We start from the raw sequence: 72,089 nt of genomic DNA, 5'->3' as shown, positions 1-72,089 counted from the left end.
GTTGAGCCCGGGAAGAAGGGAGGGGTGGGGGGAAGGTGTTTTTAGATTTGTTCTTATTTCTCATTATCCTACTCTGATTTTGATTGGCAATAAATTAAACTAATTTTTCCCCGAGTCGAGTCTGTTTTGCCTGTGACAGTAATTGGTGAGTGATCTCCCTGTCCTTATCTTGACCCACGAGCCTTTCATTGTATTTTTTCTCTCCCCTGTCCAGCTGAGGAGGGGGAGTGATAGAGCGGCTTGGTGGGCACCTGGCGTCCAGCCAAGGTCAACCCACCACACTGGGACAGCCTTAGGTTTTTAGACAGATATCCAACCTGGCCATGGCTTTGCTGTGTTTCATCCTATGCTGGTGGAGCATTTAGAAGCATAGACTTGTTCCACAGCCTGCTAAAATAATTTTTCCTTTTTCTTTGGGGCAGCCACTACTCAGAAGACATCTGTGCTACATGCTGTTTCCAAACAGTATGTGACCAAGCCCAGCTGTCAGTATTCAGCTGAGTTATGCCTTGGAGAGCAGTCATTTCATTTCTTGTATGCTGGCCTTTGTCATGGTTACGCCAACATAGATTGGGCTATTGAAAGGGCAAAGCTCTCTACAAATAGCTTGAAGAAAGTGTCCTGTGGCTATGACACCTGCTATGACTGGGAGGACTGTCCAGGTACGACTTCTGCTTTATCCAGACCTCAGGCACTGAAAAAGAAAATATGCTTGCTCCTTCACTGCTCTAAGAATGAGATTTACAGGCATCCTGGTCCATCTGAGCAATTTACAGTGAGAGAAGTATGGAAGCGTGATCAGTCCTGTGTTCCTGCTACTATGTGTTGCACCCAGATATGTACCTTTTCCCTTAGGCACAAGTGGTGTAGTGTTGCCACTTCCCATTAAGGAATTAAAATTTAATATTTGAATCTTTAATCATAGAAACATAGTCGGTAATGTTATCACCCATTCCCTGTGAGGCTACTATAACCAGTAGTTTGTACTTCAGGAGTTAATCTGGGTCACACCCTCTATAGTGTATAATTAAATTATTAAATTAAATTATGATACTACTTAAAAAGCAAGACTGGGGCCAACAGACTTAATGGGATTTTAATGGTAAAATTTGCAAATACCCATATGTGAAAACTGTGTTTATTAAGAGTTTTAATGAACTAGCTAAACTGTTTGGTGAAATCCTTAAGACATTTATTTTCTAAACACTGTTGTGCAATCTGGCTATTTATTGTGTAACCAGGTGATAAGAGCAATGGGTTTTCCTGTAAATGTCTGAGGTGCTGGCTGGCTCCGTGCACACCAAGTGCTTGCCAGGAAAAGGCTGAGTGGCAGCCACACTCATTCCTCCACTTGCTTCCAAAGACAAATATGATCCTTATCGCACCTTGTCTGCTTATGATAAATAAAGCAACAGCAGTGTGCAGCAATCCTAAAACCCCATTTTGCAGATGCAAGATTTCTGCAGCACAGGATTTGAAGTAGGTGGCTGTAAAGCTACCGCACGAGGTATTGGTCCTTTTGGGGCTGAAGTAGGGGGCAGGACCAGGTGTGCCCCTCGAGGGACATGGTGTGGTGGAGCCCCTGAGCACCTCAGGCTCCTGGGAAGGTGGTTATAATTTTAAAAAAGTATTGGGCTTATTTATTCCAGAGCCCCTAAGAAGCCTAGATCTGCTCCCACTGCGGAAGTGGTTTAAAGCTGGATCCTGTGCCAGCACTTTGGTGTTTTTCTCTCAAAAGTCCACAGAGGATCCCTGTTCAGTGAGCAAAAATGAGAGAGTGAGCAAGAATACCAGGAGAAAAATACATTAAATAAAATAAGTTTTCATTGTGCTGCTCAAGAGGTTTGAATTGGACTTTCCTCCTCACCATCTCCACAAAAGTCCTCTTTCCCATGAGTATGCTCAAATGTCTAGGAAATGGAAGCTTTGGTTTTCCTGAGAATGAGTATCAACACAGAGGCAGAAGATACTGCAGTACCATCTGAAAGCAGCTAAACTGAGGAAAATACATATTTTTCATGTTTTAAGAAAGGGAAGGCAGAAACTTAGTTTCCTGCTGTCGCGAATCCTGATTTAGGATCCTGCCAACTATGCCAATTTGTCGCAAATGGGCAATTTAGACCACTTAAAGAACCACTTTCAAAGGTATTAGCAAAAGTGGTTTTATTGAAATATGATGTTGTAAAAGTGCGACTTAACAAAGTTCGATGGCAAGGTTCACTCTATTACTGTACTGCACAAAGAATATAACAACGATTCAAAACTACCAAGACAGAATCAAAGTTACCAAGAGAAAAATCAAAGTTACCAATGCAAAATCTTAGTGCACTATAATACAAGGTTATACGCGATATCGGTCACTTGCCAAAGATCTGCAGTTGGCAAGAGGTCTCTCTGCCTCGAGGATTAACCTTGAGAGGCGTCCCAGCTCAAGAGGAGATCACCGCCATGCAGCCAGGCTGCTTAGCAGGGAGAGCTCAAAGAAGGCTCACTTAGGCTGTCATATTTATGGAATAAAGTGGTTGGCTTGTAGTCAAATTACATGCGATGGAAAAGGTATGCATGAGACTCCTTGTACCCACAACTTTCTTTGTTCCTTGATAAATGAGTCTTGGAAAAGCCACCTGCTATTCATGTGTTAATCGCATGATCGGCGTTCCAAGCTCATATGCATCAATGCTCACCGTGTCACTCTGTTCCTTTGTGGGTTTTCAGAGAACAGATTGGAACTAGAGAAGTTCTTGGCCCGGTTACGGCTTAGGCCTTTACCTCCTTTGGAGCCTGTACCAAACTACTGCTAGTTTGGTTAAGGAGTTGAGTGCATCCGTCACACCTGCCCTATATTCTGGGAAAGAACATAAAGAGTCAGAATCTGATTAGATTAGAAATGGGTAATGAAATAACTGGCAGGACTGAACTTTACCACAAGCCAGCAGCAGGTAGTTTAGCATTCATAAAGGGAGCTTTAATGAAATAGGATCTGACACAATATGGACCTTAAGACTCCATTTCACAGCAACATTGTGTGCAAGGATAATTGGGAACAGAAAGTCAACTTAATATCTTTTTCTTTAAAGGAAAGGTCAGGGAAAGCCAGTGGATGAAAAATAGATACTTCATTTCTGCTTCTGTATGGGCCACTGCTGCAAAAAATTATATTTAAAGCTGCTTTTGTCTCTATTCCTATCACCCTACCATCTAGTGTATGCACTACAGGCTCTCTGTAACTAAGTGTCCTGGTTTCGGCTGGGACAGAGTTAACTCTCTTCTTAGTAGCTGGTACAGTGCTGGGTTTTGGATTTAGTGGGAGAATGATGTTGATAACACGCTGATGTTTTAGTTGTTGCTAAGTAGCGCTTATCTTAAGCCAAGGACTTTTCAGTTTCCCATGCTCTGCCAGCAAGCAGGTGTGCAAGAAGCTGGGAGGGAGCAGAGCCGGGGCAGCTGACCTGAACTAGCCAAAGGGGTATTCCATACCATGGAACATCATGCCCAGTATATAAACAGGGGGGAGTTGGCTGGGAGGGGCAGATCGCGGCTCTGGCATCTGTCAGTGGGTGGTGAGCAATTGCATTGTGCATCACTTGTCTTTCTTGGGTTTTATTTCTCTCTCTTGTTATTATATTCCTTTTCATTACTATTATTATTATATTTTTTATTATTACTATTGTTATTATTTTATTTTACTTTAGTTATTAAACTGTTCTTATCTCAACCCATGAGTTTTACTTTTTTTTCCCCAATTCTCCTCCTCATCCCACCGGGAGCGGGGGGGAGTGAGTGAGCGGCTGCATGGTGCTTATTTGCTGGCTGGGGTTAAACCACGACAGTCCTTTTGGCACCCAACGTGGGGCATGAAGGGTCGAGATAATGACAGATCTGACCAGAGCATGTTAAAACGAATTTGTTATAAGCATTCATTGTATTAGTTTAATAGTCGCTGGTCACAATGTTGGGTTATTGGCTCTTAGAGTTGTGGCGTTCGTTCTTAGAGTTGTGTTATGTATCACCTCACTTGCCGTATATAGTCCCTGTGCTGCTGCTTATCACCCATAAGGTGAGGTGGAATAAGGTTTTCGCTTTGCTGTACTATGTAACACTGGTTTATGGTACGATAAAATTATCGGTCGTGGGACTAATCCGGTATTTGTACTCAGCATTGCCATTATCTCTGTACTTCGGGAGCTATCTAGCAGAAACTATTAATAATTGTACCCTTTACCTTTTCTCCTCAGAGAGCCAATCTATGGGGGAGACACCTTCCTTCACCTTCCCCTCCTCCTCCAGGCTGATTACAGTAGTGTTTGAGAATTTTGAAAATTTTGAATATCCTTGGAATGTTGAAATTAACATGGTCCTATTGCTAGGAACTCGCATGTTCCTGAATGTGGTTCAGGTGTTGTTCAGGATTAAACAACTATTTAAGAAGAGGATCACCCCGAGATCTGCCCCAAAGCTGCAGAGTTATGAGTGGCAGGGTGTGTGGGGTAGCATGGGCAAATGCCTAGGACGGTGGGGACCTCCAGGGTTTTGGAACTACACCCTTGAACAAGTGCAGAATCCTGAAAAACTAGTAGAACATTTGGAAAAAGTATGCTGTCACCCCGACAATTCCAGGGAGACACAAATCACTGCAATGTGCTGGGGCCTGGCCCATGCCTACCGAGCTCTGTTCAACACTGTTCAGTACCCTCAAGGGGAAGAGAAGGTCTCTGGATCTGACAACAAGATGACAGGCACTGCAGCCCCTCCAGCCCCGGCGACAGGCACTAAAGCTGAACCAGAGAACCAACCCGTGCCGATATCAGTTGCCCCTGTACATAAAAAAAAATATACAAAAAAATCAGTTCGCTTAGTAAGGGATGAAGATGAACCAGGGTCATCATGAGAACAGGAGGAAGAGGCAGAACCAGAGATAATCACCCGATCCCTATCCCCGAGTGAGCTGCGAGCTATGCGAAAAGATTTCAGCCGTCGTCCAGGCGAGCACATTATCACCTGGCTGCTCTGATGCTGGGATAATGGGGCAAGTAGCTTGGAATTAGAGGGTAAGGAAGCCAAGCAGTTGGGATCCCTTTCTAGGGAAGGGGGCATTGACAAGGCGATTGGAAAAAAACCACAAGCCCTCAGCCTCTGGAGGCGACTTCTATCGGGCGTGAGGGAAAGGTACCCCTTCAAGGAAGATGTTGTATGTCACCCAGGCAAGTGGACCACCATGGAGATAGGTATCCAGTACCTGAGGGAATTAGCCATGCGGGAAATGGTTTATTATGACCCAGATGATGGGCAGTTACCCACAGATCCAGATGAAGTCCACTCCACATGACCCATGTGGTGGAAGTTTGTATGGAGCACACCGTTGCATGCTAACGCATTGGCAGTAATGGACTGGAAAGATGAAGAGGGACCAACGGTGGATGAATTGACTGGCTGACTCTGGCAATACGAAGAAAGTCTCTCTTCCTCCCTCATCTCAGCTGTGGAGAAATTGCCAGACATACTAGCTGAGAAACTGTCCCGAGAGTTCCAGCAATTCAAAGAGGATATGTCTTACTTCCCACCTGTACGGACCAGCATCTCAGCTATTAGGAGTAAGCGTTCCTCTACTCCAGAGAGAGAATATAGAAAGTACACACCACGGGGCACCCTGTGGTTTTACCTGCGTGACCACGGAGAGGACATGAGGAAGTGGGATGGAAAACCTACCTCGGTCCTAGATACACAGATATGTGAGTTGCAAGGAAAACCAACCACAAAAGGGGATTCTTCCAGGAAAAATGCCGCTCCAGTTTCCAGACAGAGTAGAAGGGCTGATCTTACTTCTGATCCTCTTGAAGGGACTTCTAAGTCATTTTTACAGGAAGTGAGTAACGAATACTCTGACCAGGATCAGAGGGGCCCTGCCTCTGACCGGGAAAACATCAGAGGTGGAAGGCGGCTGTATGGAGTCCTATGCGACAAGTTGCAGAAACTGCAGAAGGAGAAGGTGAATCGAGTCAGTTTGCAGAGGTGAAAGCCATCCAGCTGGCTTTAGACATTGCTGAACGAGAAAAATGGCCAATACTTTATCTCTATACTGACTCATGGATGGTGGCAAATGCTCTGTGGGGGTGGTTGCAGCAATGGAAGCAGAGTAACTGGCAACGCAGAGGTAAACCCATCTGGGCTGCCCCATTGTGGCAAGATATTGTGTCCCGGCTAGAGAATCTGGTTGTGAAAGTACGTCACGTAGATGCTCATATACCTAAGAGCCGGGCCACTGAAGAACATCAAAACAATCAACAGGTAGACAAGGCTGCTAGGATTGAAGTGGCTCAGGTAGATCTGGACTAGCAGCATAAGGGTGAATTCTTTATGGCTTGGTGGGCCCATGACACCTCAGGTCATCAGGGAAAAGATGCAACATATAGATGGGCTCGTGATCGAGGGGTGGACCTGACCATGGACACTATCACACAGGTCATCCATGAATCTGAAACATGTGCTGCAATCAAGCAAGCCAAGCGGTTAAAGCCTCTTTGGTATGGAGGACGATGGCTGAAATACAAATATGGAGAGGCCTGGCAGATTGACTATATCACACTCCCACAATCCCGTCAAGGGAAGCGCCATGTGCTCCACAATGGTGGAAGCAACCACCGGCTGGCTGGAAACATATCCCGTGCCCCATGCCACTGCCCGGAACACTATCCTGGGCCTTGAGAAGCAAATCTTATGGCGACATGGCACCCCAGAAAGAATTGAGTCAGACAACGGGACTCATTTCCGGAACAATCTCATAGACACCTGGGCCAAAGAGCACGGCATTGAGTGGGTGTATCACATCCCCTATCCTGCACCAGCCTCTGGGAAAATCGAGCGATACAATGGATTGTTAAAGACTACATTGAGAGCAATGGGTGGTGGGACCTTCAAACATTGGGATACACATCTAGCAAAGGCCACCTGGTTAGTCAACACTAGAGGATCTGCCAATCGAGCTGGCCCTGCCCAATCAAAACTTTTACATACTGTAGAAGGGGATAAAGTTCCTGTAGTGCACATAAAAAATATGCTAGGGAAAACAGTTTGGGTTAGTCCTGCCTCAGGCAAAGGCAAACCCATTCGTGGGATTGCTTTTGCTCAAGGACCTGGGTGCACTTGGTGGGTGATGCGGAAGGATGGGGAAGTCCGATGTGTGCCTCAAGGGGATTTGATTTTAGGTGAGAACAGCCAGTAGATTAAATTGTATTATGTTGATTGCTATATAATCCTGCCACTGTATGTCATCATTATTATAATTGTTATATGCTATATCAATGGTATTACAGTAAGAATTACTTAGAATAATGAAGAATGAACTTTGACAAAACTGAGTGAAGCGCAGTAGTGATGGAACCAGGACTGACTGCAGCATGCAACAATCCGACACCACACACCATCCTCCTGCTGCGCCCAATGTCACCTGCCTGCCACATCACACCGAAGCCCAATCCTGTTCTGCCGACTGAGCGGACTTTGCACCATCCCTCCTGCCCGGACAGACTGTTACGACAGATGGAGCTCAAAGTCATGGACTGAATGAACTCAACAGACATTTGATAGAGATGGCCCATAGACTGTGGGAATGATATCTGTGGGTATATATTAAGAAACAAGAAAGGTGGTGGTGATTAATTGAGATGTATTGGAGAGTGTGGGACCTGGGCATGGTATAAATGGTATAGAATAAGGGGTGGATATTGTCCTGGTTTCGGCTGGGACAGAGTTAACTCTCTTCTTAGTAGCTGGTACAGTGCTGGGTTTTGGATTTAGTGGGAGAATGATGTTGATAACACGCTGATGTTTTAGTTGTTGCTAAGTAGCGCTTATCTTAAGCCAAGGACTTTTCAGTTTCCCATGCTCTGCCAGCAAGCAGGTGTGCAAGAAGCTGGGAGGGAGCAGAGCCAGGGCAGCTGACCTGAACTAGCCAAAGGGGTATTCCATACCATGGAACGTCATGCCCAGTATATAAACAGGGGGGAGTTGGCCGGGAGGGGTGGATCACTGCTCTGGCATCGGTCAGCGGGTGGTGAGCAATTGCATTGTGCATCACTTGTCTTTTCTTGGGTTTTATTTCTCTCTCTTGTTGTTATATTCCTTTTCATTACTGTTATTATTATTACTATATTTTATTGTTGGTGTTGTTGTTATGTTTTATTTTTGTTATTAAACTGTTCTTATCTCAACCCACGAGTTTTACTTTTTTTTCCGATTCTCCTCCCCATCCCACTGGAGTGGGGAGGAGTGAGCGAGCAGCTGTGTGGTGCTTAGTTGCTGGCTGGGGCTAAACCACGACACTAAGGTATCATGAACCTGCAATAGCATTTTTCCCTGTTGGACTTTGAAATGTTGTCAAACTGTAAGATATGGTTTTAGTCATGACATTTGCAGCTAAACTCTAACACGTTCATTCCCAGAGACACAGACCCAGTCTTCAAAACCATGAGATTTTAATGAGAGTAAGTGAAGGGAGGAAGCATTTGCTTTCTGGGTTGTTTTGCTGGTTTTGAGCCTTAGGCGCTCATAATTTTACAAACCTGAGTATTAGAAACCTGCCTTCCAAGAAGGGGAAAGCTGAAAGTCACTTTCTTCTACCAGCAGTCAGCAGAACAATGAAAACCAGGAAAAAAGCATGAGAAGTGTCCATTGGTGAATAACCTGCCCTATGTATAAGCAGCATACCTGGCCAGGGGCTGGGCAGAGTCACTTGGGAGCCAGGAGTGGGCTGGATGTGAAATGGTTATTTCCCCTCCAAGGAGGTATCAGACCCCTATATTTGGGATGTTGTCAAGCTCCCTAAATCAGCAGCTAGTCTCAACTGGATGGAGCTCAAGGAAAAGAAGCAATTAATCCTTCGGCTAAATACAATAAAGCATTATGTTTTCTTAAAATGTGTAGTAAAAATTATTATAAAAAAACAAGATAGGTTTGCCTTTGTAGTTCTATAGCTCTTTCCTCCAGCTGAAGATTTGTACTAATATGCTGGTGATGGTCTGGGGGAGGGTTGCAAATTTGATTGTCCCCAGATTGTTTTTAGTGCCCTTATTTCTTCTTGCTGGTTGCATTCTGTAGGGGAATAATCGCTTGGAATGGCTGTGTATGCCTTCTGCACCCTCAACAAGAGATGAAAATTTCTTGCTCCTGACCCTCTAACCTTAATACTAGCTTTTCATCACAGAACTCTGATTCCAGCGTGACTGTCTAGCAATGTTTCTGATAGGAGGAATTTTTCTCCCTGACACTTCTCACCATGACAAATTGCCAGATGAAGTTATTTCCTGGTAAACAGAAGGCAGCCAAGAGCTCCCTGGCTGCCCTCATTTCTCCAGCACCTCTGGTCTCAGAGTGGTTGTGTGCTATGTGAGTGCTCGCATTAAGAATTGCATTGTTCTCTCCTGCTGATGGGGATAACTCCTGTAGTTTCTGTTTTACAGTTGAGCATTATGACACAGAGTGTCATCTGCCACTCACCGATAATAAGGTGGTGATTCAGCCATAAACTGAATCCAGAGGAAATCTTCAGCTTGCTGAAATTAGTGGAAGTTTTGCTGTTGGCTTCAGTAGGGTCAGGACTGCACTCACAAGGACTTTGGGTTTGTTGTTATGCTCTGTCACAGGGGTCCCCAACCCTCACATCAAAGACTGCAGCTCTTTAATGTTTCCTGCAACATCTATCTACTTCTTGGATAAGCTCTCCTCTTCTACTGTGATAACTTATATTAGGTAATGGTAGTTTTCTTGTTCACTGGTGGCAGGAAATGCCTGCCCTCCTTTGCCATTGTAAGCTCCAAGTAATGTTATCTGGTGTGGCGGGTTGACCCTGGCTAGATGCCAGGTGCCCACCAAAGCCGCTCTATCACTCCCCCTCCTCAAATGGACAGGGGAGAAAAAATAAAACGAAAGGCTCGTGGGTCGAGATAAGGACAGGGAGATCACTCAGCAATTACCATCACGGGCAAAACAGACTCGACTTGGGGAAAAATTAGTTTAATTTATTACTAGTCAAATCAGACCAGGATAATGAGAAATAAAACCAAATCTTAAAACACCTTCCCCCCACCCCTCCCTTCTTCCCGGGCTTAACTTTACTCCTGATTTTCTCTACCTCCTCCCACCCCGAGCGGCGCAGGGGGACGGGGAATGGGGGTTTGGGTCAGTTCATCACACGTTGTTTCTGCCGCTCCTTCCTCCTCAGGGGGAGGAGGACTCACACTCTTCCCCTGCTCCAGTGTGGGGTCCCTCCCACGGGAGACAGTCCTTCACGAACTTCTCCAATGTGAGTCCTTCCCACAGGCTGCAGTTCTTCACGAACTGCTCCAGCATGGGTCCCATCCACAGGGTGCAGTCCTTCAGGAACAGACTGCTCCAGCATGGGTCCCCCATGGGGTCACAAGTCCTGCCAGCAAACCTGCTTCAGCGTGGGCTCCTCTCTCCATGGGGCCACGGGTCCGCAGGTCCTGCCAGGAGCCTGCTCCAGCGTGGGCTTCCCACGGGGTCACAGCGTCCTTCAGGCATCCGCCTGCTCCCGCGTGGGGTCCTCCACGGGCTGCAGGTGGATATCTGCTCCACCGTGGACCTCCATGGGCTGCAGGGGGACAACCTGCCTCACCATGGTCTTCACCACAGGCTGCAGGGGAATCTCTCTGCTCCGGTGCCTGGAGCACCTCCTCCCCCTCCTTCTTCACTGACCTTGGTGTCTGCAGAGTTGTTCCTCTCACATCTTCTCACTCCGCTCTCTCTGGCTGCAACTGCAACTCCCCTGTAACTTCTTTTCCCTTTCTTAAATATGTTATCACAGAGGCGCTACCACTGTTGTTGATTGGCTCGGCCTTGGCCAGCGGCGGGTCCGTCTTGGAACCCGCTGGCATTAACTTTATCGGACATAGGGGAAGCTTCTAGCAGCTTCTCACAGAAGCCACCCCTGTAGCCCCCCCCCACCAAAACCTTGCCATGCAAACCCAATACATCTGGCTTGATGGATCATTGCCTTGGGTCATAAATTATAATTGGGGAAGATAAAGCAACACCTGAACTAAATCTGTCAGGGTAACCAAGGTCACGGGGACCTTACCGATTCTCAAAGGACAGCTTTCTTGGTAATGCAGCTTCTCCACTGCACAAGAAAATCTCATCCGTTTGTTCTTAACATCAGAGAGGAGGAATTATCCAAAATGAATATGAGCCTTTCCACTGACACAAAAAGTTCCATACAACATCCCAGCATATCTAATTTTTCACTAGCACAACAGTATGTGGAGTGTATGTAGAATACACTTACCACAGCTCGACAGCTGAGGCACAATTCAATGGCTGGACAATTAGCAGCTGCTGTTGTGGGCTTCTGTATAAATAGTTATTGCAATTGTAATGTAGAATGTAAACTTTGACCAAATATAGAACTGAATATATATAGTGTCTGTTATAATGTTTATCCTTATGCAACCTCAGAAAGGGATAACCAGAGTTTGCTTCAAGGGTTTGAAGATAAGGTAGATATATAGGTTTAAATAGTAACCGCCAAACTTTTGCCAATAGGCCATTGCTTAGTTATAGCAATTACTGTTTTCTGTTACAGCTATGAGAGAAAACATCTTGTATTAAATGTTTGAGTCCTGATGTCTTTATTTCAGCTGCTATGTGAGAGGTAAGCATCTCTTAATTTAAGAATTTGGTGCAAAATAAGACTGTGACTATTAAATGCAAAGTTGCCAGATGCAGTGAACACAGTAGAAGATGGGTACCAGAGCTTTTATTAGTGCCGCTTTCCCAGTGAGTGATAAACCAGAGACAATCTTGGCCAGTTTTTCCCACTGGATTCCTGCAGAGCTCACTGCTGTCCAACACACTCCTGGGCTTGCACTCAGGGATGCATCTCCAGCAGCAGCATAATTTGTGGCATTCATGATAGCTACAGTTCAACATATTCATTTTATGTATTTGGAGGAAGTGGTCCATCACATTTCTGCTCACCCAGAGATCCCTGAGCAGTAGGCTTTGGCTAGTTGCTTCAGAAAACAGAGGCTTCAGCTATATCTGTAACAGAACTGACTCAACTCTGCTGGTGGAGTGTTATGGGATAAAGATGCTACAAATAACATTGTTTATAAGTTAAAATTTAACTAGATTTAATAAACTCTCTGCTCAGAGGTATCAATTTTACTATAACAGGTCTTTCAACCAGCTCCCAAGGCTCTGCTGGTTTGTGTGTGGGTAGGTGTGAAGATTTCTGATGCAGAGGGGTTTGGGTAAGCTGATCTTCCTTCCTTGGTTACTGGGAGTGAGATGCCCCTAAAGGTGTATGTCTGCATCCAAGCTAATCATCTTTGGCTTTCCTTTTAGTCAGTGGAGGAGAAAAACAGGGGTCTTCAGTTTGACACAAACAAGCTGTCCTGGTTTCGGCTAGGATAGAGTTAATTTTCTTCCTAGTAGCTGGTATAGTGCTGTGTTTTGGATTTAGTAGGAAAATAATGTTGATAACACACTGATGTTTTTAGTTGTTGCTAAGTAGTGTTTATACTAAGTCAAGGATTTTTCAGCTTCTCATGGCCAGCCAGCAAGAAGGCTGGAGGGGCACAAGAAGATGGGAGGGGACACCATCAGGACAGCTGACCCAAACTGGCCAAAGAGCCATTCCATACCATATGACATCATGCCCAGTATATAAACTGGGGGGAGTTGGCCGGGAGGGGCGGATCGCTGCTCGGGAACTAACTGGGCATTGGTCAGCGAGTGGTGAGCAATTGCATTGTGAATCACTTGTTTTGTATAGTCTAATTCTTTTAGTATTATTATTGTCATTTTATTATTATTATCATCATTATCATTATTTTCCATTCCTTTCTGTCCTATTAAACTGTCTTTATCTCAACCCACGAGGGTTTTGTTTTCTGATTCTCTCCCCCATCCCAGGGGTGGGGGGGGAGTGAGCGAGCGGCTGCGTGGTGCTTAGTTGCTGGCTGGGGTTAAACCACAACACAAGCTTAAAGGAAACCAAGAAATTATCATAGACAGGTATGCTAAAATTCCCATTTTGTTTTTGGAAGCTGTTGCTCCCATAACTTGCAGGGTAGCAGAGCCTTTCACCCAGAATCATCTTTAGGTGATGAAATCATTTACCTAGAGCACTTAAGATATCTCAAGTGTCAGGTCCTGAGGGCACCAGCCACACTTATGGCCCAGACCAGCCCCCTGTGGGACTCCCTCACCCTGCCCATGGCCCAGGACCCTGTTTCAGCCCCCTGGGACCATCAGGCCCTGCCCTGCCTGGCCATGGACCTCGTCAATTGGGACCTCCACCTGTGGGCCAATGTCCTGGCCTGGCCCGGGCCTGGCCCCATCCCCAGGGAGATGCCCGATGGCTGGGGCTTCCCCTGGCTCCTGGCTGGGGGGTGGGACAGGCCCGGGCTGCCAGGCCCTGCCCTACTGCCCCAGGGGGCCCCTCATGGCCCCCAGGGAGCCCTCGGCCCCTGTGGTGCCCTGACATGGAAGTAAAGAAATACATGTTTAGCTGGAAGTCATAAACATGTCAGCAAGTGCAAACTTCTAATATTTTATTTACTGGGGATAAAACCTGGTTACTGGGGACTTTTTCCCTCTACTGCTCTCTGCTGCTGAGAGTTTGCTAAAATAATAAAAATAGTCTTCCCCTTTTATTAGATCCTTCTGCAAGCATAGTGTAAATAGCGCAACTGATAAGAGAGTCTTAGTTTTCCCGTGGTGATATCTTACTTTTCAGACAAATCAAATACAAAAGCTATCTCACAGAAGTGATTGCAGGTAACTGGGCACCATCTGGGAATTTCAGGCCCCTAATGAACAAGTGGGTCTTGTCAAATGCTGTCTTGGAGACTTCAGGCCCTGGTCAATGTGATCCATGTGTTAAAAACCACTCAGGGAGAAAATAAAACTGATTATCTGCTGTTTCCTCAGCCCACCAACTGTTTACTTGTATCTCAGAAAGGCTTTCTGATATGGCACTGCAAAGCAGCCAATCTGTAGCTTCAGATTACCAGTTCGGAGAGAAAGCTGCAATTAACAGCAGAGCAGAAATTAGAAGATCTGTTCCTGGAAATCAGGTTGGCTAGAGACAAATGAAATTTATAGCGGAATAAACCATAACTGGTTGAAAACACTTGATTTTTTTTCCCCTAATTTCCACAATTAACGTTTACGATGCACATGTAATCAGGGTGATAAAGGTTATAATAAGTACGTGCATAGGTGCCATTGCCACAGTCTCTCTCCAGAAATAAGTCACTGAATATGCCGCCAGCCACTCGGGAGGGGGGGTGCAAGACTGGGGAAGGCCCTGACCTCATTGAAGCCCATCAATGTTTCCCCCCTCCAGGAGCTGCGATGTTTGCTGCCTTCCACCTCCTGCTGCATTTCAGGGGAGCTCAAGGGATAATTGTAATTTTTGACAAAGCAGGTTGGATCCCAAAGCATCTGCATGACTAGAGCTGAAGACTGTGGGTAAGAATACATGGGGAAGTTAAGGTGTTTTCATTCCCCAAGATTATTACTGCATGAGCTAAAAATAACCAGAAACCCTGAAACTGCTGTTCCAAAATAACCCATTAAAAGTGAACTATGCTTACAGCCAGGGTGATGTGATTTCAAACCTGAACATGTCCCAGGTAGTGCTAGATTGCATTACAGAAAAATGGTGGACTTGGTTCACCATGGCCATGCACCAGGAAAAATATCTATGCAAAAAAATGTATCCAAGGACTGCAACAGGAATAGGGACAAAGAACCATGACACACACACCAGTCAGGCTGCTGAATTCAACAAGCATGCTTTAGATTTCAGGAGGCAGAAGTGAACCGTCCTTTTATGAAGTTTGGGGACTGAAGATTTTTTTTTGCTTAATTTTTAAGTTTTTCTCTTTTGACAGTGACAGCGACAGCTCTGGAGATATTTGTGTCCTTGTCAAAGTCGCAGAATAGAAGAGAATGAAGCCACATTGTCAGTATTTGGTTGAAAATGCCTAGATGACCAGTAACTCCTCTTTCTGTGTCCTGGTCCCTGTAATTGTGACATTGACATGAATTGGGCTATTGAAAAGATAAAATCTTCAGTGAGGATTGGGAGGAAACAGCCCTGCAGGTATGACACCTGCTACCACTGGAAAATGCATTAGGCATAAATTTCAAATGCCTTGATTTAGGTCTCACATTTTCAAAGCTAAATTTAATGGTCCGTCCTTGGATTCACAAAAGTTCTGTGACTGCTGGTTGCAAAGCTTTCTATCACATGTAATGACTTGCTGATTTCATTTGCAGAAGTTTGAAACATAGAGATGAGTCTGGCAAGTAAATATTTCTCTTATGACACCATTTGGGAGCTACTGTTATCATTAACAGAGATCATCCAAGAAATAAAAATGATCTAGCAAATAAATAGCACTTTAGAGTTGGACCTTAGTAATGGGCTAATTTTCTGGAATTATTTCAGAACTGTTACTTTATAAAGCAGTTGCACTTAAAATTTTGTTGCTTGTATAAGTTCAGGATATTTTGCGAGTGGAACATTTTTAGTCCTGTGTCCTCAGAAGCAGCAGAGTGGGGTCACTATAATGCTGCAGCTGGCTGGGCGCGTTTCTGTCCTCTGTCAAGCAGCCTGGTTGTGTCTGTGCTGCTGAACTAAAGATGACCAGGTCATGGGCTTCAGGAAAGGGCACATGATTATCCTTTGAACATAAAGTTCCAGGTTTTGAAGCATAAATGAAACTTAACAGTAGTGTTTCAGTCATCTGGGATCTCTAAATGGGGGCAACTAAGATCTTTTTCCAGTATCGGCTGAAACCTCAAGCAGTAATCTATATGTTCCTTCAAGCTCTCTTAAGTTAAACCTGCATAGTATAATACATGATGGTATCAGATGATTTATGATAATCATCTCATATCCTTGGTTTAGTTTGCTAGGGAATAATTTCTAAGTACATGCGAAATCCCAGTTTATTTTTTTAGCATCCCTGAATAAATAGTTGTTTTGTTTGTGAAATTCCTCTGAGAGTTACTGTGTCAACATTTATTGTACAACACTTTTATTTACTGTGTAACAAGGTGAGAACAGCAGTGGGTTTTCCTGTAAATGTGAATTTTTTCTTGACTGACCCAATGTGCAGAGCTCTGCCAAGAAAAAGCTGGGTAGTGGCTGCATTCCTTACTGGCTTGATGGGTGCACTTGGGTGTGTGCAGGTATGTGCCTGCACACGTGCAAAAACACATTTACTGGAAGAACTGAAAATGCTTTAGCACTGGCCAACACCACCACATGCTCCCATCACTGATATAGCTGTGGATATTGCAGTCCCCGTTTAGGCTGCAGCTAGCTTGCGTATGAGAGCATGCAAAACAGAGACTTTACCAAAGACTTAATCATTCTTGCCCCTGTAGGCGCAAACTCAGTGTCAGGACTTTGGCTTACTTTTTAGCTTTATGATATATGTCTTCTCTTTTTAAAATCAACAAGACTCGTAAATATTGAGAAACATCTTGAGAGCAGCAGCAAAACAGCACAAGCAGTCAGTCCTTGCCAGATGCAGTTGTAGCTGGCACTGCTGGCCCCGGCTCTGTATTTGTGCCATCTCTTCTTGGCCTAAAAGCTGGCTGAAGTCTCAAAGTACTGCCCTGTGCTCAAGTTAATCCATCCTGATCTCCCCAGGACTTATTAGCTCAGCCACTGTATTACCCTAGTGCAGCGACATGGTCCCCAGATCAGGGTATCTTGTGTCTAGACAGCTTAAAGAGCAGGGAGAGTAGATATGCATAGCCTAAGGCCATCTTTGGGACTTATGGGGATTTGGCCTTCTTGGAAAGGCATTTTATTGATGAGCTTCTGTAAAATCTGGTAGAGGACAAAATGTAGTGAGAAAAAAAAAAACCAACTCCAACTATTTGGTAGATAATGCCCCCAAATTTTCCCACTGAGAGTCACAATACCTCTTCCTCTTGCTTCAGCCAGTGTTCAAAGGATTAGAAGCAGTCTGATTGCATCTTGGTGGGAGCTTCATGCAGAAAGACAATATCCAGCATTTGTGTGCTGGGAGCAATGGTATGTACTGAAACAAAGATGGCGATCCTGCTTTCAGGGAGATGTCATCATATACATGTCCTGGGAGATGATCCAAATTAATTCATTCTCACTTGAGAAATGCCAGCTTTGGTGTCTTTTTCTATTTGGAGAGGATTTGCAGCAGCCTTTGCTGCCACATGTGCCTGGACTAATTGCACAGGTAAAGAGTGCTATAACCTGATTTACGCATGTGACAGTACTTATATGGCTCTACTCATCATAAGATTTGATCACCTGAGTAACAGTTCTCAAAATACAAGAATATTGCTTGTGTTTGTTGGTTGCCTTTATATCAATAAGGCCCATAGTATGAGCAAGTTCAGTTAGCATCATACATTGTGTAATTATTCAGGAAGCGAATATTGCAATCACTTTAAAAGTCTCAGTGTAATTGCTATCAACAGTAAAATATAAAACCATGATTTTGCTTTACCAGAAGCTAGTGATGTAGTCTGGTTAAACTATCACCCTGCTCAAAAGCACTATTTGCAGCTGTTTGTCACTGCTTCCCTCTTGCTAAATTTTATTTTGTATATTCACATTTAATACAGTTCTTAGAGGCTTGAATATAATAAAAATCCATTTGCAGAAGTGCTAAAGTGAGTTGATAGTTTTCTCTTGCCTGCTGTGGGGCAGGACTCTGCCCACTGGCCCCTGACCACAAGAAATGAAAACAGCTGCCTGAGGAACATGTGCAGGAGAGCCATACCTGGAGGGTGAGCCCCGAGCAGTTAACATGTCTCCTGAGTTCAGCTGGAAGAGCCAGAGTGCCAGCACCATCCTTCTGCTGGTCAGAGACAAGTCTTCTGTGTTTTGCAGTAGAGAGAGAAAGAAATCAATAGCAGTTTATATTCCTGTGCCTCCTGTCATATGCAGTAATGGCTCTGCCGTTACTTACAGTGGCGGCTCATCACAGTGAGCAATGCGGTGGAGCCACAGTGTGGTGGTTTCATGGTTTAACCCCAGCCAGCAACTAGCACCACGCAGCCGCTCACTCACTCCTCCCCTTCCCCCCCCCGGTGGGATGGGGAGGAGAATTGAAAACAAGTAAAACTCGCGGGTTGAGATAAAGACAGTTTAATAATTGAAATAAAAATTAGAATATAATAATAATAATAATAATTGTAATGAAAAGGAAGATAACAAAAAGAGAGTGAAATATAATCCAAGAAAGACAAGTGATGCACAATGCCATTGCTCACCACCCGCTGACCGATGCTCAGCCAGTCCCGGAGCAGCGATCCACCCCTCCCAGCCAACTCCCCCCAGTTTATATACTGGGCATGATGTCCTATGGTATGGAATAGCCCTTTGGCCAGTTTGGGTCAGCTGTCCTGGCTGTGTCCCCTCCCAGCTTCTTGTGCCCCTCCAGCCTTCTTGCTGGCTGGGCATGAGAAGCTGACAAATCCTTGACTTAGTATAAACACTACTTAGCAACAACTAAAAACATCAGTGTGTTATCAACATTCTTTTCCTACTAAATCCAAAACACTGCACTATACCAGCTACTAGGAAGAAAATTAACTCTATCCTAGCCGAAACCAGGACAGGTGGAAATGGAGCTGATCTGTAATAACATTATGAATATGGTGATGCAACAGCTTTAGGTGGTGACAAGACCAGGGCAGGAGGTTATTGATTAAGCTTCTATTGGGGCTGGAGAGAGAACGAACAAAGCAGCAATGCAACAGCTCCCAGGTTAGAAAGCAATGGGCAAAATCATCAGGTTTAAAAATCTGTCCCCAAAGAAATTGCAAGTGTGTTTCATCAGGTTATGAACTTGCAAGCGAAAGACAACAGCAAGTTAAAAGCCCTACGAGAAAAGAGATGGAATAGTGGACAGCTTGACCAAAGCTGTCTAAAGAAGACATAAACAGAACAGGAGAGAAAAGAGGGACTTCTCAGAGACGGGGAATAATATACCTTTTAAATGTTATTTACACCAGCTTTTTAATGTTTTCAAGTTATGTTTTTCTTCAAAACATTTTTATTTTAGTTAGTGATGTTTTGCTTTAGGCAGGGCACTAAACTGCTGATCCATTGTCACCTGGGAGATTCCTGACTAGGGCTGCAGGTCAGGGAGTGCTTCAGGAACGACAGCCTCCTGCTCCATTTGTCTCTCACACTGAGAGGCGGAGGAGACCTACAGGTGCCAAGGGGTGAGCTCAAGGAGCCATGAGAAGCACACTGGGGATATACAATCTCCAGTGAAAAAGAGATTTGCAAATGGTAGCTCACACGATTAGTGCTACCATTATTAATTTAACAACAGCAGGTTGGTGGACGTTACTTGCTCTCCTTCGGTTAGTCTCCAGATGCACATTGGTCCCAAATCTTTTCCATGCAGGCAGGCTCCCATCTGGTAGGGAATTGGGAAGTTTCTCCCATGTCACTGTATAGTAAGACTAAGTGTCTGTCATTCTTCAGATGTTAATTTGCTGCTCCCAGATTAGGAAAAGGTACATCAGAAGAGCTTTATTCTTTCCTAAGTTTCTGCTAGCTACTTGTCTGTCCTGCTTGGAAATACTCCATGTCTAACACCTGCATGATGTTACACCAGCTGAGGTTGAGACAAATTCTTGAGTTTTCCCATTGAGTTCCCTCCTCATCTTAACCTACCTCCTCCTCTTAGGCTTAACCTACCCCTGGGGCCACTACTGCTCTGTGCCAGTCCCGCTGTATCCTTCCCACCTTTGCTTCTGGGGCATCTTCTTCTTCCTTTTCCAGTTTGCCATTTTTCAGAAAGGGAGCCTGTCACAGGAGTCTGTCTACCTGTGTTGTCCCTTCGATAGTATTTGAACCTGTTGTCTACCTTTTAACAACACGTAACTGAAGGCTAGAATTCCCAAAGGTATTGATTCTTTAATATCTTTCATGAAAATAGGCAGCTGGGTAGAGAAAGATCTCTCCTTTGTCTTCCCTGAGGGAAAGGATGCAGTGCAGACTTGTTCTTATTCATCATATAAAAAAAATTAATTCCTAGAAAACCACGTCTTGGTAGTGCTGCTGCTCAGGGGACCACTTTTTTTGTGAGGAAGCAACCAAGGCTGAATTTCACTCCACATGCTGGTACTGTTTATCAAATAGTGTTAACTAGGAGGAATTTTTTCAGCATTATTGTTTTATAAAGGTCCCTCCACTCCGTCTTTGTAGCTGTTGCTCTGCATCAGGCAAGCCTTTTTACTGAGCAGTTTGTGATGATATCTTCCAAGTCACTGGCCTCAGATGATCACATGAGTCTGGCTCATCAGTATGGATAACAAGTTTACCTCACCTCGATCTGAGTTAAATTTCATCTGCCACAGCATCGCTCAATTTCCCAGTAGGTTTCTGTCTCTCAGCAGCTTCTTATAGGATTTGTTGGTTTGTTTGTTTTAGTTGAATGTCGTTTGCAAAAAATTACCATCTTGCTGTGATTTTTCTCCTTCATTCTTTCTCCTTCTCTCTTCACACAATATATGAAACTGTTGGTCCCTCTACACATCCCTGGGAGGATCTCATCTCATTGATAATAGGGGCAGATATTTACTATACTGCATGAACATTAAGGTGCTCCCCCTTGGGACATGTATGCATTGCAGGCCTCATTGGATCTGACCTCATAGACTGGGAAATGTGAAAGCAAGGCAGAGTGATGCTCTCAATAGCTTAAAAGAGCCCAGTTCCTGTAAAAGCCTGTTGTCTGCCACTGAAGTGTTCTGCAGCTCTCTATTTCTGCTGTTCACAGTTCAGCTGCCCAAAGCTCAGGTTATCTAATATCAGATTCCTTCCAAGTATCCTGACACATGGTGATGGGGCAAATGCTCACCCAAAAGAAGCATGGGGTCATTTAGTACAGGTAAAACAAAGGGTTTTACCACTCTCTGCCAGGTAATTTTGCAAAGCTGATTGTCTCCGTGGAACCATGGTCCCCTCTTTGTTCTTCTCATCTGACGCTAATTCATCTGACTCCGTTTTCTCACCAAGAGAAAATGTCCTGCAGTTGCTTGTTAGTCATATTGCTTTGAAGAAAACTTCTACCTACTCACCTTACTTCTTTGTCCCTTCCAAGTAGCATTAGATATTCGGCTGGTTGTTTGTTTGTTTGTTTGTTTAAAAGGCATAATGTCTTTTCTAAAATACTGTAAGATGTTCTCAGAGTTTCAGAAGAGATGATGGAACTGAAGTACTTTCTGACATGGGCAAATATGAGACTGAAAACAGTATGTGGCAGAAGTCAGGCAGGGAAAGGACTGCAATGTCACAGCACAAAGGGGAGCAGATCCTCACTGGACACCTGCAGGCAGGTGGCTAGGAGGGAAAGGGTCTATGACGTGTCTACAGGGAAGGAGCTGGCTGGGCTGAGAAGTAGGAGGAGAAAAGATGGAGTGGGCAATTAGAAAGAAAAAGGAGAGAAAAAGGAGCCCTGCGAAGATTTAGATGGGTCACATAAACAGTGAGATGTAGCATTTGAAATGCAGCCTTCATTAATCTTTTGTCTCTCTTATCTCAGACTAATTTATTTTATGGACATGGACATCTGTTCCTGCTGATGTATCAAGATGATTATCAGGCAACCTTATTGGTTTTTTGAACTGTTTCTTAAGCAGGAATTCTCAAGATTTCTTGAGGCCCTATGCTGGTTTTCTACATTTCCCTATGTTTGAAGACATGAATCACCAAGTCACTATTATTTCTGTGCTATCTATCAGGAAATTTCCAGATGATTTTCTCTTGCCTCTAGCAGCTATGGAAGCTATTGCTACCCAGTGGGCTCATGGTCAAATCACATGTTGTGCCAGTTGCCCCAAGAAAAAGGCTAGAAATTGTGGACAAGAAAGTTGGGAGTAACCAAGGGGCAAACATCCAGCTGCTCTCCAAACATGCTACTCCTGAGCAAATAATACAGAGCAAATAACTGATTAAATTAATTTGGCTTTTATTCTACTTGTTTTCATCTATAAGCTGTCTGCAAAAATTTACAATTTTCTCAAAAAACAAAAAGTGCCATTAAGTTCTAGAGAGCGTAAAGGTCAGGAGATCCTTTCAGTCATTGCAGTGGCAACCTTGCCCTCCAACATAGCTTCCCTCAGTAGAGGGAGTCTCCAAGGGAAAGCATACCTCTCTTGTTCTGGCTTAATCCTCATTGCCAGCACCACAGAAAGCAAAGCTTTTCCAGCTGAGGGTAGGGTTTATGTGAGGAAGCATTGCACCTGCACTTACAAATGTAGCTCATGGTGATAGTTATGACAATGTAAAATGGTGATTTTTCATTAAGCAGTTCTGTGTACAAGAAGCTGCAAGCATAGGAAGTCTTCTCATTAAGCTGGCTTTACTATTAATGCACATTGCTCTGACCTTTAAGAGCTTCAGGCTCAACGACAGGCTCAGTGCTGTGCATACTGTTTGCTCAAATGAATAAGGCATAGTAGGAAGAAGTTACTTTATTAAAAGAGAAGAATCATGTGTCTTACTTCGTAAAGCCTTACTTTTTTTGCAATCTAAATCTAATCAGTGCATGCATATGTGCGGCTTTAAGAAAAATGTATTTACAATGTTAGACACTGTAATCCATCACTATAAATGCTACTTTGGTGATTGCACTTCAGGAACATTTTTTAATTCTGATGGAAATGTGAAGTAAACTTGCCAGTGCTAAGTCCGGGGCCTAAGCAAGAGCCTTGTCATGAGCAGTAGCGGTGAGTACAGCTCTGCCTAACGAAGAGCCTCGAGCCCTGATCCAGAGCCGACCAGAGCCGATGCACAGTCTCATCAGCTGCAATGGACTTCACAGCAGAGCTTACATTTGGTAGAGCAAGGTTTGAAGTATGTCCTGCCCAAGAGTTGACACATTTTGACATATCCCATGGCAATAAGCAAAATAAACCATAACATATCTTATTTGCTCTGTACGTCGCAGGGCCTTATGCTGACAAGGGTGACAGTCTCCCCCTGGTATTTGAGCTGCCCAGCCTCACACTCGGTCATGGTCCAACGTGCAGCAGAGCTGCTCACTTCAGCACAGATCTGGATGCCTCCCTCCTTGCACAGCCCGTCTTCATCGCAAACACAGCTGTCGGATTGCACTAAGCAAAAGCACAGAGGAAAAAACACTCAGGAAGGCATCCGACTCAATGAAAACCAGACTAAAATGTTTCCAGCAAAACCGTAGGAGTGACAGCAATTTATGGAGGGTGCTTCTCCTAAACAGAAGTAATATTAGCTGATATTCAGGTTCAGTGCAAAAAATTAGAAGTGCAAACAAGTGGTGCACTACTGGGGCTTCCTACACTTGGAGAGGCTGGTTGTGCTTATCGGAAAAGCTTTCTCAAGGTGCCTCAGATATTGCTCTCAAAGACATGTCTGATGTTACTGCTTGAAATCTGCTAGCACCGGTTCATGTATTTACTGTTCCAGAGTCCAGATAACATATGAGAGATCTGTCCTTGGACAGTAACAAACTGATCATGCAAACACTTACAACTTGTATTTTTATTTACATATAGGCAGTTTCACTAAGATCAAAGGATCTACTCTTACAAATAAATGTGCATAGTTTTATCAGTGACAACAGCTAAATAAATAAAAAGAAGGTCCCATCTGAGATTTATTGTTCATAGCTGTGTCTTTGTTTTGGTGTTGTATGTTTATTTTTTGCCTGTGTTTGTTGAAGCTCCAACCAGTTTTGATTATCTTTTATTGTTATTATTTTTGTCTGTTCAACCCTGTTAGACAAAACAGATGAACTCCTATCAAGTAATCTTTTTTATTTTCAAAATATGACAATAACTGTGCCTTCTATCTGGGGCACTTCTAAAAACCTAATTTACTCCTTTATCTTCCCATTTCTGGCAACCCTCTATTAAATCCAATGTAGTGTAGAACACTCAGGGAAATTAGATGAGGGAATCTGAAAACTTCCACTGAAGACAGATTGAAAAAGACTGGAACTATTTCCTCTGAGGGAATAGTCATTCACCTTTGATCATAATATGAAAAACTGAGGATCAGAAGTGAAGTACAAACAAAAGTAAGTGGCTTTCCTAGATAGCATAGAATAAGACGTTCAATTCCTTGCCACAAGATACCACTGGGGAGACTGCTTGGCAAGTTTCAGGAAAGGATTAGCTATTCCTGTGGGCAGTAAGGACTCCCACAATTACTGTGTTAAGGAATTGAAAACAGGTGGATACAGTGAAAACAGAGTAGAGCAAGGGTTTCACCCAAAACTTCCAGAGGACCATCAAACAGGGTAACCTGCTTAACAGAGACTATGAATATGCTTTTCCTGTAGATAGTGCATTTTGTTACAGTCTCCTGCGGGGTTTTCTTTTCCATGGTGGGAGCTTCCTGCCATGTTTGTGTTTATCTTATCACCAGTTCAACACCTACTTGTCTCAAACAAAGTCAGAAATTGATGATAAAACCAATTTATTTAACCTTGATTGTAGAATTATATAACCTTGTCTAACAGCTCTTGATAAAAGTATGTATTTATCTGGCAGGCTAGATCTCATTCCTTCTGCTTCTGGTTTACTGAAGCTGACTAAAAATGCAGTTATTCCAAAATGCAGCTGTCTGGGCCTGCCACAAGCCAGCAAACTGTGAGGAACCCTCCCACAATGAACGTGTGGACAGTTGAACCCCTGTAACATGGAGCTCGTTGTCCAGAAAAAGGCATCATCCCATGGCACAATCCCCAAAGCAATTAAGCCGTGTCCAACTGCTGCATTTTCACTCCTGGACAAACCAGCCTTGTACGGTTGTCTCAATATTAATTTATCCTCACTTGTTTCCTGAGCATGGCCTCTCACTGAATTCCTTTGGCACTAATTTATGTGCTGGGAGGCTTTTGACCTCTGCTAAGGTTGAGGGATGGGGCAAAAAGCCATTTTGACTTTAGCTGCATTGCTTTCAGACGCACAAATGTGTGGCCCAGGCTGTTCACTCAGCTCTTTCATTTTGATTGGCAATTTCTATCCCTGGAATAACACCTGAGGCAGAGGTCTTTGCTCATAGTCATTTTGCCTCATCTGAAAATCCAGGCATTTAGTCCATCCATGGTCCCGCTGTAGTTAAAGGAGAGAGATAAATGGTTCCAAAGGGTAAATCATCCCATCTTAAATTAGGTGTCTAAAGTAGGCTGGATAAACCATCCTTGGGAGGAACCCTTCTCCTTCCATTAATTCTAACAGGAGCCTAGACAGCCCCCTTAGGCTAGGCGCATAGATGGCTGAAGTTAGGTAAAATTAATTTTGCCCTGACTGACTTAATGAAAATATTTTTATAGCAATTCTGTCTTCCTTGCCAAAAATCAAGAGAAAACTCAGTGTCCTATGGATGAAATGCCATACAGAAAAAAAATCCCAATTAATTCAAAGTATGAATACATCCTACAGGCTGGACTGGGTCATATTTCTCCCAGCAACCTTGCCGTGTGTCTTTTAACTAGTGCCTCCTTTCCTCTTTCTTTCTCGTTAGATCTCAGAAATCTGGAAGATGCTGTGAAGACATTGGACAGATGCCATGACAACAGCCTCCAAAGGAAGTATGTTGGTTTGGCTGCCTGCAAGGATATGCTGCCAGAGGAATTATTCTTGTCCTTTGTGGGATAAAAATAATCTTGTTCATTTACATGTCTTCAAACCTGTTAGGAAAGAAAGATTTTTTTTTTTTTTTATATCATCATGCAATCGTCTTTAGTATTCAGGAGCACTGGATACTTCTAGGGTAGGGAATGGGCAGAGCTGTGGCTGATCCAGTACAATCCCAGAAGCTCTTAGCCCCCGTGCAGGTCACGGGTGAGGACAGAGTTCACTGCCAATAGTGAACTCCAGCCTCCTCAAAACCCACAGACTCATGTACTGGCAGCTGCTGAATGGCACCAGCCTAAATTCAGCACTGGCTAATTCACCCTTCTGCTTCGATGCATAGGAAGTAGTCCAAATGATTTAGAAGGTGACACATCTGGATTTCAGGACTGTCTTTTCGATGTAGGAAACAGCAGTCTGTCACTGCAGCCTGTGTCCCATTGCAGCTTCCGCACAGCACTTTTGGTCCAGCCAGGTCCAGTGATGGGAGAAACTCTTTGTTGTGCCAGCAAACACTGTGATCCTATTAAGCATCTAGATCAGGGTTTATTGAATACTGTGGAGGTGGGTGCCTTTCTGTATCCCCTAACACCATGTTCTGCAGCCCCTCCGATCTGGTTGGGGTTGAAAAACTGAAGCAAAATGCAACGCTGGACATGCCCATCCGTTTTTTTCTTCCATCCCTCTGGGGTACAAGCCCCTCTGCCTCAAGCTGGTCCCACCCAAGGCCCATAGACCTTCCTGACCTCCTTGCTCTGCCCTGGCACTTTTATGGGGAAGAAGAGAATCGCCCACTTCCAGTCCCTCCCCACAACTAAAGCAGAGCAGCCTTACAGATAAGTCCAGCTCAGGGACAGGGAGACCAAAACCAGGGCTGGCTAGGCAATACAGAGGAAGGTGGGTATGAGCACCAAATAACCTCAGTGGCATTTGTTTTGCATAGGTTTGGTGTCATACTACGTAGCACCATCGCCAGGGTGCAGTACAGCCATACAGTCCCTGATGTGACTATGGTGGGATTTGCTCCAAAATAGAGTAGTTGTATTGGTTCTATGAAACTTGAACACTGCTGAAAGGACTTGTGTGTGGCAAATGCAAGACTGATATCCAAGCAATTTCTGTCTAATGTCATCATATATTTGTGCACATGTGGAACGCCCTTTGTGCAAGTGAGGATGACTACAAGGGTAGGAATGGTGAAGATTCAAGCTTGATATATGCTAGAAACTAGTTGGTGCTTGATACCAATTATCTTCAGAGATGCAGACAAGCTGAAGTCTTTATTTCTAAATGTGATCTCTTAGATCAAAGGAATGCTTTTAGGTCCTCTTGGATATTGAACACTTCGACCTAGGTAACAATGTCTCAGGAAGGCTGCAGGAGAACTGAGGAATTCAAGGGCAAAATTTTCATGAGGGTCAGTTTGGATGCCTTTGTTTCTGGATATCATCTTGATTTGCAGAGGTAGACACCTCGGTTGGAATTAGTGGGGAAGAAACTACACTGAATATCTGTTACCAAGCAGCCACAAGAAACGTAACTTTATTTGTATGGTATCCAGATTCTTCAGTTTGAAAAGAAAACTTTCATGTGTGAATTTGAACCAGAAACATTGGTCACCACAAGATGACAGTATAGTTCAACTAAAACTTTTCTCCTAAACAACTCTGTAAAACCTCTCTAAACAGTAACAGTAAATTAGGTTAATAAATTGAAAACAATATTATTTGTACAGTTCTTAAATCTCTATGACAATAACAGAAAATATGAGCAAACAGCAATGCGTATGAAAAAGGCTGTTGCATCCTGCTAAGAAACTAATGATTATAATACAAAAAGCTTTCTATTTGTTTAAAATGAAAATGGGTAGAAGAAAATTAAACAGCTGTCACTAACTTAGGAAATTGCTTGTTAAAATATAGTGGAAATGATCAAAAAATTATCAAACCTCTTTGTATGACAAAGCTTATACAATGTGTATAAAATACATTTGATACTGTTGCTTCCTATAGCCAGTCCTCAATGGGAAGAGAAGAGCCCCTTTATCACAACTACATACTCTTTCCATGCATTCAGACTCTTCTTTTCCGTAAAAAGCAGCACAAAATATGACCTCACATGTAGCACACTGAAATCAATGCCAGAGTTTAATAATAAAAATCAATTATTCAAACTCACACTAAAGAGGGCCTCCGAGTGTTTTTCTCAATACTGAATTAGAAATTTTCATAGTCACTCATCCTTTCTATTTACGATGGCATGAATAGGTTCGTACTGATGATCACGTAACATCTCTTCTACAATGCTCATGAGCAGTGCTCATATAGGTTAAGTTACATTAGAAGAGCAATATTTTTTTATTACCGCTCCTTAGCATTGGACAGAGAGACCAGATAATAGTCTTCAGACCACTGACAAATGCTCGGAGGGTGGCACTAATACTCAATAGATCACAGTTTAAGCATGACTACCATCACAAACCTAGAAGGATCAAGAGCTTCCCACTCACTTCCTCAGTTGCATTTAACCTTTACCTTGGATAGCTGGGAAGGATCCTGGGTCCTTTCCCACAAGAAACCCCACTAAAATCTTTCTTTGTTGTTACATCTTGCTAGGGGAACAGGGGCAGCATACCTCTGTACAGCAGAGGTAGCTACAAATCTGGGACACGCTTGTTATGCAGTGCAACCGCGTCTTACAGAATTTTAAAATTTCCCTAGGTTTGGTTTTTTTTAATGCTTATACTTAGACACATTACAGAGTTGTGGGGCATTGTTGCACCAAAGCAGTAAGTCTCAGAAGGGATTTCACTGGCTAGCCTCAAGCTTGCAGAGGTGGTTGTGTGGCAATTTGGGCTGAGCACCAGAAGGGGTGCATACAAGAAAGCTGCAAGTCCCTTTACAAGGTAACAGCCATTTTCTTCTCTTTTCAGTTGTATAACAACTAAATATTCTTGTCTTGTTAGTATTATTTTGATAACAAACAACCTATATTGATCTTGTTTTGTTTGATACTGTTGTCTTAAACCTTTGTTGCATTATTCATGCACAAATATATGCACACACAAGCCTAGAACAAAATTTTCACTGGAGATGCGCAAAAAGCATTTGAGCCACCACAGTCCGGAATTGTAGTCTGCATCACATTCCAGGTGGAAAGGCCCAGCTTCTAACCACGTTCCCCTTAAATTGCAGCAGAAAATATTTTAGTTAGTCGTTAGGAAAACTTTTGTACCAGTGCAGACTGCAAAGCACTGGACTTAATCTTCCTTCAGATGATTCTGGAGTTTTTGAGAAGAGACTGGGCAAATGTTTGTCTGAAATGGCTTAGGTGTAGCTGATCTTGTAGTGGGGAGGCAAATAGGCTGGGTGATCTTCTGAGGTTCCTCCCAGCCATATTTCTGTGATGCTATGATTGTATAAGAGGCCTCTAAGTATAAAGACATAACTGTATCTCTAATCTTCCTGGGTGTCGTGTTCTCAGACAAACGCATTTGACTAATTTTATGCTTGGAAAAAAAGGTCAGATCTTCACGAATTCTGCGTTCAAATGTTGTCTGCTTTTCCCATTATGTTAGTTGGCCAAATAAATGTTATGGCCTCTACCTTACAAACTTGCCTTGCACTGACAGGTTGGCATTTTAAACATCCATCCTTCCCCAGGGTAATGTAGGTCTCTGACTTGCATTTTCAGGATTATTCTAAAGCACATTAAACCAAAAAGATTTATTATTGAACAAAAGAAAAGCAAATGTTGCCCAGTCATATGTGTATATCTCTATGCAGGTGCATACCCGTGGATGGTTACATACTTAGCAGTAGTAGCAATGTTTTCTTTCTTTTCTTTTTATTTAAAAAAAACAATCACAAAAGCTTGTCTGATTCATAGCTAGACACAGTCTAAATCTAAGCCCAGACATTATGGCTGAAATTTGCTAACTTGGAAGCCCAGGGCTGAGTGTCTAAATATAACTAACAATGTTAATTCTTTTATACTTCCAAATGTAAAGTTAGATTCAAACAGTTGGCTACCTTACCCTCTCAATTTTCTCACTTTTTATGTAGAATTACACACTTGTCTAGGTATATCTCTGCCATCACATTCCCTCCATGCGTTACTCAGCTATGCTTCAAGTGCATATGTGAATGATTTTGCTTCTCACCAACCATTCCTTAGAACGTGACTTGATGTTGTTCTCCTCCCAGAAGACTTCTGGGTAGCTGGAGAAACACACATGCATGCTTTATAGCACCTTCTGTCTCCAAAGGTAAGCAGGTAATTCGATTTTAGAAGACCCATCCAGGATTGGCACCTGTTAGTGTTAAAAGCACTGGTACAACATGTACATGGTACAGTACATTTTCAAATTTTCATGTATGTTGCATTTAGAAAGTATCTGAGTACGTGAATAAATAAAAAGCTGTGCACAAACTGTGCGTTAGGTAAATATAAGGTGTCTGATTTTCTTTCAAAAACACGTATTTGCTTCTCACAAATATTTGCTGTTCATACATTTCAAGTTTTACTTTAGATCTAACATTCGGGAAAAAAAATACATATGTTTACAGTGAAGTCGAAGGTCAGAGAAGAAACCATTGGAGAAAACTGGGGCACTCATGTTTAATCTGAAAACCAGTAAAAATAAGCCTAATACATTAGGATCGGTAGCCCTTGTCCTTATGGGAGACTTCAACTTCCCAAACATCAATTGGGAATACCATACTGCTGTGATGAGCAAGTCTGGGAAATTCCTGAAGTTTGTGGAAGATAACTTCTTGTCACAAGTACTCAGGGAGCCAACTAGGAAAGATGCCCTCCTAGACTTGTTGTTTGTGAATAGAGAAGGACTTGTGAGGGATGTGATGGTAGGTGGCTGTCTTGGCCACAGTGATCATGAAAGGGTTGAGTTTAAAATTTTTGGTGTAATGAGAAAAAAGATCAGTAGAGTTGCTACCCTGGATTTCAGGAGAGCAAACTTTAAGCTATTCAGGGAGCTACTTAGAAGAGTACCCTGGGAATCTGCCTTTGAGGCCTTAGGAGTCCACGAGTGCTGGTCATTTTTTAAGAACCACCTTTTAAAAGCACAGGAGCAGGCAATCCCATTGTGTTGTAAGTCAAGCAAGCGGGGCAGAAGACCAGCTTGGCTGAATCATAGAATCATAGAATGGCTTGGGTTGGAAGGGACCTTTAAAGGTCGTCTAGTCCAACCCCCCCTGCAATGAGCAGGGACATCTTCAACTAGATCAGGTTGCTCAGAGCCCCGTCCAACCTGACCTTGAATGTTTCCAGGGATGGGGGATCTGCAACCTCTCTGGGCAATCTGTTCCAGTGCCTCACCACCCTCATTGTAAAAAATTTTTTCCTTATCTCTAGTCTGAATCTGCCCTCTTTTAGTTTAAAACCATTACCCCTTGTCCTATCGCTACAGGCCCTACTAAAAAGTCTGTCCCCATCTTTCTTATAAGCCCCCTTTAAGTATTGGAAGGCTGCAATGAGGTCTCCCTGGAGCCTTCTCTTCTCCAGGCTGAACAACCCCAACTCTCTCAGCCTGTCCTCATAGGAGAGGGGTTCCAGCCCTCTGATCATTTTTGTGGCCCTCCTCTGGACCCGCTCCAACGGGTCCATGTTCTTCTTGTACTGAGGACTCCAGAGCTGGACGCAGTACTCCAGGTGGGGTCTCACCAGAGCAGAGTAGAGGGGCAGAATCACCTCCCTCGACCTGCTGGCCACCCTTCTTGTTATGCAGCCCAGGATATGGTTGGCTTTCTGGGCTGCGAGCGCACATTGCCGGCTCGTGTCCAGCTGTTCATCCACCAACACCCCCAAGTCCTTCTCTGCAGGGCTGCTCTCAGCCCCTTCATCCCCCAGCCTGTATTGATACTGGGGGTTGCCCTGACCCAGGTGCAGGACCTTGCACTTGGCCTTGCTGAACCTCATGAGGTTCACATGGGCCCACTTCTCGAGCTTGTCCAGGTCCCTCTGGATGGCATCCCTGTCCCTCAGGCGTGTCAACCACACCACTCAGCTTGGTGTCATCTGCAAACTTGCTGAGGGTGCACTCGATCCCACTGTCTATGTCATTGATGAAGATATTAAACAGTACTAGTCCCAATACGGACCCCTGAGGGACACCACTCGTCACTGATCTCCATCCGGACATCGAGATGTTGGCCACTACTCTCTGGATGCGACCATCCAGCCAATTCCTTGTCGACCAAACAGTCCACCCATCAAATCCATATCTCTCCAATTTAGAGAGAAGAATGTTGTGAGGGACCATGTCAAAGGCCTTACAGGAGTCCAGATAGATGACATCCGTAGCTCTTCCCTTGTCCACTGATGTAGTCACTCCATCGTAGAAGGCCACTAGGTTGGTCAGGCAAGACTTGCCCTTGGTGAAGCCATGCTGGCTGTCTCGAATCACCTCCCTGTCCTCCATGTGCCTTAGCATAGCTTCTAGGAGGATCTGTTCCATGATCTTCCCAGGCACAGAGGTGAGGCTGACAGGTCGGTAGTTCCCAGGGTCCTCCTTTCTACCCTTTTTAAAAATGGGTGCAATGTTTCCCTGTTTCCAGTCACCGGGGACTTTACCTGACTGCCATGACTTTTCGAATATCATGGAGAGTGGCTTGGCAACTACATCAGCCAATTCCCTCAGGACTCTGGGATGCATCTCGGCGGGTCCCATAGACTTATGTATGTTCAGGTTCCTCGGGGGGTCTCGAACCTGATCTTCTCTTACAGTGGGAGGGACTTTGCTCCCCCAGTCCCTGCCTTGCGGTCCATCCACTCGAGAGGTGTGGGAAGAGAGGTTGCCAGTGAAGACTGAGGCAAAAAAGTTGTTGAGTACCTCGGCCTTCTCCTCGTCCATTGTTACCAGTTTGCCAGTCGTGTTCATCAGCGGGGGTACACTTTCTTTGACCTTCCTTTTCTGGATGACATACCTATAGAAGCCCTTCTTATTATTCTTTGCGTCCCTTGCCAAGTTCAGCTCCAGCCGCGCCTTGGCCTTCCTGACCCCATCCCTACACAACCGGGCAGCGTCCCTATACTCTTCCCAGGATACCTGTCCCTGCTTCCACTGCCTGTGCATTTCCTTCATGCCCTTTAGTTTGACCAGCAGGTCTCGACTCATCCATGCCGGTCTCTTGCCTTCCTTTCCTGATTTCTTACGCCTGGGGATCGAGAGCTCTTGCGCTCTATGGAAAGCGTCCTTAAAGATCTGCCAGCTCTGTTCTGCTCCCTTGTCCCTGAGGGCAGTTTCCCAGGGGGTCCCACTGACTAACTCCTTGAACAGCTGGAAGTTTGCTTTCCTAAAATTCAGGGTCCTGACTTTACTCTTCGGCTGTCCCATATCCCTCAAGACTGCGAACTCCACCAGTGCATGATCACGGCTGAACAGGGAACTCCTCTTGGAACTCAGGAGGAAAAAGAAATTGTATGATCTCTGGAAGCGAGGTCAGGCTCGCTTGCAGGAAGATTACAGAGCTGTGGTTCATAAATGCAGGGAGAAGAAACGAAAGGCCAAAGCTCAATTAGAGTTGAAACTGGCCAGTATTGTGTCAGACAACAAGAAAGCTAGCCAATGTTATTCCAATTTACAAGAAGGGTGTGAGGGAAGACCCAGGAAACTACAGACCTGTTAGTCTAACCTCAGTACCTGGAAAAATTATGGAGAAGATCATACTGGGTACCATTGAAAGGCATTTAAAGAACTGTCCTGGTTTCGGCTGGGACAGAGTTAACTTTCTTCTTAGTAGCTGGTACAGTGCTGGGTTTTGGATTTAGTGTGAGAATACTGTTGATAACACGCTGATGTTTTAGTTGTTGCTAAGTAGCGCTTATCTTAAGCCAAGGACTTTTCAGTTTCCCATGCTCTGCCAGCAAGCAGGTGTGCAAGAAGCTGGGAGGGAGCAGAGCCGGGGCAGCTGACCCGAACTAGCCAAAGGGATATTCCATACCATAGGACGTCATGCCCAGTATATAAACTGGGGGGAGTTGGCCAGGAGGGGCGGATCGCTGCTCGGGCATCAGTCAGCGGGTGGTGAGCAATTGCATTGTGCATCACTTGTCTTTTCTTGGGTTTTATTTCTCTTTTTTTGTTATATTCCTTGTCATTACAATTATTAGTATAATATTATTATTATTCTTAGTTAGTAGTATATTTTATTTTACTTTAGGTATTAAACTGTTCTTATCTCAACCCACGAGTTTTACCTTTTTTTTTTTTTTTTTTTTTTTTTTTGCCTCCTCCCCATCCCACTGGGAGGGAGGAGGGGGAAGCGGCTGCGTGGTGCTTAGTTGCTGGCTGGGGTTAAACCACGACAAGAACAATGCAATCATCAGGCACAGTCAACACGGGTTCACAAAGGAAAAGTCCTGTTTAACTAATTTGATTTCCTTCTATGATAAGGTCACCTGCCTAGTGGATGTAGTTTTTCTGGATTTTAGTAAGGCTTTTGATACTGTCCCTCACAGCATCCTTCTGGCCAAGTTGTCCAACTGTGGGATGAGCAGGTTCACGGTGCGCTGGGTGAAGAACTGGCTGAACGGCAGGGCTCAAAGGGTTGTAGTGAATGGGGCTACATCTGGCTGGCGACCGGTCACCAGCGGTGTTCCTCAGGGCTCAATCCTCGGGCCGGTTCTGTTCAATATATTTATCAATATGATCTGGATGCAGGAGTTGAATGCACCATTAGCAAGTTTGCTGATGATACCAAACTGGGAGGTGCTGTTGACTCTCTCGAGGGACAAGAGGCCTTGCAGAGGCATCTAGATAGATCGGAGCATTGGGCAATCGTCAGTGGGATGAAATTTAACAAGTTCAAGTGCAGGATTCTGCACCTGGGATGGAGTAATGCCGGACACAAGTATAGATTGGGAGAGGAGTGGCTGGAGAGCAGCCCTGCAGAAAGGGATCTGGGGTGCTGGTTGACAGCAGGCTCAATATGAGTCAGCAGTGTGCCCTGGCAGCCAAGAGGGCAAACCGCATCCTGGGGTGCAGCAAGCACAGCATAACCAGCTGGTCAAAAGAGGTGATTATCCCGCTGTCTTTAGCCTTGGTGCGGCCTCACCTTGAGTACTGTGTGCAGTTCTGGGCCCCACAATTTAAGAAGGCTGTTAAGGTCCTTGAATGCGTCCAGAGGAGGGCGACCAAGCTGGTGAAAGGGCTGGAAGGCATGTCCCGTGAGGAGCGGCTGAGGACTCTGGGGTTGTCTAGTTTGGAGAAAAGGAGGCTGAGGGGCGACCTCATTGCTCTCTACAGCTTCCTGAGGAGGGGAAGTGGAGAGGGAGGTGCTGATCTCTTCTCCCTGGGATCCAGTGACAGGACGCGTGGGAAAGGTTCAAAGCTGCGTCAGGGGAGGCTCAGACTTGACATTAGGAAGCATTTCTTTACCGAGAGGGTGGTCAAACACTGGAACAGGCTTCCTAGAGAGGTGGTCGATGCCCCAAGCCTGTCAGTGTTTAAGAGGCATTTGGACAACGCCCTTAATGACATGCTTTAACTTTTGGTCAGCCAGTCACACAGTTGGACTAGATGATTGTTGTAGGTCCCTTCCAACTGAACTATTCTATTCTATTCTATTCGTTATTTATTTACTTTATCTCACATCTCACTTCAGGCATCATAAAGAATTTACATTTATCTTGCTCTGGGACTACCACAAACGAATGCTTTCCCTTGTCACTCTGGCTCTTCTCTAGAAAGAAAAATATAAGCTCACTTTAAAGTAGAAAAACCTGTCACTTGTACAGCATGCTTTACCCTGTATGGAATTGTGTGGTTTGCCTTTAATATTCAGATGTGAGACACAAACTATAAGAACAAAAGACTTTGCAGTGAAATGGACAATTGCATGTTCTAAATTTATTGAAGATAAAGCCTGTTTCCCCAGGTGAAGTAAGTTTGCCTTCCTTCATCAAAATCAACTGTTGCATTTTATTATTTTCACCAGCTGCGAACCTTCCCTAAGTACAAATGCTTTGCTGATGAAGGTCAGCTCAAGTCTGCAGTTACAAATGTTATCTTCTGTTTATTCTGGAATATGTTTTTTCCTGCAGCCCAGGCTGGCCTCCAATCTTGATGTCTCCGATTAGCTCACTTGCATTGGTGACCGTCAGGTCCAGTAACGCATCCCCTCTGGTAGGGCTGTCTATTACCTGGCTTAAGAAGTTATCCTCAATGCACTCCAGGAGTCTCCTGGATTGCCTACAGCTCACCGTGCTACTTTTCCAGCAGATGTCGGGGTGGTTGAAGTCCCCAGCAGGACGAGAGCCTGCGAGCGCGATGCCTCCTGTAGCTGGAGTAAGAAAACTTTGTCAATAGGCTCCCCTTGATCGAGCAGCCTGTAGTAAACACCAACCACAAGGTTCCCTTTGTTGCCTCCATCTCCAATTCTTACCCATAAGCTTTCAACCTGCTCGTGGCTATTCTTCAGAGACAGCTCTTCACAGTCTATCCATTTCTTGACATAGAGGGCAACCCCTCCGCCCCTCCTTCCTCGCCTGTCCCTTCTGAACAGCTTGTAGCCATCAATAGCAGCACTCCAGTCGTGGGATTCGTCCCACCAAGTTTCAGTAATGGCAACTAGGTCATAGCTTTCTAGCAGCACAGTGGCTTCCAGCTCCTCCTGTTTGTTGCCCATGCTGCGTGCATTGGTGTGGAGGCACTTCAGCTGAGCTGTTGGCCGTGTCACCTTTTTAGAGGAACACCCTTAATTCCTTTGATGTATTTCACTGGTGTTTCCCTGTTGGCTCCTATTACCTCAGGAGCCCCTGGCTCCTCTCTGTAAGACTTCAAGCATGCTCCAGTGTACCCAGCATGTCTCAGAGCAACAGGCTGAGGGCCCTCGCTAGCACTTCATCCCTCTAACTTTTGCATGTCATCCCATGGCTTGTCACAGGCGAGCCTGATATTATACCCTTCCCCTTTCAAGTCTAGTTTAAAGCTCTGTCAACAAGCCCCGCTAGCTCATGAGCAGAGACCCTCTTCTCCCTTTGAGAAAGATGAATTCCATCCAACACCAGCAGGTCTGGTGCCGTGTAGACCATCCTTTTCCACAGGATGCTGCACCTCAGCAAAGCCAGAATCTTTCCCCTCTGTAGGACAGGGATATTACTGGGTACTTACCATTGACCTCAGTAGCAGTGAGAGTGAGACTTTAGTTAAAAAGACTTCAGACATCAATTATTTTCTAATATATTACACATGCATAGACCTAAGTACATACACAGAAACATTTCATATACATATAATGATATATACACACATGCACATATATTAAATTATTTTATAATTATTTCTTAACTATAAGAGATGAGAATATACTTAAAGATCTTTTCCCTGCTGTCCTTTAAAAGCCTCAGCTTTTACTAAATAAAATGTTATGATCCAACATCAGAGACCAAAGATATTTCTGGAAATATGCATACATCTCCACAGAAATTTTATGAAAAACCTGCTCTTATTTATCCAGGGAATTTACTTGTTTATTTCTTGACATTCAGATATTGTGCTAACACCAACAAAAATTAGCTTGTAAAAGTGGTAATAATGATTCTTGGACAACCTTGAACAGCATTTGCTTTGGGGACAATTCCAGGAAGTTGTTATCATTTGTGTTTCATGTTGTAAGTGTAGGAGGGGAGGAAAAAGACCTTCCATTATTTCTGGATTTTAATCTCAAACCCCAAACTTCTCCACTTGTTCTCAATGCAATCAGTGACATCTGTGTGGAGTGAACAAAAACATGCCTCCTCAGAGCAGGGTATGCTCTCCCAGCTGTGCTTTACAGCCACATGTAAGGTGTTGTGCAGGGTATGAGAGAGCAGAGATGCACTCCTAGAGGATGGAGAGCTTTGAAATACAGCTCTAAAGGCTTATTTCCCTTTCAGCACAGCTCTTCCTTTTGAGCTCAGAAACACTCCCACAGAAATTATTATTAACTAATGGGTCAGTTCTGAGGGTCAACTTCAGCTAAACAGGTGTTTGGTGGGGAGGAGAGGCTGATGAGGAATGGGCAAGTGGCCCTAATGAGTTTCATGAGGCTGCCTGAAGGGGAGGTAACAGTCCATATAAAAGTGGCTTGTCAGACTGAGAAAGAGGAATTTAGAAGAGAGAAGTTCTGGTAAGAAAGTCATGACTCAAAGCTTCTTTGCTTACTGGCCAAATGTCAAGGTAAATTCCCCCCCTGAGAATCAGAAGTGGGTTTTTTTGGTAGATCTGTAACTAGGGTACTGGGGAGAAGTGCCTGCTCCAAGCTTTGAGAATGGTTCTCAGATGATTTTGAAGCCTTGTAAAAGAGCTGGATTTACAGAAAGTTTAAACTGCCTGTAACACAGTGCACCTTTAAGATATTTAAAATCTGGTACAGAGTTTGTTAGCTGATTCCAAAAACTTTGATTGCTGTATCTGCCTGTAACTGAATATGTCTTCAAAGATTATTAACTGTATCATATATCTCCTATATAAATTAACATCCTTAACTGCAATGGGTCCTTTAAGTGTTGTGCTTAGTCAAAATAACAGCTACTAAATCCCTAGTAAACTTTTGTTGCATGAATTTTCCTTAATGCTCTTTTGTTAACATAAAGAATAAGGTTAGTGCTCTCATTCTGAGGCACAACAGGAGGACAGCTCAATGGATGCACAGCAAATAAAGGAAAACCATATATTTGTCTGCGTTATATTGTTTGCTTGTCTGGCTGCACAGCCTATGAGATAGTGGTGCACTGATTTATAATGTAAAAGTTATCTTTGCAGGCAGAGGTGTAAGAAGCACTTCACTTAAATATCAGCTTGAATTCAGAAGAACAAAGTGTGATCCAGGGGAAGCATCTAATCTATAGTGAAGTTGTTTATTATGTTTAAACTTGTTCAGAGGCCTCTTTTAATCTGCCCGAGGATGATAAATCTCAATATCTGAGTCTTAAGGACAAAAACTTGTATACGAGGCAGCTTAACTTAGCTGAAAAGATTAAGGCCAGACACAAGTGCACCAATCTCTGCTTTGTACCACTTCAGCAACACCCAAAAGAGGGGAGGGAGGCTGGTTTAACCAGCTGCTGAAGGTTGAACCCAGGGAGGTCTGTTGCTGGGGGAGAAACACAGGGAGTTCATGATCCATGTTACCAATCTCTAGCTACAGTATAATCCCTCAAGCTGTTTTAAGGCTGCTTTACATATTTGCTATGGCTGGGTCAGCTTGGGAGTAAGCCAGTAGGAATTAACATGTTCAGATGCATAAGAAAAAGGATGTAGACTCTGTGCTTATAAGAGAAATTAATAATTTGCACTCTTTGCTGAGAGGCTATTACAGGGCTAGGAGCATCAGAGTAGTGCAATAAAAATTATTAGAGGCAAGGAAGAGTCTTTGTGTAAAGTGAATGTGAGAAATTCAAAACCTTTTACCTGAAAAAGAAGGCTTGAGTAAGAACAAGTCTTTATTAAAGCATGTATGGTGAGAAATGAAATAGCAGATGTAAGTCAACAAATACCTTCTCTCCCTTTCACCTACAATGAGAGGCAGGCAACTTTCAGTGAAACTAAAAAGTGAAAAATTCAACATGCTGGAAAAGATTTTAACTTCTTAAAACTTATGGTCTTGAATATAATTTTAATATAACATAGGCCAAGAACTCTTGAGAGATGTGGATGCTATGCAAATAAATGGGGGGGAAAGAGAGGATAGTATTGAAAAATTATCAAATATCATGTTTCACTGTGGAGATAGTCTTTAGCTACTGGAGGCTGAGGTTTCATCTGTATTAATATGCTTATTATCATGTTAGTACTTGTTAACTAATTGCTGTAAATTAGAAATGTCTTTCAGTTGTGCTTGAACATATGTTAGGGGGAGATGTAGCCTAAAGAGTGGCCGCTTGAGAAGGGAAAAATGCCTGAGGGAATGCTGCACTGTAAAAAGGTCACAAAACTGTGACAAGTCCAAGCCTACTTATTTTGTCTTACTGTAACTTAACATCAGAATAAAATGTGGTAACCCTCGGAGCAACAATATTGGTAATTGACTCTTTCTGCTGAGTCTTTCAACTATTTTACAAGTTTGTTATTGACTTCAGTCAAAGCTGACCACAAACCTTTCTCAAGGTACCTTTCTCATGGCTGATGCATTTTGTATGTGGCAGTATTTCCCTGCCCCAGCTTCATTACTGCCTCAGAAGACACAATATATAGTCACCAATAGATGGGCAGAGGTGTGTACCTCTCTTGCCATGAGACCACACAAAGGAGAAAACAGAAGGCTTCATTGTCTGTTGGGGTTCCTGTATGCTAATGTTATCACAAGCCTTACATTTTACATTCTCTCCTTGGAATGATCAGTATTTATCTCTTTTTTTTTTTTTTTAATCATTTAAAAAAATCTCAAAGCCATTTGCTAGCTCTAAAAAGTCTGGACATTGCTGTTTGCTGAATACTTTTTCCTAGCTATTAATTGTTCTACAGATCCTCCACCCATATTAGAAACATCATAGTTTTAATCACTCTCATGATGGTCTTTCAACCAAATAAGCACAGAATGGGATGTGTTTACAGGCTAATTAAGAACAAATGCCATCTCCAGAAATGCAGATTCTTTCAAAGATATTTAGTGATATGGTCTCCACTACCAGATAAAAATATTTCAAATTTACATTTTATGTAAGGACAACTCCAAATTTTTTCCATACTAATCAAAATTGGTACATACTGGTAATTGCATGACTTGATAGGCAGAAATTGTCTGAGAGTTTTATATCTGGAAATAACAAAGTACATCATTAATACTGGCACAGAAGGAGATATCTATCCATCTACAAAAAATAATAATAATAAAAAAAATTAAGGGAGTACTTTGACCCTATGCTTCAGTGCTGCTCCTTTGAACTGAACTGCGAGTACAGGCAGAAGCCAGAATAACGCGCAAAAGGATATCACGCCAATTTTAAGGCCTTATATGCTTGTTGTAGAAGTAGTAACAAATGTTACTGAGCACACCTACATTTCTCTGGAGCTCAGGTGAATGTCTGCAACTATATCAGCCCTTTGTTATTACTGGTATGTGTTTTCATTTATTGCAGTCTGATGTTTGTTGTATGTGTAGCCAGCCCAGAATCAGGGAGGGAAAAAGTCAACCCTATGTCATTTCTGTGCTAATAGCACAATGCTGTGCATCTCCATTGTCTCTCTGAAAGTTTTCAAAAGCTTGCTTTATTTGTTAAACTTTGGTTCCAGCTGGAAGATATCTATGAAAGCTCATTCCAGAAAGTTTCACAGTAGCAGTTAAGGTTAATTACTGACTTCTTGAGTAAGCTGACAAAATTTTAATGAATTTCAGATGGTCCTAAAAATGTTGTAGTTCAAAAAGACATCCTAACAAGATCTGTTTCTTTGAAGTCCTGCCTTCATTTTCTTCCCTAACTCTCCTTTATAGGAGAGGAATCTTTCTTCTGCTTACTGAAAAACATTTTTTAGGTTTTAATTTCAAGATGCTTGGAAATTTTCAGAGGGAGACTGATGGATTTTGATGAAAGATTTTTGTTCAAAGTTTGCTGCTTGAAGCATTTTAGCTTTCTAATGAGTTACAATAATAATTCTAAAATATATAATGCACATACACCACTGACTCGGAAAGAACCAGAAATATAAAAGCATGGGCAAGGTTGCTAATGGCTGATGTTTGACATTCTATTCACTCTACAAAGAACAATCAGAAAGAGATGATATTTTGAAAATCATCAAGAAGTCAGACTAAAAAAGACCTTCTGGATCATCAGCTCTAGATATTGCTGTCTCAGACAGTCATATAAAACTGCTTATGAATTTATTAAACTGTAAGAATTAAATCCATAGTTAAACAATATAGAAGAATACAAGAAAAAAAACCAACAAAAACTGAAATCATTGGATACTTGTGAAAAATTGACCTTGTCTGGCTCTGAGAATCAATTGCTTGCAACAGGCTTTGCAATCCTCCATGTGATTTAACCTCTGATACAATCCTTTATACACTATGTGTGGTTTTGTGTCACTGTTAACACAAATGTGATAATACTTCCACTTTAGCCTGTTTCATGTGACTCTGTTAGCTTATTTAAAGTGCTAAAATCTTGAGACCAGCTCTCTGGTTCATGAAATACACCTATTTTATGTATGTGTGAGCCTCTCTCTTCCTGGGCAGGCATGTGAGAGCGTATAGATCTGTTGTAGACACAGTACCTCTGCTTCTGCACACAGCTGGCAGGTGAGCTCTCAGAAGAGCTTGTGCAGAAGCCCTGGCCCCTGTGAGCTCTGTGGGCATGATTTTCACATTGAGAAGGACTCATGGTGGACCTAAGCCTGCTCCCAACCCTCAGTGATGAAGGCCGTTGAATATCTCACTCATATTTACTATCCATACTTTGGTTGCAGTCATTTCCAAAGACTGATGGTTTAAACCTTAGCAATTTTTTCAGCATGAAAGTGGGATGTCTCAGGGAGGCAAGTACTATAATGGTAGAAATGATAAATAAATATTCAACCTCAATGAACACCTAAATCAGGCCTGTCTGGGCAACTGATTACTAGATAGGATGGTGAATTTAGATGCCACCATCATGTCCAGGAGAGTCCTGTGAAGCAATGAGCAGTGGGGTGGTCTATAACTGCTAGTCTAGGATGAGCAGTAACCAGAAGAGTTTGTGTGAGGTGATGGTTCATTGGCACTTGGGCAGATGCAGTGGCTGGCTGGATCTGCAAGCAGAAGGCTCTCCACTGCTCTCCCTCCTCTTAGACTTCCCATCTCTTTTCTCCCCTCTCTATCCTCCCTGGCTGTACGTTGCCACTCTCTCCCTGGCTCTGTTGCCCACCAGACCTTCCTGGGAGATGATCTAACTCATTAAAATGGCAGAAAACCACACAGATTTTTTTCTGGATTTATTTTCTGTCATTGTAATAAATTAAACTAGCTCACAGGGAAGACTGAGGTGTGCCAAAGTCAGCACCGGATGTGCAGAAGAAACACATGGTGGGGATTAGAAGTGAACGTAGGGAAAGAGATGGAAAAACAGAATAGTAACTCACCATTTTGAGCAGTTTCAAGCTGCTAAATTTGTTCACCATGTCTTATGCCCTAAGATCAGAATCTAACTCTAAAGAACAGTAATTATTTGTTTGCCCAGTGATGACCTTTGTGTACGCACAGGCTGAAATGTCTATGCTCTAGACAAGTCTGATTTATTACCTATATACTACTAAAGCTCTCTGAATTTTGAATTATAATAACATGAGCTCTTCTCTTCCAACCCAGTTCATTCAAACCAGAACTCTCACAGCCCTTGTTTGTTTGGCGTAGTTTCTGCAGCATATGGATTCCACTATCTAAGGCAATATCCTTCTACAAGGTCCCCTGGGAGAGAATCATTTGCATTACAGTTAGCACAGCATTAATGCTATTTGACATATTTCATAGAGACACATCCCAAGGCATTGTCATTAATCCTTGAAACGTGACAAATACATTAAAAGCAAAACAGGCAATTAAAACACTTTAAAAAAAAAAAAAGGTGAGCAAACAGAAACAAATCCAAAAACTCTCCAAGACAATTTCACAATTTAAAACCATAATGACAAGATGCTCTGTCTTCACTCAGTTGTCACTGGGTCCTTGGCATTTGCAGCAGTCACGGAGCACAGAGTGTCTTTAGGGCCGTAATACATAATGAACTTGGACAATGAAGACACAAAACTACTTAAAGTTTGGTAAACTATTGAGTAACCTTAGCATCAATCCTATAAAAGGCTGGAAGTCTACAGGGAAATATCGCTGATATAATTATATTCTGGCTGACCTTAGTGTGAAGTAAAATACAGACAATACCATTTCATGCTGTCTCCAGACCAGGCAGGATATCATTAGCCCAGCAAGTGAAGCATTGCATTAATAATTCTTGTGCTAGAATTATCATTTGGTGCAAGACAAGAAATGCCTTGCCTTATGGCTAACCCTTTGTGTCTCTCAAACTACTCCTCTTTTACCCCCCCCCCCCCAAACTTCATTTTTAAGCCTAAAGACAGTTTATTTCTGAATAGACAGTAGAAATGTTTAGCAAGAACTTAAAGTTGCTATGATAAAACACATTTTTAACTGCAAAATGGTTAGTAGATTGTTGCCATTTTCATTAACAGTAAGGGAAAATCAGCCCCATCTTCTCTGTAAGTTACACTCTGTCCCTCACTACTGTGCTGTCAGGGGAAGTAATTGGGGAGCTCCCTCAATCAGGCCTTTTATTATAATTTATGTTATTGTAGAAGTGCCTATCAGTCGGACTGGGACTGTGCTAGGTGCTGCATAGTCCCTCGTCACAAAATTATAGTTAATGCAACTGCACATAGCCTTAAGTATCAATAACGCACAAAAGTAGGAAACTATCTAAATGGTCCAGATCCTAAGTAAGTGCTAAGTAGAAAAAAGTTACTATAAGTACCCTATGAAATGAAAGAAGAATCAACCATTCACAGTCCCACTGTTGTAGAGGAGACTGAACAGCAATCCACTGCAAACCAGTAAAGTGCCATGGGACCTGTGGACTTGCAGTCCTAGGAGTGACACAAGTCCAGCTCTAACCTCCCTCTATTTTGCACCTTGTCAGTTCAGTCTCTTTGCTTTTGTTACTGCTGAAGCCAGGATCAATAAGAAAGCAGCATCCTGTTTCCAAATGTAAGAAGATAAAGTCTTTGGGCTGAGGTACTTGAAATGTATGCTAAAAGGACTATTATACAGCATCTGCCAAAGCAACATTTTTGTCTTGCTGGAATGCTTCTTGCAAGAAGACATTCCATCAATATAGATTCATTTGAATAAGATACCTGTTACTATCAATGATTTTACTACCCATTAAGAGCGGACCCCCATCACACACATACTTTCTTTGCTAGCTGTATTTGTCCTCTTTTGTGTTTATTTGCATGTTTTGTTTGTGAGCAAATTACAGCTGTGGTGGGTTGACCCTGGCTGGATGCCAGGTGCCCACCAAAGCCACTCTATCACTCCCCCTCCTCAGCTGGACAGGGGGAGAAAATAAAACGAAAGGCTCGTGGGTCGAGATAAGGACAGGGAGATCCCTCACCAATTACCTTCACGGGCAAAACAGACTCCACTTGGGGAAAAATTAGTTTAATTTATTGCTAGTCAAATTAGAGCAGGATAATGAGAAATAAAACCAAATCTTAAAACACCTTCCCCCCACCCCTCCCTTCTTCCCGGGCTTAACTTTACTCCTGATTTTCTCTACCTCCTCCCCCCGAGCGGCGCAGGGGGACGGGGAATGGGGGTTTGGGTCAGTTCATCACATGTTGTTTCTGCTGCTCCTTCCTCCTCAGGGGGAGGAGGACTCCTCACACTCTTCCCCTGCTCCAGTGTGGGGTCCCTCCCACGGGAGACAGTCCTTCACGAACTTCTCCAACGTGAGTCCTTCCCACGGGCTACAGTTCTTCACAAACTGCTCCAGCATGGGTCCCTTCCATGGGGTGCAGTCCTTCAGGAACAGACTGCTCCAGCGTGGGTCCCCCATGGGGTCACAAGTCCTGCCAGCAAACCTGCTTCAGCGTGGGCTCCTCTCGCCACGGGGCCGCAGGTCCGCAGGTCCTGCCAGGAGCCTGCTCCAGCGCGGGCTTCCCACAGGGTCACAGCGTCCTTCGGGCATCCCCCTGCTCTGGCGTGGGGTCCTCCACGGGCTGCAGGTGGATATCTGCTCCACCATGGACCTCCATGGGCTGCAGGCGGACAGCCTGCCTCACCATGGTCTTCACCACAGGCTGCAGGGGAATCTCTCTCTGCTCCGGTGCCTGGAGCACCCCCTCCCCCTCCTTCTTCCCTGACCTTGGTGTCTGCAGAGTTGTTCCTCTCACATCTTCTCACTCCTCTCTCTCTGGCTGCAACTGCAACTCCCCTGTAACTTCTTTTCCCTTTCTTCAATATGCTACCACAGAGGCGCTACCACTGTTGCTGATTGGCTCGGCCTTGGCCAGCGGCGGGTCCGTCTTGGAACCCGCTGGCATTAACTTTATCGGACATAGGGGAAGCTTCTAGCAGCTTCTCACAGAAGCCACCCCTGTAGCCCCCCCCGCGCTACCAAAACCTTGCCACGCAAACCCAATACAACAGCATATCTTTATCTTGAGGGTTATTATAGCTAATGATGTACTTACAGAAACTGAAATTGCTATCTAAGCCATTGTGCTGGGTTTGTGTAGTGAGGGAGGGGCTACAGGGGTGGCTCCTGTGAGAATCTACTAGAAGCTTCCCTGGCTCCAGCCTGGACCCGCCTCTGGCCAAGGCCGAGCCAATCAGCAACGGTGGTTGCGCCTCTGTGATAGCATATTTAAGAAGGGGAAAAAAAAAAAAACTCCGTGAGGAGGGGGTGTGAGAGTAAGATGGAAGAAGACGAAGACGAAGTATTAATTGTTCTACAGATCCTCCACCCATATTAGAAACATCATAGTTTTAATCACTCTCATGATGGTCTTTCAACCAAATAAGCACAGAATGGGATGTGTTTACAGGCTAATTAAGAACAAATGCCATCTCCAGAAATGCAGATTCTTTCTAATTTCCTCACAGTTAGACTGAATGTAAAGCCATCTCCTTAGTATAAGTAGTGGCCTGAATCACCCTCAGAGATGTTATGTGCACAAGGCTTTGGGGTGCTTTGTGGAGATCTTCCAGAGATATGCTTTTATTTCAAGTCATTATCTCAGAGATTTGGTTTGTCTCATGCTTATCAAAAGCATGCCAAGCAATCCTTAATGTACTTTACTTTGTAACATATGTACTTAATATACAAATATATATATGTAATGCTTTTCCAATAGTGTTCACTACTTTTTGTGAAATCTGAAATGGATTCAGCCTGAAAAAAACCATCAGATTTTTTGCATCAGGAAGGACTTGCTCTACTCTACAAGTTATCATTTTTAACATCCTTCATGAAGGTCTTTATACAGAATTCTGTCTTTCATCTTCTAGGTTAAAATTCAGAATGATTTCAGTTATGAGTTTTTCAACAGCAGCTGGTCTTATATGAAACACACAGAGAGGTATGAAAAATCAAACAGTGGACACAGTTTTTCACAGAATAAAATTCTGCAACACAGTCAAAAGGTATGTATAAGTTGTCACTGTGGCTTAGTATTTTGCATAAATGTTTTTGTCATTTTTTTCATGTGCTTTTATAGTGAGATGCAAATATTTATTTTATCCAGATTTTTTTGGCACAAAGTGCATGACAGAAAAAAATCCCATAACCTTTACAAAGAGATCACTGGTTTGGTTATCAATTAAGAAGGGTTGGCTGCTGGTTTTACTTTCTACATTTTACCTCTTTATTAGTAATTTATTTATTTACGAGCTGTTTTCCTCCCTATTTGAGAAGGAAAAACATCTTCTCATAATTGATTAATCTCTTCCATTTTCTTCTAACAGTTTACTGCACTTTTTTTCCTATTACCTTTGTCGGTATCTTGGAGTGAAAAAAATTGAAATAATTCTTTGATTAAAGCTAATTTATTTTATAATACATTTTCCACTAGTAGAACTCCATTAAGAGAGAGATCTAGTGTCTTAAGCAGCCAGGAAGTCACAGTGTTTATGCCTTTGACTTATTTAAAAGGAAGCATTAGATAAATAATTTGAGAGTAACTCTCAATTATGAATTATAACCTCTGTCTTATAGCAAATAAAATCAAGTAACAAATATATACATTTTATGGCCCCCAAGCTGACAGAGGACAAGCTCATTTTACCACACTAACAATGATGTATTTTGAGACTTAGCATAACAAAGTTCAAAAGTAACTTTGAGAGGCTGAGGTGACCATTATTGTATAGGCATATAGGATTTTATAATTCAGCAGCATCCTCAAAATGGCTAGAGCCCCTTACAAAGAAAGGCTCCTCTAGAGAAATCAGGGTGCAAAGAAAACCTCTCTAGTGCCTCCTATTTGCTTTCAAACAAGGCTTGTTAACCTGCTACTGCCAGGCTGCTGGTGTTGGAAACCACAGTTAGCTTTGAAGAATGATATTTTCATTTCTTATTTGTCCTTATGCTAGTTTTCAGGTACACAGGAGGAAAATAAAGATGATACAGCAATTATAAATGAAGGTCCAAAAGATATTTCCTAACTTCAGGATATTCTTTTTGCATTCATGGAGTTGCTTAGACATATCTAACAGCTCTGTAAAGCTGTTGGTTAGTAGCCAATATAATGTGCATGTGCATCTGGCTAGTAGGAACCACCCCATTAGCAAAATGGAGCATGACTGATTTATTTTCCTTTCCCCAGAGTCAGCAGCTGATGGTTGTTGAGAACAGTGTGGAAGTTGCTCAGCTTATTAACAACCATCCAGACTTTTCTCACTCTTGCGGAGCCCTTCTGGAAGGAACTTGACAACCTTCCAGTCATCTATGAGTACAACACCTACCAAAGACTTATTGAACATTTTGGGACTCATTTCATACACTCTGGATCTCTAGGAGGACATTACAAAGTTATTTTTTATATGGATACTGACAAAATGAAAGCAGAAGGTAGAGTACTAGACCATTTGTTACAAGAAACAAATTGAATAAACAAGAATAAAAATTTCTTTGCATCTTCTCCCAGCTAATATCTAAAATCAAATAAGAGACTTCTACTAGTCACCACACACTCTTCATGGGCAAAAGAAAGAAGTTTAGAAAAAGTGCTCAAACCACAACATTTAGTTCCAGATCTGCATCTGTGACCTGCAGTGTTCTGGGTAGATTTGATAGTTGGTTCAGGACCTCATCAGGCTAAACTTGAATTCTAGTGACAATCTGAATCTCAAATAACGTTAAAGCTTAAAAGTTACTTGGAGATGGAGGTTGGGTAAAACTGTGTAAAGCAGAATAAATTACAAACAGAGCAAACACCAGTGACATGTATGATGGTACTCAGTGGGGAGCAGTGCTGTAGGATTAGGGATTGCTGAGAAAAGAGATGAAAGAAACAAACTTTTTCCAGATATGTCTCCCATCTCTCAGCCTCCATCCATAGGCTTTAGCAATGTGTGGACCTTCCCACAGGACATGCTAGTTAGTTGCCTTCTAATTTAAGCATGATACCTGGTGGTTCTTTTCTTTCTAAAACACATTTCAAGTCAATGGGAAACTCAGAAATGAATCCAACACACTTTCCTTGTACAGCATTGTTAATGGATTGATTATCTGCAGGTATGAGCATAACAGACATATACCAGTGCACCACATCAGGCTGGAACACATTCATTGTGAAAAAGAAGAAAATAAAGTGCTCCAAAGTAGATGAACTGCTACAGACTTCTTCAGGTAAATGTTCAACAGTGACTTGTACAGTTGTCATGTCTCCAGCTTTCATCTTCTCCTAAATAGCTGTCAAAATGAGGAGCAGGTGTCGATAGCTTTGTTGAACTCTATCTTAACACATTGAACCCAGACACCAAGTGCCTGGTTTAAAAGGCTCTCCAACATCAATCAGTCATTGCTAATGCTTTCCCAGTAACTAGTACTTTTCTGGACACCCTAAGTCAGAGCTGCCAAGACACCTGCAAAACCAGATACTTCTTATGTGTTATCCACGTAGGAGCTCTTGATCCAGGCACAGGTGGTTGTTCTGCACAGATGAGTCCTTTCACTACTTGCTAGTATATAGCTTTTGCATGTATTGTTTCTATTTCCATTTGTAAATATAGCAATGGTGGTATTTTCTGTATTTCCCATCCTGTATCTACAGGAAGCAGCAGTAATAAGATTAAAGGAGACTCCTACATAGAAGGAGGAAGCCCAGGTGCTGTTGCTGGCCTTAGTTATCTAGAGCCGAATAATCCTGCTGGGAACAGTCAGAGATACTCCTTTTGGGCCAGATCAGTGACAGACTATCCCAGAGGAATTAAACAAAAGGTAAGGCTATTTTCCTGAAGCAGGGATGAGCAGATGGGATTACCTCAAGGGGAGAAATGATTAAGCTATAGCTGGTGATTAATCAGGCTGTGGTCTGCAATCATTTTGTTTTCAGATCGTTTAATAAAAAAGTAAGAAAAATTCACAGGAAGAAAATTCCATGAAGCTAACATGATCAGCATCACAAATCTAGGTCCTTTGGCAGGTCAACCGTAATCTCATAGCTCAAATATGTTTAAACATGACTAAGCTACCACTAACTTTAAGGGATGCTGTTAAGCAGAGCTGACTTTTCAGAAAAAGGCTAATATTAAATACTAACATAAGACTTTATCTAGTTAGATAGTAAATTGAAGCATCTTTCAACTCCCATGTGCAGGAGCATACATCACAAATTATTTTACATGACAAAATGTGCTCAAAAACTCTTATATCCCCACTCTAACTGTTTAATATAAACATTTCTCTACTGTGTGTAGCTAACATCGTTATATGAGCTGGTAAAGGAAGTGCCCTGCTCCTCAGTCAAAAAGAATATATGGCTGAAAATGATCCCTGCAAATGTCAGCCTTGCCAGAATGGTGATGAGGCGGCCATGGAAGGAGCTCAGTGTGTGTGTTACTGCCTTACACCTTTGGAGCAGCTTGTGAGCTGGGAACTCTCGTGCAAGATCAGCCAGGTCAGCACTCTTTAAACCTGTGAGAATGTAAAGTGGCAAAAGTGTGCTCTTCTGCTTCCAGAGTCTGTTTGTCCCACTGCACAAATTGAATGAGTGACTGATGTGCAGTGGCTGCTTGGGTCAGATATCGCTGCAAACATACAGCACGGGGAGGGTCTTCTTGCTGAGCCTGAGTCTTTGCTTAACATGTCCAAACAGTACTTAACAAAAAACTGTTTTTATTATTATTGTTAAATGCAGTGGACCATACTAACCACTTGTCCTGGTTTCGGCTGGGACAGAGTTAACTCTCTTCTTAGTAGCTGGTACAGTGCTGGGTTTTGGATTTAGTGTGAGAATGATGTTGATAACACTCTGAGGTTTTAGTTGTTGCTAAGTAGCGCTTATCTTAAGCCAAGGACTTTTCAGTTTCCCATGCTCTGCCAGCAAGCAGGTGTGCAAGAAGCTGGGAGGGAGCAGAGCCGGGGCAGCTGACCTGAACTAGCCAAAGGGGTATTCCATACCATGGAATGTCATGCCCAGTATATAAACAGGGGGGAGTTGGCCGGGGGGGTGGATTGCAGCTCTGGCATCAGTCAGCGGGTGGTGAGCAATTGCATTGTGCATCACTTGTCTTTTCTTGGGTGTTATTTCTTTTTTTTTGTTGTATTCCTTTTCATTACAATTATTATTATTCTTAGTTAGTAGTGTATTTTATTTTTACTTTAGTTATTAAACTGTTCTTATCTCAACCCACGAGTTTTACTTTTTTTTCCTTTCCTCCTCCCCACCCCACTGGGAGGGGGAAGCAGCTGCGTGGTGCTTAGTTGCTGGCTGGGGTTAAACCACAACACCACTCAAAATGCAACCTTCTATAAATAAATATATATACTAAATGAATGAGCATCAATAACTTCAACAATTTTTGCTTTTAATTTTTTTTAATTAGTTATAGCTGATAGCTTTTTTTATGTTCTCTTAGACTCTGATAACATATAGACTCCATGGAATTATACTTACGTAAAAGGTGAGTTTGGGAGAGATTAGATCATTGCAATCTGGAATTCTCTGTAAGGGCACAGTTTGGATCACTAGCTTTGAACAGCACATACCGCTTTTTTTTTTTTTTTTTTTTTTTTTAGGACAACAAACCTACAGAATGGTTTAATGTGAAATATTCTCAAATGTTACATAGGTGTTGTTGATGGACACTGGAGCTGCTGGTCTTCCTGGAGTCCTTGTTCAGGGGGAAGGAAATCAAGGAGTCGAACCTGCAACAACCCTTCCCTGCGTGGCGGTGAGAAGGCCTGCATAGGAGAGCAGCATGAAAGCAGACCATGTGAAGATGAAGAATTGCAGCGTTTTCGGTAAGCAGAAAAGAAACATTTGGAGCACGAATATGGGAAAATTTAAAAAAATTATTTCAGAAGGGTGCATAAGCTATTGAATTCAGGGAGAAGATCACTTACTGAGCTTTCATATTTAAGTTGAAACAAAATGAAATTCAGAAGCTGTGAATCTGATACAAGGTAAGACTAGAAAATGGGGTAAAAGCCAGTAAACTTGACACCATTCTATTTAGTACTCTCTCAGACAGCCTGGCAGTGCCTGATTTAAGTATAATTGTGATGTAAATGGGACACACAATAGTTTTGAAAATGGGCTTCACTGAGAAGTGTAGAATTTTGAAAGGATGGGAGACTAAATTCAAACTAAATCATACTTTTGTTTGCTTTATAGTTTGAACCACACTGTTTTGATGTATCCATAACTCTTACAGAATTCTGTTCACCTCCTCCTCTCTTGGAAAATGGATTTGTTCAAGTAAGTTATTTTTGTTACTCTATTATCTGTCCTATCCCTACCTGCAGTTAATACAGAGATTCACTTGAAAATTTGTATTTATCTTGGTAAGCTTAGTATCAGAGCTACTGTATAGCAGCTTTCTCAGCATTGTTCCCTGGCTGAAGTTTACATGACATTAGCCAAGACTTCTTACTAAAAATAAAAGAAAACCAAAAAAGCCTGACCCTAAAACCAGAACAAAATCTTTGCTTTTCTGGACCATGGTACCTACAGAGAAAAGAAATCTACTTGTCCTTTACCTTATACACATATTAAAAATTTTCTGTGCCACATGAATTACATATTACAGCACAGGAAACTAGAGAAAAAACAGCACAGAAAGTAAACTGTCTAAGGTCATCCAGCAAGTCCACAGCAAAATTATAAACAGATTTTAGGAATCTTCGCATTACACCCTGTGACTCACCATTGCACTTTCTTGTTCCCTGGTGAAACTATGATCTGGCAAGGTATTTGGCTGACTATAACTTGGGCCTATTTAACAAGGGAGACTAAATTCCTCCCTTGGCAGAATGGATTATGCCTTCTCTATGTTACGGGGCTGTCTAGAGTCTTTCTGCTCAATAAACAGATACAAGGATTAGTTCAAAATCCATTAGTTGTCTCTGCACAACTGCAACCGAAGATCCAAAATTTTGTGCTCCCTCTTTTGCCAGTGATTTTTTTTTTTTTTGGTAATCAATAGTTGTCTCCCACATTGATATTTTTGGTTCACAAACTAAAGGTAAAACACTGCAATTTGTGGAGTAGTCTCAATTTTTCATAAGATCTCTCCTTAGAACAGAGTGGGATATAAAATGAGAAAAGACCTGTGTCTTCAAGTCCAGTTCTTCTGAGTGACCATATCACATTAACATGATAACATGCCATCCTAAGAATTAGCAAAGCCATAGACTCTCCACTGATCCCCCTGGAAGGCTGTTCAAGAGCTTATGTTTCCCCTCTAATGCTTGATAACAGCCATATTTGCAGTCGGTTTATACGCTGGCAGGAAAGCACTGTTCCATCGCTGACGTACCGCTGCCAGACCCTTGTCAAAGGATATGTTCAACTCTAACCCTCCCTTTGCTAAGTTAAGATAGCCCGAATATTCTGTATTCTACCAACTTTTTTGCAGCATCTCCTCCATTTTGATCACATTTACTGACTATCAATAAGCAGAATTGCCCCCAGTATTCCAGACGCTCTCACCAGTGCATTGTAGAGTGACGTTAATACTTCTCACTGTCCTCAGCTATTGCATCCCAGAATCAAAGGGAGTTCAACCCTGCTGGTGGTTCTTAGATTGTATATTCAAATTTTCACCTGTTCCTTTTCTTTCAGAATGCTGAAAACTCATACCCTGTTGGGAAAAGCGTTGTTTATGCTTGCAGACGTGGATATTCTCTTCTTGGTGATCCTGTTGCTAAGTGTGGCAGTAATTTACAATGGCAAGTTGGAGACAGATATTGCCAGGGTATGTCTAACTGATACAACTCCATTCCTGAATTCCAGTGAAATATCTCTGAACATCTGCTTTCCAACAACAAGGGGGGAAAAATACACACCTGCATTTCCCAGTTCCCTGGACATAATCAGGTCTAAATTGACTTTTATTTTGAATCCAGATATTGTAATACTGAAAAAGAAACTTGCCTATAAAGTCTGGTTTTAAGGAAGGCTGGAAGTGAAACAAAGTTGAGCCTATTTAATGAGGGAGACTAAATTCCAGTCCAGGAATTACTTCCTGTGGAAACAAACTTTGTTCCTTAATTCAGTCCTGTGGTTATATCCAAGAACCATGGGGATGAGTCTATATCTAAAGCAAACTGAGTAAAAGGTCTAGTGGGCAGCACCGGGCAACCACAAAGTTCTCAAATAATCACCTTGTCATAAGAGCACAACTCCAGGGATCACTTTACATCTTGGATGATCTCCCCACTTCACTCTTTTTCCTCTAACCCAGTCAGTAACCATTAGGGTTTCTTTTTTCCCTACAAGGTTTATTTGAGTCAACTTTAAGTGTGATCAGATAGACATGGGAATTTTCAGACCCGTAGTTCAATACCATCTTTTCCTCCTTCCAACCAGGACTGACTGCCCACAAATGCTAGTCCACACTGACTGCCATCACTTCATGTATCAGTACACGGTCTCCCAGGGTCCTGCATGTATGACTGTCCTGGTTTCGGCTGGGACAGAGTTAACTCTCTTCTTAGTAGCTGGTACAGTGCTGGGTTTTGGATTTAGTGTGAGAATACTGTTGATAACACGCTGATGTTTTAGTTGTTGCTAAGTAGCGCTTATCTTAAGCCAAGGACTTTTCAGTTTCCCATGCTCTGCCAGCAAGCAGGTGTGCAAGAAGCTGGGAGGGAGCAGAGCCGGGGCAGCTGACCTGAACTAGCCAAAGGGGTATTCCATACCATGGAATGTCATGCCCAGTATATAAACAGGGGAGAGTTGGCCAGGAGGCACGGATTGCGGCTCTGGCATCGGTCAGCGGGTGGTGAGCAATTGCATTGTGCATCACTGGGTTTTTTTCTCCCCCCCCCCCCTTCCTTTTTTTGTTATATTCCTTCTCATTACTATTATTATATTTCATTATTACTATTGTTAGTATTATATTTTACTTTAGTTATTAAACTGTTATCTCAACCCACGAGTTTTACTTTTTTTTCCTTTCCTCCTCCTCACCCCACTGGGAGGGGGGAGGGGGGAGGGGGAAGCGGCTGCATGGTGCTTAGTTGCTGACTGGGGTTAAACCACGACAGTACTGCATATATGTTTGGCTGGTGTGATGAGTTTATATCCTGTGCTAACAGGATTGATATATTTCTACAGGAAAATCAGCTAATTCTTACCATTCAATTTGTTAAGGAATTTCAGAGAAGATAAAATACGTGACTGCTTTCTGTAAGCCACTGATTCACTGTGGCCATCTCAAATGCTTCAGTCCTTAGATACTGCTTGTCTCCTGCCCATCCTAGAGGGGGGTTTAACAAGGAGAGCCATGGAAACCTTTGTATGAGATCAGTGAGAGAATAACTCTGTCCTGTCCACATGGCATGCACTTAGAAGGGGCACGCTCCATTTTGTGTGAGCCCAGTCTCAAGTGGTCTCCCGACATGAAGACTATCCTCTGCAAGAGACCAGGTAAGCCATTGCAGTCCTCCAAATGCAATGCACAGGAGTTTCTTTCCTGGATGGACTATGGTCAATATAGATATGATATAGACAGAGCTATAGCTGATATAATGATAGAGAAGCCATATTTATATCACCAGCAGGAAGCACAGAAAACATGAGCATGTTTTTTCTGTGGGCTGTTCAAACAAGATGCCTTGACATTTCTTGTGAGGTTTCCTTATGGCTTTTTGCCTCCCATTCCTCTATTGCTATCAAGCATTGTCACCAACAATATTTTAATAAATTGCCTGGGATATATGCTGCCTATTCTGCCACCCAAATATACTTCACTTTCCATCCGTACTGTGTAACATCACCCCTGTGTGAGCTGCACCTTAGAGATAGGACTTGTGTATCTGTAAGCTGTCCAATGCACCACAGCCTCTCATGGAAGAGAAGGGACAGGGCTGGATGACTCCTTTTGCTCATCTGGCAGTCACACAGCTGATATGGAATAAATCTCCAAGAACTGGAAGAGGAAAATGGTGCTTCAAGTTCATGGTAACAGCTGTTTAAGCTCTGGGTTGATACTGGCAGGCACCGACAGAGAAGGAAACAGGCTATACAATACAGCAGCTATGTCTAAATTAATATTTTCCGGCTGTGGAAGGCAGACAAGACTTTCTCTTGTGCACTCCTACAATGCTGGTCAGTGACGTGCAGGCATCCAAGCAGCTTGCTGCTTCAAGCCAGTCACATCCTCACCCGAGTTCCCAGATGTTCTCATATCCCTGAGGAGACTCTTGCTTGGAGACAACAGCCACAGCTGTAGAAGACTAGGCATGTCTCCTACATTTCATATCTGCCCTCTCCTTATTAGCCAACTGCTGCCTGAGGTCACCTGATCTGAGGGAAGAAGCAAGTAACAGTCAGACTTAAACCTCAAAAGACAACATCCTGCAAGATTCCCAGTGTAAATCACCTGCCACTGTGTCATATCCACATGCAGTTAAAAACAAACAAACAAACAAGGAAAATGAGAGAAGGAGGGTAAAAGTTAAGAAGATATGTATACACAGACACTGGCACTCGTACATTTGGCCTTACTGAAAGAAGGTGGGATGAGAATATTTAGTCAGCAATAGTGTCAAGTAACCATCAACTATAAAACCAACAGCCCCACGTGTGGAGACAATGCAGTGATTTTCGGTGGAAGTTTCCCCTCTGCAGGAAGACGGGGTTATGTCTGCAGTCTTTTTTTTCCCCCATCTGGCAATTCCTACCTGTATTTGCTGGGCAAGTCTTAATCCATAATGGAGATTTATTAAACAAAAAAGAGCAACAATGTTCAGGGATATTAAAGTTCCATGTTAAAGTAGAAAACTACAGACAGCTGATCTAAAACACAAATCAAGATAAAGCTTTCTCAGTAAGTCTGTCTATACAGATTTAACAAAGTCCTGCCATTATTTGCTACAGAAGTCTCCAAAGGAATGCTTAGCAAAGGCCTATTTCATTTTAAAGCTTGGAATACAACTCAGCAGTCAAACAGTACATGTGCAATCATGAAAATTCCCCAAGAATCACTATTGCTTTTATTTTAAAAGTTAGTGCAGTGTGGTGGTTTGACCTTGGTTGGATGCCAGGTGCCCACCAAGCAGCTCTATCACTCCCCCTCCTCAGCTGGGCAGGAGAGAGAAAATATAATGAAAGGCTCATGGGTTAAGATAAGGACAGGGAGATCACTCACCAATTACCATCACAGGCAAAACAGACTTGACTCAGAGAAATTAATTTAATTTAGTACCAATCAAATCAGAGTAGGGTAATGAGAAATAAAAACTAAATCTTAAAACACCTTCCCCCCACCCCTCCCTTCTTCCCAGGCTCACCTTTACTCCTGATTTCTCTACCTCCTCCCCCCCAAGTGGCACAGGGGGACAGGGAATGGGGGTTTGGGTCAGTTCATCACGTTGTCTCTGCCACTCCTTCCTCCTCACACTCTTCCCCTGCTCCAGTGTGGGGTCCCTCCCATGGGAGACAGTCCTTCACGAACTTCTCCAACGTGAGTCCTTCCCACGGGCTACAGTTCTTCACAAACTGCTCCAGCATGGGTCCCATCCACGGGGTGCAGACCTTCAGGAACAGACTGCTCCAGTGTGGGTCCCCCATGGGGTCACAAGTCCTGCCAGCAAACCTGCTTCAGCATGGGCTCCTCTCTCCACAGGTCCTGCCAGGAGCCTGCTCCAGTGCAGGCTTCCCACAGGGTCACAGCCTCCTTCGGGCACATCCACCTGCTCCGGCGTGGGGTCCTCCAGGGGGCTGCAGGTGGATATCTGCTCCACCGTGGACCTCCATGGGCTGCAGGGGGACAGCCTGCCTCACCATGGTCTTCACCAGGGGCTGCAGGGGAATCTCTGCTCCCATGCCTGGAGCACCTCCTCCCCCTCCTTCTTCCCTGACCTTGGTGTCTGCAGAGTTGTTCCTCTCACATATTCTCACTCCTCTCTTCCAGCTGCTGTTGCGCAGCAGATTTTTTCCCCCCTTCTTAAATATAAGAGGCACTATCACCATCACTGATTGGCTCAGCTTTGGCCAGCAGTGGGTCCATCTTGGAGCCAGCTGGCATTGGCTCCATCAGACATAGGGGAAGCTTCTGGCACCTTGTCACAGAAGCCACCCCTGTAGCCCCCCCGCGCTACCAAAACCTTGCCACACAAACCCAATACATGCAGATTAAGGACTACATGATAGAACTTGGAGTTTTCATTACCATCAGTGCATAAAGATATTCAGGTTCACATTTCTACATAGGGCTTTGGAGCCTTAGCTGTTCTGGTGACAATAGTGAAGCCAGTAACTCTGAAACCTAAAAGAAGGCTGTTGCCAGCTATGATTCATCAGTACTAAGTTTAGCAGAAACAAACAGCTGCTGCAGAACTGAGATGAATGTTTAAGCTTGAACATAGCACCTGTCTCCTTCTGTCTGACTGATGACCCATGGATAAATTACTGAACAGCAACTTTGCAAAGTGTATCATATCTTTTTAATAGTGTCGATTCCTTCCATGCAGTAGATACTTTTATTGAACATGCAGGATGTGACTTTATGTCATGTTTGTATAATTCAGTGACTTTTAAGCTCAACCAATAGGATAGTTTCAGAGTAGACCTTTAACAGACCTTGATTTTCTGACCCTTAATAGCACTGTCTGTGTTCTACTTCAGTGCCCAGTGTGAAACTAGAAGTGACTGTGGTGGGTTGACCCTGACTGGATGCCAGGTGCCCACCAAAGCCGCTCTATCACTCCCCCTCCTCAGCAGGACAGGGGAGAGAAAATAAAACAAAAGGCTCGTGGGTCGAGATAAGGACAGGGAGATCACTCACCAATTACCGTCACGGGCAAAACAGACTCCACTTGGGGAAAAATTAGTTTAATTTATTACTAGTCAAATCAGAGCAGGATAATGAGAAATAAAACCAAATCTTAAAACACCTTCCCCCACCCCTCCCTTCTTCCCGGGCTTAACTTTACTCCTGATTTTCTCTACCTCCTCCCCCCCGAGCGGCGCAGGGGGACGGGGAATGGGGGTTTCGGTCAGTTCATCACACGTTGTTTCTGCCACTCCTTCCTCCTCAGGGGGAGGAGGACTCCTCACACTCTTCCCCTGCTCCAGCGTGGGGTCCCTCCCACGGGAGACAGTCCTCCATGAACTTCTCCAATGTGAGTCCTTCCCATGGGCTGCAGTTCTTCACGAACTGCTCCAGCATGGATCCCCCATGGGGTCACAAGTCCTGCCAGCAAACCTGCTCCAGCATGGACTCCTCTCTCCATGGGGCCACAGGTCCTGCCAGGAGCCTGCTCCAGCACAGGCTTCCCACGGGGTCACAGCCTCCTTCGGGCACATCCACCTGCTCCGGCGTGGGGTCCTCCACAGGCTGCAGGTGGATATCTGCTCCACCGTGGACCTCCATGGGCTGCAGGCGGACAGCCTGCCTCGCCATGGTTCACCATGGACTGCAGGGGAATCTCTGCTCTGGTGCCTGGAGCACCTCCTCCCCCTCCTTCTTCACTGACCTTGGTGTCTGCAGAGTTGTTCCTCTCACATCTTCTCACTCCGCTCTCTCTGGCTGCAACTGCAACTCCCCTGTAACTTCTTTTCCCTTTCTTAAATGTGTTATCACAGAGGCGCTACCACTGTTGCTGATGGGCTCGGCCTTGGCCAGCGGCGGGTCCGTCTTGGAACCCGCTGGCATTAACTTTATCGGACCTAGGGAAAGCTTCTGGCATCTTCTCACAGAAGCAACCCCTATAGCCCCTTCACTACCAAAACCTTGCCACGCAAACCCAATACAGTGACAGAGCCTGAATGTCAGCCATGGGAGAAAGTGCAGCAGTCACAAAGTGTGTGCAAAATGCCCCATGAGTAGGGGTAAGTTCAGGCTCAATTTGGCAATGACTTTCTCACTTTATTCAAGACCAATTAAATTTCTTAAGTCTTCAGTCCATGACAGATGAGAAAGCTTTACTCGTATAAGGCGGCGGCATTGTACTTTGTTTGCTTTACAGCTCAATGTCCTGTTCATCACTTATCTGCCTTGTCAGAGCTGTCAGTGGGTTTTAGCAGTGATGGAATTTGGTTGGATTACAGAAGGTGAAGGGATAATTTCAGTTCCACTTGATCTGTGAAATAGATGGAAAAAATAAAATGATATTTTGAAGGTTTAGAAGATTGAGGAAAAGTTAGAACAGAGGCCCTTGGGACATAAACCATCAAAGCAGTAAGCTAGTGAAGTAAAGCAGATTTCTTTTCCCTGCTGAGAGACTGGAGAGTTATGAAAGGCACAATTATCTAATCTCCCATTTACACAGACCAGTCACATCTCCTGACCTCATAACTTGCAGACCAGAGTTTGTTTCCCCATGTGATGTAAGCCTACATTCTGCAATAAGCAATGCAGGAGGAATGTATGGAAATGAGTAACTCTCTCAGTTCTTTGCTAAGTGTGGAGGTAACAGAACCAGAACAGAGGAGTAGCAAGAAGATACCTGAGACCACCTGGTGCTGATGGCCAGATGTGCCAAAGAGCTCAGCACTCCAACATCTGGGATGGTTTTCATAGACTGGATGAAGTCACCACAGTGAGTGTGAGCTCTGGATATGAAATCTGGCCAGGTTTAAGTCACAGCAGGAGCTGAGCAGTTTGGAAACTTGTGGTGGGTTGACCTTGGTTGGCTGCCAGGTGCCCACCAAGCTGCTCTATCACTCCCCTTCTCAGCTGGGCAGAGGGGGAGAAAATAAGATGGAAAAGAACTCATGGGTCAAGATAAAGGCAGTTTAATAAAGCAAAAGCAAAGGCTGTGCACAGAAGCAAAGGAAAACAAAGACTTATTCTCTACTTCCCATCAGCAGGCAATGTCTAGCCACTTCCCAGGAAGCAGGGCTTCAGTATGCATAGCAGTTGCTCCAGAAGACAAACGTCGTAATAACAAATGCCCCCGCCCCCCCCCTTCTCTTAGCTTTTATTGCTGAGCAGATGTCATATGGTATAGAATATCCCTTTGGTCAGTTTGGGTCAGCTGTCCTGGCTATGTCCCCTCCCAAGATCTTGCCCACCCCCAGCCTACTGGTGAGGGGGGGGCAATGTTGGAGAGACAGCCTTGATGCTGTGGGAGCACTGCTCAGCAGTAGCCAAAACCCTGGTGTGTTATCAACACTGTTCTAGCTACCAATACAGAGCACAGCACTATGAGGGCTGCTGTGGGGAAAATTAACTCAGCCAGACCCAATACAAAAATCTAACAAACCCAATTTGCCTTTTCCTCTTGTAGCAGCCAGAAGAAATTTTGAAGCAGTCTCAAGTTATTTCAAGGTATCAGAACTTCTCAGTGGAGTATGCATACTTTCCATCAGCCACCTGATGTCCTGCAGACATTCACCTGAGCTCCAGAGAAATGTAGCCAGCAGCCTGGCAGTAGCAGGTTAACAAGCCTTGTTTGAAAGCAAATAGGAGGCACTAGAGAGGTTTTCTTTGCACCCTGATTTCTCTAGAGGAGCCTTTCTTTGTAAGGGGCTCTAGCCATTTTGAGGATGCTGCTGAATTATAAAATCCTATATGCCTATACAATAATGGTCACCTCAGCCTCTCAAAGTTACTTTTGAACTTTGTTATGCTAAGTCTCAAAATACATCATTGTTAGTGTGGTAAAATGAGCTTGTCCTCTGTCAGCTTGGGGGCCATAAAATGTATATATTTGTTACTTGATTTTATTTGCTATAAGACAGAGGTTATAATTCATAATTGAGAGTTACTCTCAAATTATTTATCTAATGCTTCCTTTTAAATAAGTCAAAGGCATAAACACTGTGACTTCCTGGCTGCTTAAGACACTAGATCTCTCTCTTAATGGAGTTCTACTAGTGGAAAATGTATTATAAAATAAATTAGCTTTAATCAAAGAATTATTTCAATTTTTTTCACTCCAAGATACCGACAAAGGTAATAGGAAAAAAAGTGCAGTAAACTGTTAGAAGAAAATGGAAGAGATTAATCAATTATGAGAAGATGTTTTTCCTTCTCAAATAGGGAGGAAAACAGCTCGTAAATAAATAAATTACTAATAAAGAGGTAAAATGTAGAAAGTAAAACCAGCAGCCAACCCTTCTTAATTGATAACCAAACCAGTGATCTCTTTGTAAAGGTTATGGGATTTTTTTCTGTCATGCACTTTGTGCCAAAAAAATCTGGATAAAATAAATATTTGCATCTCACTATAAAAGCACATGAAAAAAATGACAAAAACATTTATGCAAAATACTAAGCCACAGTGACAACTTATACATACCTTTTGACTGTGTTGCAGAATTTTATTCTGTGAAAAACTGTGTCCACTGTTTGATTTTTCATACCTCTCTGTGTGTTTCATATAAGACCAGCTGCTGTTGAAAAACTCATAACTGAAATCATTCTGAATTTTAACCTAGAAGATGAAAGACAGAATTCTGTATAAAGACCTTCATGAAGGATGTTAAAAATGATAACTTGTAGAGTAGAGCAAGTCCTTCCTGATGCAAAAAATCTGATGGTTTTTTCAGGCTGAATCCATTTCAGATTTCACAAAAAGTAGTGAACACTATTGGAAAAGCATTACATATATATATTTGTATATTAAGTACATATGTTACAAAGTAAAGTACATTAAGGATTGCTTGGCATGCTTTTGATAAGCATGAGACAAACCAAATCTCTGAGATAATGACTTGAAATAAAAGCATATCTCTGGAAGATCTCCACAAAGCACCCCAAAGCCTTGTGCACATAACATCTCTGAGGGTGATTCAGGCCACTACTTATACTAAGGAGATGGCTTTACATTCAGTCTAACTGTGAGGAAATTAGAAAGAATCTGCATTTCTGGAGATGGCATTTGTTCTTAATTAGCCTGTAAACACATCCCATTCTGTGCTTATTTGGTTGAAAGACCATCATGAGAGTGATTAAAACTATGATGTTTCTAATATGGGTGGAGGATCTGTAGAACAATTAATACTTCGTCTTCGTCTTCTTCCATCTTACTCTCACACCCCCTCCTCACGGAGTTTTTTTTTTTTTTCCCCTTCTTAAATATGCTATCACAGAGGCGCAACCACCGTTGCTGATTGGCTCGGCCTTGGCCAGAGGCGGGTCCAGGCTGGAGCCAGGGAAGCTTCTAGTAGATTCTCACAGGAGCCACCCCTGTAGCCCCTCCCTCACTACACAAACCCAGCACAATGGCTTAGATAGCAATTTCAGTTTCTGTAAGTACATCATTAGCTATAATAACCCTCAAGATAAAGATATGCTGTTGTATTGGGTTTGCGTGGCAAGGTTTTGGTAGCGCGGGGGGGGCTACAGGGGTGGCTTCTGTGAGAAGCTGCTAGAAGCTTCCCCTATGTCCGATAAAGTTAATGCCAGCGGGTTCCAAGACGGACCCGCCGCTGGCCAAGGCCGAGCCAATCAGCAACAGTGGTAGCGCCTCTGTGGTAGCATATTGAAGAAAGGGAAAAGAAGTTACAGGGGAGTTGCAGTTGCAGCCAGAGAGAGAGGAGTGAGAAGATGTGAGAGGAACAACTCTGCAGACACCAAGGTCAGGGAAGAAGGAGGGGGAGGGGGTGCTCCAGGCACCGGAGCAGAGAGAGATTCCCCTGCAGCCTGTGGTGAAGACCATGGTGAGGCAGGCTGTCCGCCTGCAGCCCATGGAGGTCCATGGTGGAGCAGATATCCACCTGCAGCCCGTGGAGGACCCCACGCCAGAGCAGGGGGATGCCCGAAGGACGCTGTGACCCTGTGGGAAGCCCGCGCTGGAGCAGGCTCCTGGCAGGACCTGCGGACCTGCGGCCCGTGGCGAGAGGAGCCCACGCTGAAGCAGGTTTGCTGGCAGGACTTGTGACCCCATGGGGACCCACGCTGGAGCAGTCTGTTCCTGAAGGACTGCACCCCATGGAAGGGACCCATGCTGGAGCAGTTTGTGAAGAACTGTAGCCCGTGGGAAGGACTCACGTTGGAGAAGTTCGTGAAGGACTGTCTCCCGTGGGAGGGACCCCACACTGGAGCAGGGGAAGAGTGTGAGGAGTCCTCCTCCCCCTGAGGAGGAAGGAGCAGCAGAAACAACATGTGATGAACTGACCCAAACCCCCATTCCCCGTCCCCCTGCGCCGCTCGGGGGGGAGGAGGTAGAGAAAATCAGGAGTAAAGTTAAGCCCGGGAAGAAGGGAGGGGTGGGGGGAAGGTGTTTTAAGATTTGGTTTTATTTCTCATTATCCTGCTCTAATTTGACTAGCAATAAATTAAACTAATTTTTCCCCAAGTGGAGTCTGTTTTGCCCGTGAAGGTAATTGGTGAGGGATCTCCCTGTCCTTATCTCGACCCACGAGCCTTTCGTTTTATTTTCTCCCCCTGTCCAGCTGAGGAGGGGGAGTGATAGAGTGGCTTTGGTGGGCACCTGGCATCCAGCCAGGGTCAACCCACCACAGCTGTAATTTGCTCACAAACAAAACATGCAAATAAACACAAAAGAGGACAAATACAGCTAGCAAAGAAAGTATGTGTGTGATGGGGGTCCGCTCTTAATGGGTAGTAAAATCATTGATAGTAACAGGTATCTTATTCAAATGAATCTATATTGATGGAATGTCTTCTTGCAAGAAGCATTCCAGCAAGACAAAAATGTTGCTTTGGCAGATGCTGTATAATAGTCCTTTTAGCATACATTTCAAGTACCTCAGCCCAAAGACTTTATCTTCTTACATTTGGAAACAGGATGCTGCTTTCTTATTGATCCTGGCTTCAGCAGTAACAAAAGCAAAGAGACTGAACTGACAAGGTGCAAAATAGAGGGAGGTTAGAGCTGGACTTGTGTCACTCCTAGGACTGCAAGTCCACAGGTCCCATGGCACTTTACTGGTTTGCAGTGGATTGCTGTTCAGTCTCCTCTACAACAGTGGGACTGTGAATGGTTGATTCTTCTTTCATTTCATAGGGTACTTATAGTAACTTTTTTCTACTTAGCACTTACTTAGGATCTGGACCATTTAGATAGTTTCCTACTTTTGTGCGTTATTGATACTTAAGGCTATGTGCAGTTGCATTAACTATAATTTTGTGACGAGGGACTATGCAGCACCTAGCACAGTCCCAGTCCGACTGATAGGCACTTCTACAATAACATAAATTATAATAAAAGGCCTGATTGAGGGAGCTCCCCAATTACTTCCCCTGACAGCACAGTAGTGAGGGACAGAGTGTAACTTACAGAGAAGATGGGGCTGATTTTCCCTTACTGTTAATGAAAATGGCAACAATCTACTAACCATTTTGCAGTTAAAAATGTGTTTTATCATAGCAACTTTAAGTTCTTGCTAAACATTTCTACTGTCTATTCAGAAATAAACTGTCTTTAGGCTTAAAAATGAAGTTTGGGGGGGGGGGGTAAAAGAGGAGTAGTTTGAGAGACACAAAGGGTTAGCCATAAGGCAAGGCATTTCTTGTCTTGCACCAAATGATAATTCTAGCACAAGAATTATTAATGCAATGCTTCACTTGCTGGGCTAATGATATCCTGCCTGGTCTGGAGACAGCATGAAATGGTATTGTCTGTATTTTACTTCACACTAAGGTCAGCCAGAATATAATTATATCAGCGATATTTCCCTGTAGACTTCCAGCCTTTTATAGGATTGATGCTAAGGTTACTCAATAGTTTACCAAACTTTAAGTAGTTTTGTGTCTTCATTGTCCAAGTTCATTATGTATTACGGCCCTAAAGACACTCTGTGCTCCGTGACTGCTGCAAATGCCAAGGACCCAGTGACAACTGAGTGAAGACAGAGCATCTTGTCATTATGGTTTTAAATTGTGAAATTGTCTTGGAGAGTTTTTGGATTTGTTTCTGTTTGCTCACCTTTTTTTTTTTTTAAAGTGTTTTAATTGCCTGTTTTGCTTTTAATGTATTTGTCACGTTTCAAGGATTAATGACAATGCCTTGGGATGTGTCTCTATGAAATATGTCAAATAGCATTAATGCTGTGCTAACTGTAATGCAAATGATTCTCTCCCAGGGGACCTTGTAGAAGGATATTGCCTTAGATAGTGGAATCCATATGCTGCAGAAACTACGCCAAACAAACAAGGGCTGTGAGAGTTCTGGTTTGAATGAACTGGGTTGGAAGAGAAGAGCTCATGTTATTATAATTCAAAATTCAGAGAGCTTTAGTAGTATATAGGTAATAAATCAGACTTGTCTAGAGCATAGACATTTCAGCCTGTGCGTACACAAAGGTCATCACTGGGCAAACAAATAATTACTGTTCTTTAGAGTTAGATTCTGATCTTAGGGCATAAGACATGGTGAACAAATTTAGCAGCTTGAAACTGCTCAAAATGGTGAGTTACTATTCTGTTTTTCCATCTCTTTCCCTACGTTCACTTCTAATCCCCACCATGTGTTTCTTCTGCACATCCGGTGCTGACTTTGGCACACCTCAGTCTTCCCTGTGAGCTAGTTTAATTTATTACAATGACAGAAAATAAATCCAGAAAAAAATCTGTGTGGTTTTCTGCCATTTTAATGAGTTAGATCATCTCCCAGGAAGGTCTGGTGGGCAACAGAGCCAGGGAGAGAGTGGCAACGTACAGCCAGGGAGGATAGAGAGGGGAGAAAAGAGATGGGAAGTCTAAGAGGAGGGAGAGCAGTGGGAGAGCCTTCTGCTTGCAGATCCAGCCAGCCACTGCATCTGCCCAAGTGCCAATGAACCATCACCTCACACAAACTCTTCTGGTTACTGCTCATCCTAGACTAGCAGTTATAGACCACCCCACTGCTCATTGCTTCACAGGACTCTCCTGGACATGATGGTGGCATCTAAATTCACCATCCTATCTAGTAATCAGTTGCCCAGACAGGCCTGATTTAGGTGTTCATTGAGGTTGAATATTTATTTATCATTTCTACCATTATAGTACTTGCCTCCCTGAGACATCCCACTTTCATGCTGAAAAAATTGCTAAGGTTTAAACCATCAGTCTTTGGAAATGACTGCAACCAAAGTATGGATAGTAAATATGAGTGAGATATTCAACGGCCTTCATCACTGAGGGTTGGGAGCAGGCTTAGGTCCACCATGAGTCCTTCTCAATGTGAAAATCATGCCCACAGAGCTCACAGGGGCCAGGGCTTCTGCACAAGCTCTTCTGAGAGCTCACCTGCCAGCTGTGTGCAGAAGCAGAGGTACTGTGTCTACAACAGATCTATACGCTCTCACATGCCTGCCCAGGAAGAGAGAGGCTCACACATACATAAAATAGGTGTATTTCATGAACCAGAGAGCTGGTCTCAAGATTTTAGCACTTTAAATAAGCTAACAGAGTCACATGAAACAGGCTAAAGTGGAAGTATTATCACATTTGTGTTAACAGTGACACAAAACCACACATAGTGTATAAAGGATTGTATCAGAGGTTAAATCACATGGAGGATTGCAAAGCCTGTTGCAAGCAATTGATTCTCAGAGCCAGACAAGGTCAATTTTTCACAAGTATCCAATGATTTCAGTTTTTGTTGGTTTTTTTTCTTGTATTCTTCTATATTGTTTAACTATGGATTTAATTCTTACAGTTTAATAAATTCATAAGCAGTTTTATATGACTGTCTGAGACAGCAATATCTAGAGCTGATGATCCAGAAGGTCTTTTTTAGTCTGACTTCTTGATGATTTTCAAAATATCATCTCTTTCTGATTGTTCTTTGTAGAGTGAATAGAATGTCAAACATCAGCCATTAGCAACCTTGCCCATGCTTTTATATTTCTGGTTCTTTCCGAGTCAGTGGTGTATGTGCATTATATATTTTAGAATTATTATTGTAACTCATTAGAAAGCTAAAATGCTTCAAGCAGCAAACTTTGAACAAAAATCTTTCATCAAAATCCATCAGTCTCCCTCTGAAAATTTCCAAGCATCTTGAAATTAAAACCTAAAAAATGTTTTTCAGTAAGCAGAAGAAAGATTCCTCTCCTATAAAGGAGAGTTAGGGAAGAAAATGAAGGCAGGACTTCAAAGAAACAGATCTTGTTAGGATGTCTTTTTGAACTACAACATTTTTAGGACCATCTGAAATTCATTAAAATTTTGTCAGCTTACTCAAGAAGTCAGTAATTAACCTTAACTGCTACTGTGAAACTTTCTGGAATGAGCTTTCATAGATATCTTCCAGCTGGAACCAAAGTTTAACAAATAAAGCAAGCTTTTGAAAACTTTCAGAGAGACAATGGAGATGCACAGCATTGTGCTATTAGCACAGAAATGACATAGGGTTGACTTTTTCCCTCCCTGATTCTGGGCTGGCTACACATACAACAAACATCAGACTGCAATAAATGAAAACACATACCAGTAATAACAAAGGGCTGATATAGTTGCAGACATTCACCTGAGCTCCAGAGAAATGTAGGTGTGCTCAGTAACATTTGTTACTACTTCTACAACAAGCATATAAGGCCTTAAAATTGGCGTGATATCCTTTTGCGCGTTATTCTGGCTTCTGCCTGTACTCGCAGTTCAGTTCAAAGGAGCAGCACTGAAGCATAGGGTCAAAGTACTCCCTTAATTTTTTTTATTATTATTATTTTTTGTAGATGGATAGATATCTCCTTCTGTGCCAGTATTAATGATGTACTTTGTTATTTCCAGATATAAAACTCTCAGACAATTTCTGCCTATCAAGTCATGCAATTACCAGTATGTACCAATTTTGATTAGTATGGAAAAATTTGGAGTTGTCCTTACATAAAATGTAAATTTGAAATATTTTTATCTGGTAGTGGAGACCATATCACTAAATATCTTTGAAAGAATCTGCATTTCTGGAGATGGCATTTGTTCTTAATTAGCCTGTAAACACATCCCATTCTGTGCTTATTTGGTTGAAAGACCATCATGAGAGTGATTAAAACTATGATGTTTCTAATATGGGTGGAGGATCTGTAGAACAATTAATAGCTAGGAAAAAGTATTCAGCAAACAGCAATGTCCAGACTTTTTAGAGCTAGCAAATGGCTTTGAGATTTTTTTAAATGATTAAAAAAAAAAAAAAAGAGATAAATACTGATCATTCCAAGGAGAGAATGTAAAATGTAAGGCTTGTGATAACATTAGCATACAGGAACCCCAACAGACAATGAAGCCTTCTGTTTTCTCCTTTGTGTGGTCTCATGGCAAGAGAGGTACACACCTCTGCCCATCTATTGGTGACTATATATTGTGTCTTCTGAGGCAGTAATGAAGCTGGGGCAGGGAAATACTGCCACATACAAAATGCATCAGCCATGAGAAAGGTACCTTGAGAAAGGTTTGTGGTCAGCTTTGACTGAAGTCAATAACAAACTTGTAAAATAGTTGAAAGACTCAGCAGAAAGAGTCAATTACCAATATTGTTGCTCCGAGGGTTACCACATTTTATTCTGATGTTAAGTTACAGTAAGACAAAATAAGTAGGCTTGGACTTGTCACAGTTTTGTGACCTTTTTACAGTGCAGCATTCCCTCAGGCATTTTTCCCTTCTCAAGCGGCCACTCTTTAGGCTACATCTCCCCCTAACATATGTTCAAGCACAACTGAAAGACATTTCTAATTTACAGCAATTAGTTAACAAGTACTAACATGATAATAAGCATATTAATACAGATGAAACCTCAGCCTCCAGTAGCTAAAGACTATCTCCACAGTGAAACATGATATTTGATAATTTTTCAATACTATCCTCTCTTTCCCCCCCATTTATTTGCATAGCATCCACATCTCTCAAGAGTTCTTGGCCTATGTTATATTAAAATTATATTCAAGACCATAAGTTTTAAGAAGTTAAAATCTTTTCCAGCATGTTGAATTTTTCACTTTTTAGTTTCACTGAAAGTTGCCTGCCTCTCATTGTAGGTGAAAGGGAGAGAAGGTATTTGTTGACTTACATCTGCTATTTCATTTCTCACCATACATGCTTTAATAAAGACTTGTTCTTACTCAAGCCTTCTTTTTCAGGTAAAAGGTTTTGAATTTCTCACATTCACTTTACACAAAGACTCTTCCTTGCCTCTAATAATTTTTATTGCACTACTCTGATGCTCCTAGCCCTGTAATAGCCTCTCAGCAAAGAGTGCAAATTATTAATTTCTCTTATAAGCACAGAGTCTACATCCTTTTTCTTATGCATCTGAACATGTTAATTCCTACTGGCTTACTCCCAAGCTGACCCAGCCATAGCAAATATGTAAAGCAGCCTTAAAACAGCTTGAGGGATTATACTGTAGCTAGAGATTGGTAACATGGATCATGAACTCCCTGTGTTTCTCCCCCAGCAACAGACCTCCCTGGGTTCAACCTTCAGCAGCTGGTTAAACCAGCCTCCCTCCCCTCTTTTGGGTGTTGCTGAAGTGGTACAAAGCAGAGATTGGTGCACTTGTGTCTGGCCTTAATCTTTTCAGCTAAGTTAAGCTGCCTCGTATACAAGTTTTTGTCCTTAAGACTCAGATATTGAGATTTATCATCCTCGGGCAGATTAAAAGAGGCCTCTGAACAAGTTTAAACATAATAAACAACTTCACTATAGATTAGATGCTTCCCCTGGATCACACTTTGTTCTTCTGAATTCAAGCTGATATTTAAGTGAAGTGCTTCTTACACCTCTGCCTGCAAAGATAACTTTTACATTATAAATCAGTGCACCACTATCTCATAGGCTGTGCAGCCAGACAAGCAAACAATATAACGCAGACAAATATATGGTTTTCCTTTATTTGCTGTGCATCCATTGAGCTGTCCTCCTGTTGTGCCTCAGAATGAGAGCACTAACCTTATTCTTTATGTTAACAAAAGAGCATTAAGGAAAATTCATGCAACAAAAGTTTACTAGGGATTTAGTAGCTGTTATTTTGACTAAGCACAACACTTAAAGGACCCATTGCAGTTAAGGATGTTAATTTATATAGGAGATATATGATACAGTTAATAATCTTTGAAGACATATTCAGTTACAGGCAGATACAGCAATCAAAGTTTTTGGAATCAGCTAACAAACTCTGTACCAGATTTTAAATATCTTAAAGGTGCACTGTGTTACAGGCAGTTTAAACTTTCTGTAAATCCAGCTCTTTTACAAGGCTTCAAAATCATCTGAGAACCATTCTCAAAGCTTGGAGCAGGCACTTCTCCCCAGTACCCTAGTTACAGATCTACCAAAAAAACCCACTTCTGATTCTCAGGGGGGGGAATTTACCTTGACATTTGGCCAGTAAGCAAAGAAGCTTTGAGTCATGACTTTCTTACCAGAACTTCTCTCTTCTAAATTCCTCTTTCTCAGTCTGACAAGCCACTTTTATATGGACTGTTACCTCCCCTTCAGGCAGCCTCATGAAACTCATTAGGGCCACTTGCCCATTCCTCATCAGCCTCTCCTCCCCACCAAACACCTGTTTAGCTGAAGTTGACCCTCAGAACTGACCCATTAGTTAATAATAATTTCTGTGGGAGTGTTTCTGAGCTCAAAAGGAAGAGCTGTGCTGAAAGGGAAATAAGCCTTTAGAGCTGTATTTCAAAGCTCTCCATCCTCTAGGAGTGCATCTCTGCTCTCTCATACCCTGCACAACACCTTACATGTGGCTGTAAAGCACAGCTGGGAGAGCATACCCTGCTCTGAGGAGGCATGTTTTTGTTCACTCCACACAGATGTCACTGATTGCATTGAGAACAAGTGGAGAAGTTTGGGGTTTGAGATTAAAATCCAGAAATAATGGAAGGTCTTTTTCCTCCCCTCCTACACTTACAACATGAAACACAAATGATAACAACTTCCTGGAATTGTCCCCAAAGCAAATGCTGTTCAAGGTTGTCCAAGAATCATTATTACCACTTTTACAAGCTAATTTTGTTGGTGTTAGCACAATATCTGAATGTCAAGAAATAAACAAGTAAATTCCCTGGATAAATAAGAGCAGGTTTTTCATAAAATTTCTGTGGAGATGTATGCATATTTCCAGAAATATCTTTGGTCTCTGATGTTGGATCATAACATTTTATTTAGTAAAAGCTGAGGCTTTTAAAGGACAGCAGGGAAAAGATCTTTAAGTATATTCTCATCTCTTATAGTTAAGAAATAATTATAAAATAATTTAATATATGTGCATGTGTGTATATATCATTATATGTATATGAAATGTTTCTGTGTATGTACTTAGGTCTATGCATGTGTAATATATTAGAAAATAATTGATGTCTGAAGTCTTTTTAACTAAAGTCTCACTCTCACTGCTACTGAGGTCAATGGTA

General features: G+C 42.9%; 2 pseudogenes; both read left to right on the top strand.

Moving 5' to 3' along the window:
- LOC127027906 (complement component C6-like) overlaps positions 1–2,801 on the top strand; it is an 18,297-nt pseudogene extending 15,496 nt beyond the window's left edge.
- A 22,508-nt stretch (positions 2,802–25,309) lies between these two features.
- Positions 25,310–59,666, top strand: LOC127027904 (complement component C7-like; annotated as a pseudogene).
- The last annotated feature ends 12,423 nt before the right edge of the window (positions 59,667–72,089 follow it).

The sequence above is a fragment of the Gymnogyps californianus genome, unplaced genomic scaffold, assembly GCF_018139145.2.
Source record: "Gymnogyps californianus isolate 813 unplaced genomic scaffold, ASM1813914v2 HiC_scaffold_104, whole genome shotgun sequence".
In the NCBI taxonomy this organism is placed as follows: domain Eukaryota; kingdom Metazoa; phylum Chordata; class Aves; order Accipitriformes; family Cathartidae; genus Gymnogyps; species Gymnogyps californianus.
The sequence above is the reverse complement of the archived record's forward strand: the minus strand, read 5'-3'. Positions and strand labels throughout refer to the sequence as shown.